Below are 71,389 nucleotides of genomic sequence, written 5' to 3' on the forward strand. Positions count from 1 at the left end.
GCGGCCGTCGCCTTCACGCAGGGCACGGGAGGAGGACCCCCTTTACTCCGATGCCCCGGCACGAATAATGCCTGCACGCGCGCACAGTCTTCCCGGCCGCGCCAGCCGGGCGAGTCGCTTTCGCCTTTTTGGCCTGCATGCGTCACGGTCACCAGACGAGCTTCTCCACGGCCATGCCCCGCAGTAGCGGCCGCGTGTCGCCGCGCCCGCGTCGGGCGGCCAACGGGCCACAGCAACAGGACGAGGAGGACACGCGGTGGAGGACGTCGAGGAAGCGGTCCTCGTCACAGGGGAGCGTGATGGGGCCCGGGGCGGCCGGGAAGCCGTACTCCTCCTCCGCCAGCCGCAGCAGCTCCAGGAACGCCGGGTGGCTGAGGTGCGCCACCCGCACCACGAACCGCCTCGGCGCCGCGCCTTGCACGGACACGGCGACGTGCCCAGCCGGCACCGCGGCGGCGTCGTCGTCGTCGGAGGCGCGGGACCGCCACCGCCGCAGCGTGCGGCGCAGCCAGACGAGCGACGGGATCGTGATCACCACCTTGCACATGCTTGGAGCTGCTCGATCGAGCCGGTGGCGTCTTGCTTCTTTGCTGCGTGAAGGCTTGCTTTGCTTTCAGTTGCAGTCGAGGCTGTGGATTACTGGATTGGATGTGGAATTGGGAGCGACGGGGTGCCATATATATAGGAGTAGTCGCGGCGCGGAATGCGTGCGTTTTTGGCGCGCCCGTGCGTGCACCGGACGTCCGCACCAGGACAGTACTGGACAGGGACGACACTGCTGTGCGCTTGCCTCAGCTCTGCAACTGATACGGTAAGAGCGGTTCCTGTCGTTTTCATGGGTGCTGCTGCTTCTGCTTGGCTCATCAGCTGTGTCTACTACTGGCTACTGGTGGGTGAAAGTGATTTTGCAGCTAGGCGCTAGCCCTGTTTCATGGGGGACACGTTCGTTTCTTTTTTGGAAATCACTGTCCAGTGAACCGTATGGCGATGACACCGGCCTGGATTAGCTGAGGCGAGTGATGCGGGTGAGAGAACGTAACCAAGCAGGGAAAAATCTGCAATCTTTTACTGGAGGCTGTCGTCATGTCCCATGCCCGTGGCGGGGAGACTCTGACCCGCCGCCATGGCCGCATCCTCCATGGCTGACCACTCGGCCCCAGGTTTGTGGCGGGTCCGCTGGTCAGGGGAGGGCTTCGTCCTCTTCCCCACTGGTCAGAGGCGAAGTGGGTGGGAAGGCGATGCGTGGAGCTCGTGTGGGGGGAGGTATGCCAGGAGAATATTAAGGATGATGAGGTGATTGAAGAGTTCTTCGGTCAGCTCTGGGTCATTGACTCGCCGCCGCCGCGGGACCTTAGGGTTCGGCCCTCAAATCCCACCCAAACCTCCTCCACCAACTCCGATGGTCACCTCTTATTGATCCGGCGGGATCTAGTTGAGTCCAGACGGATCTCGCTTGAGGATTGCCACCCGGTGAGCCGTTCAGATCGGATCATCAATCATCCTGTGCGGCTCAGTTTTGCGAGAGATATCTGGGGCAGAAGGGGTGAGAAGAAGTCCTTCACTAAAATCCTCAAGAGATCGATAGCGAAAGGAGGAAGATGGGTGTGGCAAGAGCCAAGGCGTCAGCCTCAAGGCCCGCGCCCAACACCACCTCGTCCGCCTATGCCGCAGTAGCAGAGGTTTCCTCAACCCCAGGCGCATGGCTAGGTGGATTCGGGGCATGGGCAACAGGATCAGTATCAAAGGCAGCCCCGCCTGCCACTGCCACCGCTGAGGCAACAGGCGTCCCCACCGCATCAATAGCTTTCCCCTGTTAGTTGATCTCCACCAATAGGCCCAACGGCCTATTGGGCCCTTGGATTTGCGCCCTGATCGGGGGCACCCAACCCTAATATGGTTGGTGGGCCCCTGTCACACAACACTATAAAAAGATAGGTGGAGATCACGACTCGAACTACGAGGTTAACCTGAGCCGCCATAACCACCGACAGAGAAACACTAATCCGATCTAAAGAAGAGTGCTGCCAGCGACGGGAAGCTCCATCGACTCCGCCGTTGCCTCTACATCGTCTGCACCACGCTGGACTCCACCGCGCCGAGCTCCCTCGACATCGGCGTCCACGAGGCTATGGCGCAACTGCGCTAGGGCGATCTAGAGGAACCCTAAGTAAGATGCTTACCCCGATTTATGGTTTAGAGGCACTATTGTCTAACAATGGTACCAGAGCCAAGGTTACCAACGTGTAGATCTAGTATTGGATAAAGCATTGAAAAGAAATAAAAGAAAGAACAAGGGTTCGATCCATTATGGATTGAAACCCTAACCCTAACCCTAATCGGGTAAAAGAAAAGAGAAAAGAGAACAGGAGGGTGGCGGGCGTCACTGACTTCCAGTCACCACCGCCACCGCGTGAGGAAAGCTGTCGCACCATTGTCTTCGTCGGCGCGTGGCAAGAAAAGATCAGAGGGTTCAACCGAACCCAAGCCGAAAGAAAAACGAATCGGGTTAATCCTAACCTTAACGAAGCCCTAACCCTAACCCAAATCCCCAATCGGCAAAAAACCAAGAAGAAACAGACAAGAAAGTAGAGAACCGATTAGATCCAATTCGGATCTGAGAAGAAAGAGGGTTTTCCTAACCCTAACCCTAATTGGGTGAAAGAAAGAAGAAGAGAGAGGAATTCGGCCTAGAAGAGAATCAAAGCCGAACTCTAAACCCGTGAAGACCCTCTAGGGAAGAAGAACAGTGGGTTGGATTCTGAACCCTAACCCTAGATCTAAACCCTTACCCCAACACCGGTTCGGATAAGAGAAGAAGAAGATCCAAATCAGAGAAGAAGGGGGAAAAGGGGAAGGGACCAACCTCGCCGTGCGTCGGGCTAACCCTTCGCCGGCGTGGGAGAAGAAGGCCGAGCCGGGGGAGCTGTTTCGCCCAGGCTCGGCCAAGGGGGCGCCGCGGCCAGGCCGCTCGACGGCAGCGCGCTCACCCGCTGGGGAGCACGCACGCCGGCAAGGGGGGCGGCGACAGTGCCATGGCTGCCTGCTCCACCACTTCACTCGCTCGGTGCACCACGCGGCTGAGAGAGAAAGGTAGAGAAGAAATGGACTAGGGTTAAAGGGGGCCGGCCGCGCGGGGGAGCGTGGTCTTGCCACCATGAACGACGGCGCCATCTCTCTCTCTCTCTCGGCTCCGGTCGCTGCTCGCTGCTGCTACGTTGAGTGAGAAGGAGCGCGAGCGTAGAGAGAGAAGAGGGAGGGCGAATGACGCTAGGGTTTCAGCGGAGGCGCTGAGGTCGCCGTTTTGATCCGCCGAGACGCACGTGTGGCCGTCCGATCTACATCAACGGCGCAGATCAACCGAGCCAAAATCAGGCCAAGGCGGGCGCAAGCGGGAGGCCGCTTTGTCGGCCCAGGCCCAGGTTGCGGCCTGGGTGCAGGCAGCGCGCGTGCGTGGGCTGCTGTGGCAAGCCGGGCCATGCACTGTTGCTGCTGGGACGGTACTGTAGCTGCAGGCCAGGCCACAATGAACAGTAAATAAAGTTCCGAGTTTATTTAATTTTCATAAGCAGATTTTGATGATATTTGTCTACTTTAAATATCTCTGTTAGAATTTGAACCAACGGGATAATTTTTTCAGAGAATATTTGAGAAAAGTTTAATGCTTCTGAAAAATAGAGAATGAATTTTTTTCATGTTTCCGCTGCTAAAGAAATAGTTGATTCTCCAGTTATTTTGAACCAACGTGATATTTTATTGGAGAAAAAGAGATTTTGACATGATTATGATGATGTTATTTTCTGACCAATGTCATTAATAACAATATCGTAATTTTAATGATTTTATGCATTAATTCTATTTCTGCCCAACGGTGATGTAGAATTAGTGTATAAGAATAGTTGTAAATTTTAATGATTTATGCATTAATTATATTTTTGTCCAACGGTGATGTAACATTAGTGTATAAGAACAGTTGTATGTTTTAATTTTGACCAACGTTGAAATCAAGGCATGCAATTGTTGTTATTTTTTATGTTAAGAAAAAGTTTGACCAGGCCTTCATCTTGGCTGAGGTGAACTGGGTAGTCACCTCACCGTGTTTCACTGAACCTGTGGCACCAGTGAGGGAGACAAACGAGGCTGATGCTGTTTGGGCAGCTAAAGAGAGGGATTTTGAATCCCAAAAGATGTCCTATAACCTTGAGCATAGAAAGCAGGTTACTGCCAATAAGAAATGTTTAGCTGTGATAAAGAACACGATTAAGCCTGTAATTGTGGGCTCAATCCTAGACTGTGATACGGTCACCGAGTATCTCGATAGAATAAAGAGTCAGTTCACTGGCTCTTCAAAGACATATGCTACACAACTGATAAAGCAGCTGGTGACACAGAGTTACTCTGAAAATTATAGCATAAGAGAACTCACGATGCGTCGTTGAAATTATGACACTATCATTTAGGTCATATTTTGAGGGGGAGAATAGAAAGACTAGTTAAAAAAATATATTCTTCCTCTATTAGAGCTATCAGATTTAGAACAATGCAGAGAATGCATAAAGAAAAGTATATAAAGAAAATTAAGAAAGATATCAAACAAAGCGTAAGAATTTTACAGATTATTCACACAGACATCTATGGTCCGTTTTCCTATACAGAGTGTGGATGGTTATGATTTGTTAATAACATTCACAGATGATTACTCCCATTATGGCTATATTTATCCAATCAAAGAAAGAACAAAAGCATTGGATAAATTTAAGATATTTAAGATAGAAGTTGAAAACCAACACAATTTAAAGATTAAGATAGTCAGGTCCAACCGTGGGAGGAGAGTACTACGGTCGGCATATCCCATATGGCCAAGTTCCTGGACTTTTTGCAAGGTTCTTATAAAAAATGGCATAGTAGCTTAGTATTCTATACCGAGCGAACCTCAGCAGAATGGAGTACCTGAAAGACACAATTGTATTCTGATGGACATGGTAGCTCGAGAAATTGACCTTGAAGAGAAGCGGGTGTATGCGTCCACTCTAATGATTCATGAGCCATTTTTCTCACTACCTGCTATCGTTGCACCAACAGTGTAAGATACTGTCGTGCCAGCACCTCTTGTTATTCCGCCTGTGGCAACAATGAATGACGATGAGAAACCTGTTCTTCATGATTCTACAGAACCTATTGCCACACATGAGGGGGAGCAACAACAGCCTCAAACAGAAGATGTGCCAAATGTGGAGGCCCCTAGAAAGCTTCAAAAAGTTAGAAAATCATCTATTCCTGCTGACTATAAAGTGTACAACACTGAAGAATTTCAAATGGAGGATGATCCCACCTCATTTGAAAAGCCATGAGAAGTGATCATTCATCAAAGTGGCTTGAGGCCATGGAAGATGAAATGAAATCAATGAATGCCAATAAAGTTTGGGACTTAGAGATAATTCCTAAAGGAGCCAAAATAGTAGGCTATAAATGAGTCTACAAAACAAAACTTGACTCTCAAGGGAATATAGAGAGATATAAAACATGACTTATGGCAAAAGGCTTTATGCAAAGAGAAGGGATTGATTACAATGAGATATTTTCTTCAGTCTCATGTAAGAATTCCTTCAGAATCATAATGACATTAGTGGCACATTGCGATTTAGAGCTACATCAGATGGATGTAAATACGGTATTTCTCAATGGGGGCTTGGAGAAAAATGTTAACATGGCACAACCGAAATGTTTTGTTATGGAAGAAAAAGAACGAATGGGATGCCGCCTAAAGAAATCCATTTATGGATTAAAACAAGCTTCAAAACAGTGGTACTTGAAGTTTGATCAGACAATAAAGAATTTTGGGTTTAAAGAGAATGTAGAGGACAATGTGTCTATGCAAAGTTTAAGAATGAGAAGTTTATCTTCCTTGTCATGTATGTGGACGATATCTTACTTGCTAATATTGATGTCAGTCTACTACTGGAGACAAAGAAGTTTTTGTCCTCAAAATTTGATATGAAAGATCTTGGTGAAGCCTCATTCGTTCTAGGGATCGAGATTCACCGAGATAGAAGTAAAGGGGTATTAGGACTATCATAAAAGACATACATAGAAAGGATGTTAAAGAAATTTAGTATGCACAAATATAGTCCCTCACCTACTCCTATAGTCAAGGGCGACAGATATGAGGATTTTTTGGAAGCTTGCAATATGCTCAAGTATGTACGCGCCCTAACTTTGCATTTATTACCGGGTTATTTGGCATATTCCAGAGCAATCCTAGAACAGAACACTGGAAATTAGTAAAGAAAGTCTTATGTTATTTACAAGGAACGAAAAGCCTCATGATGATGTATAGATGATATGATTCACTCCATATAGTGAGATTTAGATTCTGATTATGCGAGAGATGATAGAAAATCCACGTCTGGATATGTATTCACTCTCGCAGAGAAGCTATTTAATGGAAAAGCTCAAAGCAAACTGTCACTACATCGTCCACAATGTATGACGGTTTGTAGCATGTTATGAGGCAACGGGGCAGGTGAACTGGCTCAAGAAGTTCATATCCGGTTTGAAGATGGTTGACGACACCTATAGACCACTTAATTTATACTGCGATAATAATCCAACAGTACAATATGCTCACAACAATAAGTCAAATGGTGCTGCCAAACATATTTACATAAAGTATTATATTGTGAAAGATAAAGTCCGAGATCATGTCACAAGTCTTGAGCATATAAGTACCGAAAAGATACTCGCGGAACCACTTACAAAAGGCTTACCACCCAACGTGTTCAGTGAACATGTAGCTAGCATGGGTTTAAGGGAAAGCCTAAAATTCCTGGACAAAAGAAGGCCCAAAGTTAAGTATCTATTTCAGAATAGAGTGGTGTGTTGTAGCTGTTAAATCTATTGGCAATTGACCGTGATGATGAAACATGCTCTATGCGCTAATCTGTAATGGAATGAACAAACGTAAATAATATGAAATTGAAAGATGGTAGTGAGATCAAGGGGGAGAATGTTAGTTGATCTCCACCAATAGGCCCAACGGTCTATTGATCCATTGGATCTGCGCCCTGATCGGAGGCGCCCAATCCTAATATGGTTGGTGGGCCCCTGTCGCATAACACTATAAAAAGATAGGTGGGGATCATGGCTTGAACTACGAGGTTGACCTGAGCCGCCGTAACCACTGACAGAGAAACACTAATTCGATCTAAAGAAGAATGCTGCTAGTGACGGGAAGCTCCATCGACTCCGTTGTCGCCTCTGCATCGTCTCCACCACGCTAGACTCCACCGCGCCGAGCTCCCTCGACACCGGCGTCCACGAGGCTACGACGCAACTGCGCCAGGGCGAACTACAGGAACCCTAAGTAAGATGCTTACCCCGATCTACGGTTTAGAGGCACTATTGTCTAACACCCCCACCTAGGAAGGGGCCGATGCAGGGGCGTGGTCCGGCCATCTAGCTCTTCGATCAAGCACCAGTCATTGACCCAAGGTATCACAATTTAACTTGCTACAACTGTGGAGAGCTGGGTCACTTTGTTGGGAATTGCTTGAAACAAAAATTTGCTTCATCTGTGGGATAGCTGGACACCATATGAATCTATGCCCTGCTTGGAAATCTGACCACCCAATAGCTGCCTATGTGGGGAGTTCAAGTCTGGGGCTGGGTTTTTATCATGTTGAGATCCCTTCAGTAGAGTCTACTCAGTGGTTAAACTTGACCAATTGTGGTGTTGTGAGGGTAAAGACTGGTCAAACCTCTTTGGCTGAGTTAGAGGTGGAGCTGTCTGAGATATACTGCAAAGAATGGCCATGGAAAATCAGGGAGCTAGAACCTGGGAAGTTTCTGGTGAGGTTCCCCTCTCATAAGAAGGTATCTGGCATCAAAAACTACCCATCCTTTAACTTGAGAAAGGAAGGGGTTCAAGTGGAGGTGTTGGAATGGATAGGAGATTTGAACCCATATGCAGAGTTACAAGAGGCGTGGATACAGATTCTGGGGATTCCCCCTAGGTGGTGTCACTAGAAGGTTTTTGCTCAGGTGGCTTCTAGCTTTGGGTTAATGGTTGAGGTTGATTGGACAACAATTTTCAAGACTTTCTACGAGGTGGTGAGGATAAAGGTGGCCTGTAGAGATATAAGATTCCTATGGAGAGACTGTATGAGATAAACAAGAGCATTTTTGTTGTGTCTTTTGATGTTGAGGGGGAGAATGCTGCTGGGCCTAGACAATCTGGAGATAATGGGAATGGTGGAGAGGATGATGACAAGAGAAAAGATAATGGTACAGATGACGGCGATGATGATCTGTTAGATGATGAAAAAGACCTGAGTAAAGGTCAGCCTGTAGAAGCTAAGGAGAAGACTCCTGTGATCAAATCAAAGCAGGGTTCAGTTTCTGGTGCTAGAACAGTTAACATTGAGATAGAGCAAGATGATGTCTGGGAGCAAGAGAAACAATTAATTGCTAGTATGGGAATGAGTGCAGGGAAGTTGTTAACAGCTACTGGGAAGGACTTTATTAAACAGCATACTACCATTGATGGGGAGGATGCTGGGTGTATAGGTGAGTCAAAGGACAAGGGAAAGCTGAATCTGTGGGAAATGTTCCTATACAAACAAGGGTGGAAAAGTCATCAATAGGTTTGAATCTGTCTGGTGAGAGTTCTATGACACAACCGGGTGGATCCCTTAAGGATTTTTCTGCTCCTCTTTCTTGTATGCCACTTGAGATGCTGCTAGTTTGTCATACACTTGAAGCAAGAGTGATGGAACCTGACCTTATGGGAAATAAGTTTTATCAACTCATCAATAAAGAATCCAATCACTCAAAGTGGGAAGAGTTTAGGCAGCTAGCTCTATCTGATAACATGAATGAGGAATGCTCAGATTTATTAAGGAGAATGGAACTAGAAGATTCTGATTCAGAGGTGAAGTCTGTTAAGTCAGCAGTGGCTCTAGAAGAAGATGGGTTTTCTCTGGGAGACTTGGTGTAGCTGAATAGTACTACTCAAACTAAAACAGCTCAAGATGAAGAAGACTAGGGCTTTACTAGAATCTCAGAAGATGGTTGATCAGCCTGTGGGTGATATAGTAGAAGCCAAGAAATTGCAGAAAAGGAAATGGGGCCTACTCAGAGAATGGATAGACCAAGGAGAGTTCCAAAGGATGACAGAACCATGCTACAAAAAGCCCAAGACCTTAAAAAAGCCAGGAATTCTATGAAAGGTACGACTCAAAAGACTTCTTTTGCTTTTAAAAGCAATGAAGAGTTACTGACTAAAGCTAGTAGTGTTAAAATTTCTTTTGGAGAAGATAATAAGGTTGCTCATGAGAAATTGCATAAGCTAAAAGATAAAGAATTAAAGGATAGAAGTGTGTTTGAGGAGAAAAACCCAGAGGTTAACCTCCCTAGTAGTTTAGATGTTGAGGTTACTGTTGAGGATTTTCCTCCTTTAACTAGTTCTGGTTGTACTCCTTTGAAGGATGTCGGTGATGTGGTCCCAGATTCTTGGGTTAAGATAGCTTCTAAAAGCTGTGATAGTAGTTCAAATCTTATTAATAATGATAGGAGCTTTTTGTAATGTGAGAGGCCTTAATAAAGAAGGCAGATTACAATGCTTAGCTAATTTTGTGAAAGATAATAATCTTGACTCTGTAGGTTTTTAGGAAACAAAAAAAAGATAATTTCAATGAATCTTTTCTTTCTTACATCCATAAGGATTTTAACTGGCAGATTCTACTTGCCAAGGGGATTGCTGGTGGCATTTTAGTAGGTTTCAATGATAGAAAGCTTGAAGTTCTTGCTTGTATGAATGGTGAATTTTGTGTTTCTGTTATGGTCAAGAATTGTTCTGATAATTTTGTTTGGTGTTTAGTTGTGGTATATGGGTCCCCTTATGAGGAGGGGAAGCTAAGGTTCATTCAGGAGTTGGAAGCCTTCTTAGATAACTGGGAAGGCCCAACCGTAATTGGTGGAGATTTTAACTTAGTGTCTAGTTGTAAGGAGAAAAATAATGGTATAGTGAATATTAGATGGGTGGATCTATTCAAGGATTGGATAAATAAGTTTGGCCTTATAGAGTTGAAGTCTTCTAATAGATCATATACCTGGACTAATAACCAAGAACAGCCAATTATGGCAGCAATTGATAAAATTTTTTATACCAATTCCTTTGAGTAGAAATTTCCTCTGGCTTTTGTTTCAACAAGAGCCAGAGCCCATAGTGACCATGTGCCTTTGATTTTGAACTTTTATAGTGGTGAAAGAAAGAAACCTAATATATTTAGGTTTGAAAAATGGTGGCTTGAGCAACCTGATTTTAAGGAATTAGTTATTAAAGTGTGGAATACTGCATGTGCTTTTACGGACCCTTTAGATATATGACAATTTAAAATTAGGTCACTTAGAAAAAAGGCCAAGGGATGGTCTTGGAATAGAAATGTCGAGGTAAAAAAGCTTAAATTACAACTTCTTAAGGAGTTTGATTATCTATACATTAAACAAGAGAATGGTGGTTTGAGCCAGCAGGATAGGGTGAGAATGGACACTATTATCAGTGAGTTAGAGGCCTTATGGAAGCTAGAGGAAATTAAAGTACGACAGAGATCTAGGGATAGGAAGATTAAGAAGGAGGATAGGAACACAACTTATTTCCAAGCTGTGGCTAATCAACGGAATAGAAAGAAAAGGATTCCTGACCTTGAGAGCCCGGAGGGTTGGATTGAAGATAATGACGCTATGCTTAAATATGTTGTATCTTTTTATAAGAACCTCTTTGGAGAAGAGGAAGAGAGTGGTGTTAAATTGTGAAGTGGGTTCTGGGAAGAGGAAGAGAAGGTGACTGTAGTGGAAAATGAAATGCTTGAAGCCCCTTTCTCTGAAGAAGAGGTGAGAGAAGCTATTTTTGGTTCATATGCTGAAGGTGCTCCAGGCCCTGATGAGTTTTCCTTTCTTTTCTATCAAGTTTTCTAGGATATCATCAAAAAGGATATGATGTGCTTAGTTAATTGCTTTGAGCAAAACTAGTTATGTTTAGACAGATTGAATTTTGCCATGATTACTCTATTACCCAAAGAGCCTGAAGCTAAAACTCTAAAGAAGTATAGACATATTAGTCTTATTAATTGTAGTTTTAAGATTTTTGATAAGTTGCTGAATAACAGGCTGGTTAGTGTGGCTAATAGACTAATTGCGTCTAACCAAACTGCCTTTATCAAAGGCAGGTATATTCTTGAGAGTGTGGTGGCTGCTCATGAAATAATTCATGACATCCACAGGAAAAAAGAATTAGGTGTTGTTTTGAAGTTGGATTATAAGAAGGCGTATGACAGGGTTAGTTGGAGTTTTTTGGGTGACATATTAGAATCAATGGGTTTTGGTGCTAAGTGGAGAAGTTGGATAGATAGGGTTGTTGAAGGTGGCTCTATCTGTATTAGAATCAATGATGAGAATAGTTCTTTTTTCAAACCAGGGAAGGGGCTGAGGCAAGGGGATCCCCTGTCTCCCCTTCTGTTTAATCTGGTAGCAGATGTTTTTACTAGGATACTCATGAGAGTAGCTAGAGTGGGCCTCATTTCTGGTCTTTTACCTCAGGCTGAACCTGGGGGTATTATCAGTCTGCAATACGCTGATGATACGTTACTCTTTTTGAAAAACAACCTAGACAAAGCTGCAAACTTGAAATGGTTATTAGTATGTTTTGAACAGCTATCTGGTATGAAAATCAATTATGATAAAAGTGACCTTTTGGTAGTGGGAGTTGAGGAGGATAGGGCTAATGAGTTTGCTAGAATTTTATGTTATAAGAGAAGTAATTTCCCTATCAAGTATTTGGGAGTGCCTTTGCGCTTTTCTAAGTTGAGAAGAGAGGATCTACAGCCAATTATTGATAAGATTATTGAGAGGATTGCAGGATGGAAAGGGAGACTTCTGTCCTATGCAGGCAGACTAACCCTTCTTAAGTCCTGTTTAGCTAGCATACCAATCTATCTTCTTTCTGTTATTAAGTTTCCTAGGTGGGCTATTGATCTGATTAATTCTCATATGGGACATTTCCTTTGGAATAATACAGAGGATAAACATAAATATCATCTTGCTAATTGGCAACTGGTTTCTCAGAAAAAAGATATTGGTGGTTTAGGGATTCCTGATCTGAGAAGTTTGAATATGGCTTTGTTGAGTTCATGGATCTTTAGATACCATCTGAATTCGAACTCTATTTAGACCAAATTGGTGGATTTTAAATATAAAACCACCAAACCAAACATTTTCTGCTGCTCTGATCTGGGTGTATCACCCTTTTGGAAGGGAATTATTTGGGCCATGCAAGCGGCTCATATGGGCATTAAGTGGGTAGTTGGTAATGGGAAGAAGATTAGGTTTTGGGAGGATCAGTGGCTAGGTAATACCAGTTTAGCTATTCTCTACTTGCCTTTGTATGTTATTAATGAGCAGTAGGGGAAGTTAATTAGTGATGTCTGGAATGGTGAGAAGTTGCAGCTTTCTTTCAGAAGGAATGTCTCTGAGAGACTTATGCTTATGTGGGAAGAATTATGCTCTATTGGAGGGAGTATTACTCTTACTGAGGAGGAGGATAGTATTATGTGGAGCTTTAACTCTTCTAGAAAATATTCTGTCCAATCCTTATATGCTATTATAAATCACAGAGGTGTTACGCCTGTGTTCGTCCATACTTTTTGGAAGTTGAATATCCCGCCGATGGCGCAATTTTTTCTGTGGCTACTGTCTAGTAATAGACTTTTGACTAGGGACAACCTTGCTAAAAGAAGGGAGGTTAGTGATCCTACGTGCTTATTTTGTGATGAGCAGGAGTCGATTTCACATCTTTTCTTCCAGTGTTGTGTTGCTAAACGTGTTTGGGCTGCTATATCTGGTTGGCTGGATAGGGGGATGGTTGAGAATTTTGAATCTATAGCTTCCTTGTGGATTGCTAATAAGAGACATATGATCTGTAATATTGTGTCATCTGCTGTTATGTGGGTGTTATGGAAATTACGCAACCTTTTATGTTTCGAGGGAATTTCGTGGAGTGGAATGAAGAGAATGTTTGCTATGATAGGAAGGATGCTAAGAGGATGGTTACCAATGTTCAAGCTGGACGTTCAGGAAAAGTTGGAGAAGATTATTCGGTTGGTGGAGGAAGAAACAAGCACGGCGCCGCTAATCAAATGGAAGATGGATACATCAGAGTCGGGACAATCAAGTGCTCAGCTTTCGGAGGACTCTGGAAATGTGATTAGTCATCGGTGTAATTGGACCTAATGTGGTGTTTCAGACTCTGGGATGTGTTTCTCAGTTTGCCGTATGGTAGTCTTTGCGTCTTGAGCGCAGTACTCTGAACTGAAAACGATGTACGTCGCTTTATGATAATAAAGCGGGGGAAACCTATTATTAAAAAAAAAAGAACGTAACCAAGCACCCGTACTGACGTCATAAAGCTTAAGGTTACTTTGGAATAGTTAGGCCTTGTTTAGCAATTAGGACGGGCAGACACTTGTGTCAGCTGGCCTCAGATACTTCCTCTCCCGCCTAACGCCTTCCTTGCCCACGAAAACACCCGGACGCTCTTGTCCGTGCTTCACCGAACGCCGCCAAATGCGCTCCCAAATCCAGGGCAGCAGCGTGCGTCTGGTACGCACGCCAGTTGCCTGATCGATCGATCGATCGGTCGATATCTCCGTGACACAAACCTGTAACGTGTGGCGGATATGCAGGTCTCCAGGTCCAGGCACGCTGCACGAGTTTCGTACACACGCCGTGCATGGTTCGGCAGATACACGTACCCATCCATCGGTCTCGTATAAAACCCCACAACCCACATGTTCCTTGAGGTTCTCGCACATACAGTAAAGGACTACAGGTAATAAGGTTCCCTTCAGAGAACGAACACCCAGTGTACAAGGAGGTACCGTTCCCTTTAGGGCCCGTTCGTTTAACGCAGAGGAAATATTCCAGCTAATAAAAACTAATATAAATTAACTAATAATTTCTGCCAGGAATTCTTCGGAAGACCATTCCGGAGCAAGCGAACGGGCCCTTAGTGAACACTGAACACCCGGGGTGACGGTGACGGTGACGGAGACTAGCCGGAGCCGGCTCCGCCGGGTGCATGTCACGTCCCATGCCGTCGAGGCCTTTGCCATCAGCGACACGACACATACACGCGCAACCTCACTAATTGGCGATCGCTCACCCGATTTAAAAACAGCGATCAATATTCTGACCAGCTACAGTTCTATTTTTAGAGGAAAAATAACTCCCACCTCTTTCCCTATTGGATAATGCCATGCGCCCACTCTCATACATGATTGTGACGTCGTCCTAGTAAAAAAGTAAAATATTTATTTTAAATTGCTATAACTTTAAAATGGTGTACTTATTTTTAATTTCGTTTGCACCGGAGTATTCTACGTGACGAGACGAATAAAATTAGACCCACTTGTATATATTTTAAATTTTTTTATTATAGTAGCAATTTATGTGTACTGACTTATAACATATAACTTATAACTTATGCTAAAACTTGGAAACAGAAAAGTTATGAAAACGCAACTTGTATACAAAAGTTATGAAACACAACTTATGTTCACAAGTTATTCTACCATTTATGTACGTAAGTTATTCTAAACAACTTGCCAACACAGCCTAACAAAATTCTGATAAAAACTTCTGTTAATAAGTTCTGCTTTGCAAAATATTATATTGTAAAAGTTGTGATATATAAGTTATGGTAATAAGTTATGCATAAAGGTTATGTGTATAACTTAGTAACTTAAAAAAAGTTACGTGTATAACTTGCTTGTATAACTTAGATATATAACTTGATGAATGACTTAGATGTAAAGTTGGACTTAGAAGTTATATTCAAGAACTTAGATGTACAAATTAATATCATAACATATTAGCATAAATATATAACTATGTATTAAAAAAACTATGTAGTATAACTTATAAATATATAACAAAAAGGAAAAAATGGTAGAAAGAAAAACGTTCGTACAAGTGCAGCCAATTCTACCGTGACCAATCTGACCAACATGTCTAAAAATACTTACATGCACAGAATATATTGGCATGCCACGGAAGGAGGAAACATATTTGAGAACCAATAAAGAAAAGGAATGGCATGGAAGGGGTCTGCGCTGATGCGTTGTTCGTCGAAGAGCAATGGAGTGAACGCACGCACATGCACATTGGCCTATTGCCTATTGCCTATTGCCTATTGCCTCGGTTAAGCAGCATGTTCGCTTGCTCGTAAACGATCGTAAATTTCCAGCCGAGAATAATGTTTTTCTCTCACACCAAACCAGCCAGCAGTAAATAATCCACGATACGATACGGCCTCCCGAACAGGCTGAAGAGCTTCAACTAGTTATGTTGTCTAGTACTGGACTACTGGTTACAGGTGGGTGAAAGTGATTTTACAGCCCTTTTTTACGGGGCACACATTCGTTTCTTTTTTGAAATCACTGTATACTGAGCACTAGGAGATGACATTGAAACATGTTTTTATGAATTTAATTATACCTCCTTGGCACCCGCCTCGCTTAGCTGAGGCAAGTGATAAAAAATTAAGATTTACTTTGAGACAGTTATAGGTCTGAGTTTTTTTTGAGAGCTTTATGTCTCGGGTTCTAGGAATTTCTAATACACTATAAAATATTTTATTTTGCATAGATCTTCGGGTTCTTTATATCTAACAAACATAGATCTTCTGGTTGGAATTTGACGGATAGGCGCCTTTTAGCTGTGATAGATCTCACTTGTTTGGTGGCTTCACAGTCCCCTCTTTCTTTCTTTTTTCTTTTTTCTTTTTGCGAAACCCACAGTCCCCTCCAGGAGAAACCTTCTTTTCTTTTCCCATTAGCAGCGGAGAACCGAGCACATGTCTTCCTAATTAAACCGAACTTTAATCGATCTGGCATGAAGAAACCCCACATTTTCCTTCGGGTTCTCGCACGTACAGGAGTACAGCTCCCTTAAGGACCGGACAACACCCAGGTGATGGCGACTAGGCGGAACCGGCTCGATCACGTGCATATGATTGCTGATTGCTGTAGCACAGCTATGCTACGACGCCGGCCTGTCACGTCCCATGCCGTTGAGGCCTTTGCCATCCCGCCGCCGCCTCTCGCCGTCAGCTCGGACTGGCCAACGGATCGCACAAAACCATGCATTCTTCTGTCAACGGAGGGAGTAAGCCAGGCCAGGTTGTATCTGCTAAGGTTAGCATACTACTCTGGTGCTTGTCCATGTTCATATCTAAAATTATAAAAACTTGTAGGTTGTTAGGACAAAAGAAGTAACCCATAACAAACCTCCTAGCAAACTCCGGTAGTCCACTTTTACTAATTAATTTATACTCGTGGCTAATAGTTAGCTTGCTAACAACTCATAGACAATATTTGATATCTAATTGTTAGCTGGTTTGACCTAACTAACTAGTGAGATAGTTGTTAGTTAGAAATTCATCGCCCTTCAAAAAAGAATTAGAAATTCATCTTACACAATTAACTAGACTATTTAATGGACATGTTTGGATTGAGAGGAGTTAATCATTAGCAGCTACTCTCTTCTTTCCAAATTATAAAACGTTTTGGCTTTTCTAGAGAGATAGCATTTGTTATGAATTTAGACGTACCCTGTGACTGAATACATAGTAAAAGCAATGCATCTAGAAAAATCAAAATATTTTTATAATTTAGAATAGATGGAGTATCTAGTAGCTCTAGGGATCCAAATAATGCCTAAATAGGAAAAGGAGAACTGACTTTCCATAGTGACAGCTTAGAAGTTGCCCTATTGCACTGAGCAATAGCACACAACTCTGGTAATATCTTAACCTGTACTACCTTCAACCCCCCCCCCCCCCCCCCCCCAAAAAAAAATAATTCCATATGCAATCTCGTTGAGGTGACTAAAGTTTGACCAAGTATATAGATAAAAATATTAATATTTATGACATCAAATAAATATGTTATAAAAATATGTTTCAAGACGAATCTAATGGTACCTATTTAGTACGATAAATAATATTTTTATATAAATTTAGTTAAACTTGATATATATTTTAATATAATAGTCTTCTATATTTTTTTTAAGGATTGAGGGAGTAAGTAGCTACCGCATGCAAGGACGATGGAATAGAGCTTTGCATTTACCGAGGATTTGTTCAAAGCTCTTGTGAGTAAGAGAATCTCCAAGAGTTTTTCTAAAACTTACTCTCCAAATCATCATCTGGAGAGTCTTTTATATAAAAATTGCTTTCTATATCTTTTCACTCTCCAGTAGTTTTTCTATATCTTGTGCATATTCTAGAGAGTCATTCTCGTTTTCTATCTTTTGGTTGGCGAGAAATCTGAAATAGAAAAAAGGTTATATTTAGATAATAATCAATTAAAAAAAGCTATTGGAGGTATTTTTCTATAGAAATCTCTATATTCCTAATAATAATTAGGAAAGATGTAGAAAGTCTACTCAAATTCCTAGCCGGACGTGGCTACAACTCAAACTGTACAAAGCTAGCTTGTGAATCGAACAACAGTGATGTGCTATATATAGCTGATCAGTCTGTTCGGTTGGCTGGTTCGTATCGTTGCTGGTTCGTGAAGAAGTACTGTTGGCTGGTTTGTGTGAGAGAAAAATACTGTTCCAGATGAAAATTTACGATCGTTTACGACAAGTAATAACATGTACGGCACCTCTCGTGATCCTTTCCTTGGAACAAGTACCATCTCGTGATCCTGTGCTATATATAGCTAGTAGTCAACTCACATTTTGGACAAAAATCAAAGAATAGTAACATGTACCCTCTCGTGATCCTTTCCTTGGAACAAGTACCATCTACTAGACGACTACTAGCTCCTAGCTAAACAACCCTGACACAGCAACAGCAGCAGCCTGCTCCTTCCCCAGTCGCCCTCGCGTCTTTCACGTACGGCACCTGGAGGAGGACGCCCTTTACTCCGATGCCACGGCACGCGCGCGTTCATCCCGGCCGTGCCAGCCGAGCGAGTCGCTTTCGCCTTTTTTCCCGCTGCCCACTTGCTCGCTCGTATGCGTCACGGTCACCAGACGAGCTTCTCGACGGCCATGCCGCGCAGCAGCGGCCGCGCGTCGCCGCGCCCGCGCCGGGCGGCCGCCGGGCCGCAGCAGCAACAGCAGGAGGGGGACAAGCGGCGGAGGACGTCGAGGAAGCGGGCCTCGTCGCAGGGGAGCGCGATGGAGCCCGGGGCGGCCGAGAAGCCGTACTCCTCCTCCGCCTGCCGCAGCAGCTCCAGGAACGTCGGGTGGCTGAGGTGTGTTGGCATATTTAGTAAACCTGTGTTTGTAATTTCTTTTGCATTCAATTTTATCGTCGGTTTATTGTTGAGTCTGGCTTGGATATACATCCTCCCAGGCGCGTCTTGTACTGCGCCCACGACTTGTGTCGTGGGCAGTGCCCAGCGTCCGCACGACGCGCTCCGGTGCGTGGGATGGCACGGACTCCACGGATGCCACGACGCCTGATCCTGCGTGTAAGGCGTTCGGCGGAACGCCTCTACCTCCTGCGAGTGAAGCTGGCCCGGCCGCTCTGCCTGGCTGCGCGCGCCACCGACGGCGCGTGGCTGTGGCATGAGCGGTTCGGACACATGAACTTCGACGCCCTGCACAAGATGGAGAAACGCGGGATGGTGCAGGGGCTTCCTCCCATCGATCGAGTTCACCAGCTCTGCACCGAGTGCGTCACCACCAAACTCAAGCGGAGGCCATTCCTGTCGCAGGCCAAGCGGCGGGCAGAGGGGTTGCTGGACCTTGTCCACGGCGACCTGTGCGGCCCCATCACGCCGGCGACTCCCGGCGGTAAGAAATTCTTTCTGCTTCTAGTGGATGACAAGAGCAGGTTCATGTGGGTGGCCCTGCTAGCGGCTAAGAGCGACACGCTGGCCGCCGTCAAGAAGTTCCAGGCTCGGGTTGAAGTGGAGACCGGGCGGCAACTGCGCGTTCTCAGGACGGACAACGGCGGCGAGTTCACCTCCGTCGAGTTCGAGACATACTGCGCTGACCGTGGCGTGGAGCGGCAGCACACGGCGCCGTACACGCCCCAGCAGAACGGGGTCGTCGAGCGGAGGAACCAGAGCGTCGTCAACATGGCGCGTGCTCTGCTGAAAAGCAGGGGCATGCCGTCTGTCTTCTGGGGAGAAGCCGTCGCCACCGCCGTCTGGATCCTGAACCGCGCGCCCACAAAAGCCCTTGACGGCGTGACGCCTTACGAGGCATGGCATGGCAGGCGGCCCGACGTCTCCTACTTTCGCACGTTCGGCTGCACTGCCTTCGTCAAGACGGTGAAGCCCAATCTCAAGAAGCTGGAGAACCACGGCACGCCAGTCGTGTTCATCGGGTACGAGCCCAGCGCCAAGGCGTGGCGCTTCTACGACCCGGTGGCGCGTCGCGCCGTCGTGTCCCGGGATGATGTGTTCGACGAAACGGCGTCCTGGACCTGGGAGAATGATGACGGGGTGCACACCGACTCGGAGCTCGTGGTGGAGTACCACGACTTGCAGATCGACGCCGGGGACCACTACATCGACATCGCCGGGGGTGGGTCTGAGGCGCCCGCTAGCCCGGTCCATGCCAGTCCAGCTCCCGCGCCAAGCCCCGGCGCACCCATGGCGAACACCTCTGCAGCGTTGTCGGCGCCACAGTCGCCTGAACCTGCGGCGGCACCCACCTCACCAGAGTTCGTGTCGCCGCCGCCGAACGCCGAGGAGTACTGGGACGCCGACAACGACGACGTCGAGCCAAGGTACCGCACGCTCGACAACGTTCTCGGGAACGCGACGCCTCCTGGTCTTGCTGCTCGACAGGTTGCCGCAGAGCTCCATCTGCAGATCGAGGGCGAGCCCGCCTCGTTCGCTGAGGCTGAGAAGCTGCAGCCGTGGCGTCGAGCGATGTTGGAGGAGATGGACTCCATCGAGAGCAACAGTACCTGGCGTCTTGTACCTCTACCACCTGGGCACCGACCGATCGGCCTCAAGTGGGTTTACAAGACGAAGAGAAACGCCGCCGGTGACGTCGTGAAGCACAAGGCGAGGCTCGTCGCTAAGGGCTACGTCCAGCAGGCCGGGGTGGACTTCGATGAAGTGTTCACCCCTGTCGCTCGGATCGAGTCCGTCCGTTTGCTGCTCGCGCTCGCCGCCCAGGAGGGGTGGCCGGTGCACCATATGGACGTAAAGTCCGCCTTCTTGAACGGGGAGCTGAACGAGGAGGTCTACGTGCGGCAACCCCCCGGCTTCGTTGTCGCAGGGCAGGAGAACATGGTGCTGCGGCTTGACAAGGCCCTCTATGGCCTTCGACAAGCACCGAGGGCATGGAACGCCAAGTTGGACCGCACTCTGGGCGAGCTGGGCTTCAGCCACAGCGAGTCGGAGCATGCGGTCTACGCCAGAGGAAGAGGAGCTTCCCGGTTGTTGGTGGGGGTCTATGTCGACGACCTCGTCGTCACCGGGAACGATGCCGCCGAGATCAACCACTTCAAGGAGCAGATGAAATCCAGGTTCAAAATGAGCGACCTCGGTCTCCTGTGTTTTTATCTGGGGATTGAAGTGCAGCAGGGAGACGACGGCCTCAAGCTCGCTCAGACGGCGTACGCTCGGAAGATCCTAGACCGAGCGGGGATGGGGACCTGCAATCCCTGTCACACCCCGATGGAGCCTCGGCTGAAGCTGTCCAAGACAAGCAACGCCGAGGCGGTGGACGTCACCGAGTACCGGGGCCTGGTCGGCTGCCTCCGATACCTGGTGCATACCCGGCCTGACATCGCCTTCTCCGTCGGGTATGTCAGTCGCTTTATGGAGCGGCCAACGATGGAGCATCTCAACGCCGTCAAGCGGATCCTGCGCTACGTCGCCGGAACCGTCGACTACGGGTGCTGCTACAAGCGTGGAGCGCGGGAGCTGGGTACAGTGATGCCGATATGGGCGGCGACATTGATACAAGGAAGAGCACCACTGGCGTGCTGTTCTTCCTCGGCTCCTGCGCAGTGACATGGCAGTCACAGAAACAAAAGGTGGTCGCCCTCTCGTCCTGCGAAGCTGAGTACATTGCAGGTACGACGGCCGCCTGCCAGGGGATCTGGCTGGCACAGCTGCTTGCAGAGCTCGACGGCGAGCGGCGTGCCCCGTTCCTCCTGAAGATGGACAGTCAATCTGCAATCGCCCTCAGTAAGAATCCCGTCTTTCATGATCGAAGCAAACACATTGATGTGCGTTATCATTTCATCCGAGATTGTGTTGGAGATGGGAGGATGAGGATTGAGCATGTTCGGACAGAGGAACAGCTCGCTGACATCCTGACAAAGCCGCTGGCGCGTGATCGTTTCTGCGAACTCCGTGTTCAGCTTGGTGTCGTCAAGGTTGGCCAAGAACAACAGGTTTAGGGGGTGAAGTGTTGGCATATTTAGTAAACCTGTGTTTGTAATTTCTTTTGCATTCAACTTTGTCGTCGGTTTATTGTTGAGTCTGGCTTGGATATACATCCTCCCAAGCGCGTCTTGTACTGCGCCCACGACTTGTGTCGTGGGCAGTGCCCAGCGTCCGCACGACGCGCTCCAGTGCGTGGGATGGCACGGACTCCACGGAGCTCAGAGGTGTGGCGCGCATGGCGGGCATGGTGGCCGGGGATAGCCTGTCCACCACTCTCTTTTTGTTTTGCTATTATTAGTAGCTCATTGTGTATAAGTAGGAGCACTTAACAAGAAAAGCCAAGGCAGTTGCTGAGGCACCAAAATCCAACGTGTGAGTTCTCTGTGTTCGCGTTCGCGTGAGTTTGAGAGTTCGCCGGAGTTCTGCTCCGGCGGCCGGCGAGGAGTCCGGCTAACAAGGTGCGCCACCCGCACCGCGAACCGCCTCGGCCCCGATGACGACGGCGCCGCGCCTTGCACGGACATGGCGACGTACCCCGCCGGCACCGCGGCGTCGGAGGAGGAGGACGTGCGGCGCAGGCAGACGAGCGACGGGGTCGTGATCACCACCTTGCACATGTTTGGAACTACTCGAGCGGGCGGTGCCTTGCTTCCTTGCTGTGTGGAGGCTTGCTTTGCTTTCAGTTGCAGTCGAGGCTGTGGATGTGGAATTGGGAGCGACGGGGTGCGATATATATATAGGAGGACTAGTAGATTGGCGCGCGCATCCGCGCGCCTGTGTGGCTGTAAATGGAGATTTTGTGTAACAATGGGCGCATTAGAAATCTGAGTGAACTGAAGTATAAAGTTGAAAGCAGTTCAATGTTCAATACATGTATGAAACGGAACTGTTCCATTGATTTAGTATATTATGAATTGAAGACTTAGAAAAAAGTCATCTACCCCTGAATCATTTATCCTTTACTCATCCTTGACACAACAAAGCAGTACAATGAAGTAAAGCTAGCTAATCTACGTAGAAGAGTCTATACAATAGTAGACAATATCCTGGTCATACACAAGGGCCTCAGAATATGTTCAACCAGCTACACAAGCATATATCTCGCTTACACTTATGGTTATGGAGATCATGGTGGTCTCCTCTTCAGCCTTTTTGGGATCAGTTCATGGTAATCTTCTTTAAGACTCCCTTGGCTAAGTGCACAAAAGGATAGAAGAAGCTGAGGAGCCAAATTATACATAGGTAAAATTGAACGCAGATGTTGATCAATGGCAGGCCATTTGTTTGGGGGCTTCAATGTGTGGCCTCTTAATGAGCAGCCTGTGTCCTGCAACAATAAATAATGGATGACTACAACGTCCATAATCTGTGTAGTGTTGACGTTGTTTAAGATCGATATGACGAACCGGACAAATTGACATCAATCTGAAAATGAAGAGCAAGCAAATCTGAGATGTTAACGCCGTTGAAGTGCGCCCTTAATGTGTTAGCTGTCTATGTATATTGTATGTATACCCTACAAAAGTAAATAGAAATGGCAGTAGATACCTATGTCATGAATAGAACCTAGAATTGTATATGAAACAACACTGCTAAAAAAAATCAATTTCCCATGTGGGCAATCTGATTTGCCTTTCTATCTGCAAGGATAGCTTGTCAAAAACTTGTCTTCTTAACCGCCTTAGAGTCTTAAGCAACAGGTCAGAGTTCCTATGAATTCCATTCGAATCCAAGAGGTTTTCATTACGGGAATTCTTAGTATGTTCCTCTAATCAGTTACATCATCAGTTAACTGAGCCATATTATCTTATGATACGTGTACTGTATATAACATATCAGGCACGGATCAACCTAACTACTGGTGCATCCAGAATATGGAGAAGGAAAAATAAGGCAAAGATGAGGTCAGTAAAGCAGCAAAACAGCACTAAGCAAAGTTTTTTTTTATGGACACTGCATTGAACCTTAGTGGAACTTACTTCGATATAGACAAGGTTCCTCCTTTGTAGCTTCATTACTAATCTTTTCTAACTGTAATTTAGAGGCAGACATGGCAGCACATTCTTTAACCAGTTGGACATTTTAAGTGAGAGTGTTCAGTGTAGTTGAATGGTGCTCATAACCAACTATATTTAAGATTAACTGGAAGCTGCAGGTTCGGCCTAACTATTTTGCAGGAGTCACGCTGTTGCAATTAGACCTCTTTTTGCATAGTAGTGCTGTGAGTTCGTCGCTGTGAGTTCGTCAACACGAGTTCATAAGGAAATAAATGGGAAAATAAATTATTTATTACTTTTTCCCCAACCGTGACCAACAACAGCATCACTGAAACTATAAAGATTCTGTATTGTTTCCAACAGTCACCAACAACAGTTTTCTAGCAGCAGTTCCATTTATGACTATTATCTAAACCGAACTATAAACTGTTGAGTCCACTATCATCATCATTAGTTGAATTTTAAACTAATAACTTCTATCAATATCTGTAATTACTACAGGCAAAGCTATATATGCAGGATGATCTGCTTGATTTCCTATTAGCACCAAGCCCATGATTGATGGCTGAAACTTAACAGAGTTTATCAAACTTGGTGGCCCTTTCAGTCCACTTAGCTAACTAAGGTTCCTGAGGTAGTTATCTATCTACATGCACACATATTCTATACAACATGTTGTAGGAGTGTCAAATATTCGTAAACAAACTAATCCATGAGTTCTAGGATCTATCAAAGTCAAAGGCAATGGATTCTGATGTCCCAATTATTTAATAACCAAACAACTCAACTGAAATACATGGAGTACGTAAATTTAGAGCAACAACTAATGTTGCTGATGAATCGATCATCAGCTGACTTCCCCTTATCTAGCATATTTTCTTAGAAACTATGCCCACAAAACATGTGCAGCTCGGCTGTAGTTTGCAAACATCATGTGAAGCAAAACGAAACACAGAGATAAGTTAGAAAATAAGTTCAGCTAGGGAACTCATACTCATTTATGCTGTACATCATTTTGGGATAGGGACCAAAAATAGGAAGTCGAAATCATGACGTATGGAAGCAAACGAAAGACCTCCTATTTGGAGAACCAAAGACACATGTACTGAAGTAAATTAAAAACAATAAAGAAAATTAACCTTTAGGCAGCAGGGTAGCAGCTGACATCTGTGATCAGCTAAACAAACCTTGAGCGGTATAGAGGAGGAAGCTAGAAAATAAAATCAGGAGCTCATTAGACCTGTATTTATGAAAACTCTAAACATTTCAACTATAGTACTGAATTCGAAGCATATGTGCTGTAGTAGCCGACGTTTTTTTTGAAATGTTGTCGCTCGCAACAGAACATTGATTCAATTATCATGTAATAAAAACGCTATGCATGGCAACTGAAAAACCAAGTAGATGTTGGTTCTGTCCTGCATGGAATGGCTAGCATGTGTGATGTAATAAACTGGAATGATTGTAAGGTAATATAATGCATGATAAAAGAAAAAGGCTTTACAGCTGTTTGACTTTATAGGACAAATAGAACAACGATGCATAGTGGGTCCCTTAATGGCAGCATGGTTCATTCTAGATGGTCAAAATCCTATAGCTCACATTGACGCAAATTTGCAGGAAAGCAGTGAGCTATAAATAAACAATAGTGGTATTGTTGTACAACTATTTATACAGCGTATATGTTGAGATAAGTCATAAGTGGGCCGGCAGCGGCAAGGAGCATGTACTGCACGATAGTTAAATAAGCATATTTGGACCAGCTCAAACTTGATACCATCTTCAATTAGAGGAACTGGAAACTGCGAAATCCAATAAGATATCCAAAACAATTTGGAATTTGATTCTGAATATCTTCATGCCATCTGAACACATATTACACCTTATTTGAACACAGAAAACAAAGGAAAGAACATATATATGAGTACATAAGTAGGCAGCATTTCGATCTATTATTATGAAATAATCTAAACTAACATCTAAGGAAGGCAGAGGAAGAGGATAACATACCAAAACGATGAACTGAACCCTAGGTGTCCTCCCGAGGATTGAATAGGTGTTCCCCCTGGATGATTAAGGGAGCCCAACCTACAAAATAGAGCCATATTAGAATTGGCGTTGAAAAATATGATGACACAACAAATCTCTTTTGATTTCATTTTGTGCATTTTTTGAGGTAAAGCTGGGCAGAGCTAAATGTACCTGTTATCCTAAACTTAGTTGATATATATTCCTCTTAAATCTAAAAAAAATAAAACACGAGGAAAAGCGTCGAATCTAATAAATATAGGATTCGAATCCTAACAGAAAGCATGATACGTTTCTCGATCCAAGTTTGATTGATATATTAGTGTCAAATCTCTTATTGGACGAGGCATTAAAAAACTTATGACAGAGTATGTTTCTGGAAGAACCATTGAAAAATTCAAACTGGCAGAGCACTTGTCCATGAAAAGGACCATGGCACTATATGTACGGTTAATCAAAAGAAATGAGCATATACGGTAAGAATTTAACATCAAAGAAACCGGATAACTTAGAATGGGCTACAAATATCATCAACCCGAGACCCTGATAAGGAAAAGAACCTGCATATCAGCAGGCATAAATAGGATGAGACCACTATATTTAGTCAGCTGCTGATGCACCTGATAGGAACTCGGACTCTTCCCTGCTTAGGGCGTAGGTTATTGGAGTGGGAGATGGGAGGTCGTGGCCTGAACAGGGAAGAACGGCGTCGGGGCGCCGTGATCTCGCGTGAGAAGAATAAAAGCTACGGCTAGGGCAAACTCCCGGCTCCCTGAGGGAAGCCGGAAACAGTTATATTGTTTCTGCCTAATTCCACAATAATTGTCTTACAAATATTTATAGTCTCTTGCTAATAATAATTTATAAATAACTCCTTCCTAATATTATAAATAATATAACTATGGCCCTTGGGCCCTCTAATGCCGGCGTCTTCTTAGCCACGATTGGGCCTCCTGCGCTGATAATGGATGCCGGTCATAACATCACCATTTAATGGTACAAAACTAATGGAAATGCATACCACTTTTTATCTGTATGAGCACCTTTAGTTACTCAATAGAAAGCAGAAGCGGAACCATAATGCAATTATTCCATAGAAGCACACACATGTTTCATTTCAGGATTTTCAATTTTATACTGAGAAAATCTCCACCACCACCTTGCTCTAGAAAAGTTAGATCCTGAATTCTCTTTAGGCCCAAGGTATTGAAGGCATAGAATAACGAATGAAGGATATGAAGTAATTCTTTTTTTTTTATCTAGAATGAGTTTTTTAGTAACCTGCACAGTATACTATGTTGCCTCGTTACATACCTGTGCCTGAAGAATCTGCTTGCAAACCTAGCCATAACAATAAAAAAGTCGACTCTGAAGTCCTGTTTTTTTATGAACATTCGAAATACACTGAAGGAAACTGGAGAGGGGAAAAGTACCTAGGCGGTATCACAAAGGAGACCTAGGTTTAGAAGGGGTGCATTCATGGGACTGCCTGATTCATAGCTGCAATAGCGCTACTTATATTGGCGTTTCCGTTGTATGGAATGACCAATCTTTAGAGGAACAGCAAACACGGCGCTACATAATAACCTCTTATATAAGTATATATCCCCTGAAAGAGTAGCAAACCAATCCTTTGGTAGCTGAGTTTGAAACATTTGGTACTAAAGCGATCCATTGCTAGCTGATAAAAAATCCTCATTATATATGAATCCAAAAAAGAATTCGCATGTAGGGAAAATATACCAGATCTATGCACACCAATGCAACAAGAATTGGCTTCGTCCATGTTCTGAACTTTGATCCGTAGTAGGATCTGTACGATGAAGAGACAGCATACATCGGTTAGGCAACAACAATTCTCCAATTGGCCAAAACTAAAGGGAGTAATGGGCCAAAGAAAGGACAATTTAAAACTTTGATATAGGTAGGCACCAACAATTCTATACCTAATCCATATGCAAGAGATTTATTCACGCTGATATGCATGAAGAACAATGTGCTGTTCTGTCCATCTCAAAATGCATAGCGGAAGGAAGAACTTACGAAGCCGAGGAGGAGGCAGATAGGTCACCTGTTGATGGACATATTCGATGTTGTTAACTACATTTTGAAGAGGAACTACCGAATAATCACATTAGGATAATGGAAAACAACAACAGTGGGGTCTCATTAACCTACTCTTGATTGACTGCGGGTGTACAAATATTTCAATGGTGTTCATGGGAGGCTGTTAGAGTGAGGAATAATGCTCACACTAAGGATGAAAGTACCAAAGAAAAGGGAAAGTGGATTGGAAAGCACATGCCTTGCGGCAAAGAACTCTTATTAGTATCGCGTCACCATGTTACAGGAAGACACATTGAGAGAGGACCAGCTGTTCCTTGCGTTCCTGAACTCATTAACCTGAAAGAATTATTTACTATGAAATACACAAGAACAGTTAGGTCATATAAAAAACAGCAGCTGAAAATAGGATCATTTCTGGAAATGGGAAAGAAGAGATGAGTGTGGATTTAAGGGGAAAAAAAGGCGCAGTGAAAGCTGTAGACTTTGGATCTACAACAGCAACATAAAAGAAGCAAAGAAGAGAACAAGGGCTTGAACTGCATCTTTGTAGCAGAAAATCAGGGACCAAAGATGAGTCCTATTTAATCCGCAGACCGTGGTAACAGCAACACAACATCCTAAAACATAGAATATTTCTATCCCATCCCACAAAACCATAAATGTATGACACGGTTGCATGAACTCATCTATCAGCTAGCGAGACCAAACCCAACAACAGTAGGCTGTTTACAAATTGGGAAAAGAAACCAAAGAGATCGTAAAAGAGCAAGCCCATCATGGTAAATACGAGGAAGAGATGCCTTTTCTATGTGACCAAGAAGCAAAGGTTACATAGGAAAGGAAGTTTCCATTTCCTAGATCATGAAAGATGCTAACCATACATATTGTAAAATGATGAAATAATTTAATAATCAAGCAGAGTGGGGTGCTTACAGGGATTATTAGTCTGAGAGATAATTGTTTAATGTTTTTGTATACAGTTCTCTATTCTTTGTCGGAGTTTCTGTCGTGGATGGCTGTTGAGGTCCTGCAAGGAAGCATATATAGGTGGATTCAGTTTATACAAGAGGGAAAAGAAAAGAAAACTGGACTGCTATGATCACATAGTGCATATATAAGATCAATCTGAACATTGCGAAGCAAGGTTACAGTGAAGCCCAATGACAAAATCAAATAGAAAGATTGACTTTGAAACATGTAGCGCGTTACTAAATCTGTAAGCACAACATCTGAACTGGTCAATCTGGAGCCAAGCTAACCGTGAGGCTGCAACCTGCCTGGCTTACGAAAGCAAACCTTATTTAGAAATAGCTCTATCAAATTAGGAGCAAATTGCCTCTCAAATTGGGGAAAAGAATTGGAAGCAGATTCGCTTTGTATTTGCACCGGGAATATAGACAAAATCTCACCAAAAATTGATAACTGCAGCAACAATTTGGAGCCCCCGCCAACAATTTGGAGCCCCCGCCATACCTGGCCGCAGCGCAGGCGAGCAGTGGCGCCAGTGCACCACCGACGCCGGGTCATGGTCAATCCGAGGACGGCCAGCGATGGAGACGCGAAACCCTAGGCCGGCGTCATCACCGCGCTGGGGCGCGGCCAGGCCAAGTAGAGAGAGGGAGGAAGGAGGCGGAGGAGGAGGGGCTGCCGGCGCGCCACCCACGTGGGGGAAACGGGGCGATGCGGTACCGACGGTAGAACGTACCAGAGGTGTTCTAGGGGAAGGTGAAACACGCAGGGGAGCGCTGGTCAGGCCCCGAAGCAGCGGACGACGCCGAAAAGCAGGATCCGCGCGAAGACGACGGGAACCGAGCAGGACGGCGATGCCGCCGAGGCTAGGGTTTGTACGGCCGGGCGGCGGACGGGGAGCTGACCACAGGGGAGGCGGTCCACCCCCGCACCCCACGCACCAGATCGAGGCTCACTGAGCCAGATCCGGCAGGCGAAGGACGGCAGCGGGCAGACACAGGCGGAGGTGGACGGCGTGTCCCCGAGCGGTAATGCGGTGGCGGCGAACAAACCCGAAACAAGGAAAGCGCAAGAAGAGAAAGAGAGGGAGCAAAGCAGAGGGAGCACCCGAGGTACAGGAGGAAGGGGAGGAGCCGGCGGCGCTGGTGGGAACGGCGGGAATGGCGGGAAGCGAGGCGGAGACGACGACGGTGCGAGAGGAGAAAACGGACAGGACAGAGAGATAAGACCAAGCTAGTTTTTTCCCCCCTTTTTACCGTGGAGGTCTGCTGCACGGCGAGAATCAGAAGCGCAGGACGTAGAGGATTCTAACGGAAGCGGCTATAAGCACTGTCGGCCATACGATGACAGATCGGACGGCGGTGGCAATTTCGGGCGACGTGGAAGGCGGTCCTGCCGGAGGAGCTAGCCATCTTTTTGGCTTTTAAATTAGTCGCGGCGTGGAATGCGTGGGTTTTTTTGGCGTGCCCGTGCGTGCGTGCACCCACTGCAGTCCGCAAGCAAACGTGGCGCATCTCCAGCTGAACCCCCTGGATGTGGAGTTGCCCTTCTTCCCAAACTGGCGATCGCATGAACGAAACGCCGCACCCGCACCCGCACCCGCACCCCACCCAACTGGCGATTCGCCACTTCGCTGCACGCCTGCACCGAAGGCCGCCAAAAGCACTCCCAAATCCACCAGGGCAGGGGCGGCAGCGTGCGTTTGGTACGCACGCCAGTCGCCTGATCGATTGATATCTCCGTGACAAACCTGCAACGCATGGCAGGTCTCCAGGCACGCTGCACGAGTTTCGTTTACATTACACGCCGTGCGTGGTTCGGCGTATACACGTATCCATCCATCGGTCTCGTCGTGTAAAACCCTACATTTTACATCAAGTTCTCGTTCTCGCACGTACAAGTACAGTTGCCTCAGAGAACACACGGTGTACAGGCGGTACAGTTCATGCTGCGTGGAGGCTCAGGCTTTGCTTTGCTTTCAGTTGCAGTCGAGGCTGTGGAGGAAGTAGTCTCCGGTAGTTGATCTCTGCGTCCTGATCGGGGGCGCCCAACCTTAACTGGTTGGTGGACCCCTGTCGCACAGCACATACAAATAGAGAAGGTGGGGATCGGGGCTCGTTCCACGAGGTTCACCGTGAGCCGCCACACCCACCTACAGTAACCCTAAACCGATCTAAAGACCGTGCTGCCAGCGACGGGATGTGCCCCAACCACCGCCGTCTCACCTCCACAGCGCCACTGGTGATCGTCTCCACCGCGCTGCACGCCTTCAACACCGCGGCACCGGCGTCTACGCTTGCCGATGCGCTGCAACAGAGAAAGGCGAGGAGTCTACCCGGATCTACGGGTTACACAGAGAGGTACACACATCATCGATCCCAACAATGGTACCAGAGCCAGGTTGCCTCTGTGTGACCCTAACCCTAACCGGGTAAAAGCAAAGAAAAGAGTGACCGGGGTGGCGGACATCACTGTCTACCGATCATCACCGCCACCGTGCGTGGGGGGAAAGATGTCGCACCGTTCACCGGCGCACGGCAAGAGAAAAGAAAAGAACAGATCCATTCGGATCAGAGAAGAGATAGGGCCCTCGGCCCACGAAGCCGAACCCTAACCCAAGAACAGAATAGATCTAATTCGGATTTGGCCGAACCATAAGACCTAACCCTAACTCGCATGGAGAAAGGGAAAAAGGAGAAAGCCATTCGGATGAACTCCAAAGGGAACAACCGAATCGGTCGAATCAAAAGAAAGAAAAGGAACCCCAGACCCAAACCCTAATTCCCCACATCAGTTCGGATAAGAGAAAATCAGATCCAAATCAGAGTAGGGGAAAGGGGAAGAAAGGGAAGGGAACCGATTCGGATGGTAGATCCAAAGACAAATCAGAGAAGGGGAAAAGGGGAGGGTCGGATTCCGAACCCTAGATCTAAATCCTTGTTCGGATAAGAGAAAAGCAGACCCAAATCCAAAGAGGGGAAAGGGGATAATCTTGGTGAACTCGAATCAAACAAAAAAAAGAAAAGAAAACATGAATAGGGTTCAACCGAACCCTAACCCTAGATCCCCTTTTCGGGTGAACGAGTGAAAAGAAAAGAAAGAAGATAGAAATCGAAACCGAAGGGAGAAGAAAGTCTACCTCGCCACGCGTCGGATGTCCCTTCGCCGGCGCGGGAGAAGAAGAGCTGAGCCGTCCCTTTGCTGGTACGGAAGAAGAAGAGCTCGGCCAAGGGGGCGCCGCGGCCAGGCCACTCGACGGCGGCATGCTCACCCGTTGGGGAGCACGCGCGCCGGCGAGGGGGCCGGCGACGGCGCCATGGCTCTGCCCCTACACCGTTTTTGCCCGCTCGGTCGCCGCTCGGTGCTCACAGCGCTGAGAAGAGAGCGTAGAGAGAGAAGCGGAGGAAGTGAAATGACTCTAGGGTTTTGGGGACCGCGGCCGGAGTCGGTTTTTATTCGGCCGAGATGAACGGATGGCCGTCGGATGAAATCTGATGGCGATGGAAGCACGGGCCGGCTTTCAGCCCAGGCGGGTGCGCGCGCCAGGACGAATTCCCGGCCCAGGCCCAGGTTAAGGCCTGGGCGCGGGGGAGAGCGCGGAAAGCGCCCACGCGGGCGTGGGCCGTGGGCCGCCTTGCCGTTTTGGGCCGAAAGAACAGTACAGAAAAGAATGAGTTTTTCCTTTTTTTCTATTTCCAGCAAATATTTATTTCTGGAAAATGAATAAATGGTTCAAAAGAAAAATAGAAAATGTAATTTTTCCCTGTGGGTAAAATTCAAGAAAAAGAAAAATTTTCCACTAAATGTTTATTTCCTGGAAATTGATTAATGGATTAAAGAAAATAGAAAAAGCAATTTTCCCTGTGGGTAAAATTCAAGAAATTGAGTGAAAGTTTTTCCGCTGCTAAAGAAATTGTTTATTCTCCAGTTAATTTGAACCAATGTGGTATTTAATTGGAGAAAAAGAGATTTTTTTCCGCTGCTAAAGAAAATGTTGATTCTCCAGTTATTTTGAATCAATGTGGTATTTAATTGGAGAAAAAGAGTTTAGATATGATTATGATGTTGTTGTTTTCTGACCAACGTTGTTAATAACAATATCATAATGTTAATGATTTATGCATTAATTCTACTTCTGTCCAACGGTGATGTAGAATTAGTGTATAAGAACAGATGTTAATTTTAATGATTTATGCATTAATTCTACTTCTGCCCAACTGTGATGTAGAATTAGTGTGTAAGAACAATTGTGAAAATTAAAGATTTATGCATTAATTCTATTTCTGCCCAACGGTGATGTAGGATTAGTGTATAAGAATAATTGTATATTTTGATTTTGACCAACATTGGAATCAAGGCATGCAAATGGTGTTATTTTTATGTTAAGAAAAGTTTTGACCTGGTTTTTATCTTGTCTAAGGTGGACTAGTTAGTCACCTCACCGTGTTCCACTGAGATTATGGCACCGGTGAGGGAGACAAAAGAGAATGATGCCACTTGGGCAACTAAAGAAAGGGATTTTGAATCCCAAAAGATATCCTATGGCTTTTGAGCATAGGAAGTGAGTCACTGCAAACAAGAAATATTTGGCTGTGATAAAGAACATGATTGAACCTGTAATTGTGGGCTCAATCCCAGAATGTGACACGGTCACCGAGTACCTCGATAGAATAAAGAGTCAGTTTACTGGCTCTTCAAAGACATGCCACTTAGCTGATAAAGCAGCTGGTCACAGAGTGTTAATCTGGAAAAGGTGGCATAAGAGAGCTCACGATGCGTTGTCGAAATTATGGCACTGTCGTTTAGGCCATATTTTGAGGGGGAGAATAGAAAGACAAGTTAAGAATGATATTCTTCCTTCATTAGAGCTCTCAGATTAAGTTCAATGCAGGGAATGCATAAAAGAAAAGTATGTAAAGAAGATTAAGAAAGATGACAAACGAAGCGCATGAATTTTATATATTATTCACACAGACATCTATGATCAGCTTTCCTGTAAAGAGTGTGGATGGTTATGATTCATTCATAACATTCACATATAAGTACTCCCATTATGGCTATATTTATCCAATCAAAGAAAGAAAAGATGTACTGGATAAATTCAAGATATTAAAGATTAAGATAGTTAGGTCTAACCGTGGGGGAGTACTGCAGTCGGCATACCCTAAAAGAATGGCATAGTAGCCCAGTATTCTATACCGGGTGAACCTCAGCAGAATAGAGTAGCTAAAAGAATCAATCGTACCCTGATGGATATGGTGGGCAGTATGATAAGTTACTCCACCTTACAGTTGAGCCTGTGGATGGAGGCGTTAAAAACCCCATTCATATTCTCAAAAGTGTACCAAGTAAATCAGTGTCCAAAACACCATATGAGTTATGGACAGAAAGAGTACCCTAGCTAAACCACTTCCGTGAATGTGGGGAGCCCTGCTGAGGCTAAAGTGTTTAACCCAAACATTGGAAGGTTATATCCCAAAATAGTAAGTTGCCATTTGTTTGGCTACACAGAAAAGTTAAAAGGTTTTTGTTTTCTACTGTCTAGAGAGACATACAAAGTTAGTGGAAACGAGACCGTTGTCTTCCTAGAGGATGAATTGATGAGGGGGAGCAACAACAGCCTCAAATAGAAGATGTGCCAAATGTGAAGGCCCCTAGTAGGTCTCAAAGAGTTAGAAAATCAGCTATTTCTGCTGATTATGAAGTGTATAACACTAAGAAATTTTAAATGGAGGATGATCCCACCTCATTTGAAGAAGCCATGAGAAGTGATCATTCATCAAAGTGGCTTGAGGCCATGGAAGATGAAATGAAATCGATGAATATCAATACAGTTTGGGATTTGAAAATAATTCCTAAAGAAGTCAAAACAGTAGGCTATAAATAGGTCTACAAGACTAAACATGACTCTCAAGGGAATATAGAGACATATAAAGTGTGACTTGTGGCAAAAGGCTTTATACAAAGAGAATGGATTGATTACAATGAGACCTTTTCTCCAGTCTCATGTAAAGTTTCCTTCAGAATCATAATAGCATTAGTGGCACATTATGATTAAGAATTACATCATATGGATGTAAAGACGGCATTTCTCAATAGAGACTTAGAGGAAAATGTTTACATGGCACAACCGAAAGGTTTTGTCATGGAAGAAAAAGAACGAAGTGGATACCACCTAAAGAAATCCATTTATGGATTAAAGCAAACTTCAAGACAGTGGTACTTAAAGTTTGATAAGTCAATAAAAATTTTTAGGTTTTAAAGAGAATGTAGAGGACAATTGTGTCTATGCAAAGTTTAAGATTGGGAGGTTTATCTTCCTTATCCTGTATGTAGATAATATCTTACTTACTAGTAGTGATGTCAGTCTACTACAGGAGACAAAGAAGTTTTGTCCTCAAAACTTGATATGAAAGATCTTGAGGAAGCCTCGTTCGTTCTAGGGATCGAGATTCACCGAGATAGAAGAAAAAGTGTATAATGACTATCACAAAAGGCATACATAGAAAAGATCTTAAAGAAATTCAGTATGCATAAATATAGTCCCTCACCTGCTCCTATAGTCAAGGACGATAGATATGGGGATTTTAAATGCCCCAGGAACCAATATGAGCTCAATCGATAAAGTGAAAGTGGTTCCATATGCTTCAGCTGTCAGAAGCTTACAACATGCTCAAGTATGTACGCGCCCTAACTTGGTATTTGTTACCGGGTTTTACTTGGCAGATTTCAGAGCAATTCTGGAATAGAACACTGAAATTAGTAAAGAAAGTTTTGCATTATTTGCAAGGAACGAAAGGCCTCATGATGACATATAGAAGATCTGATTCATTCCACATAGTGGGATATTCAGATTCTGATTATGCGAGAGTGAATATATATCCAGACGTGGATTTTCTATCATCTCGCAAAGGGGAGCTATTTCATGAAAAAGCTCAAAGCAAACTGTCACTACATCGTCCATAATGTACGATGGTTTGTAGCGTGTTATGAGGCAACGGGCAGGTGAACTGACTAAAGAAGTTCATACCCGGTTTGAAGGTGGTTGACGACATCTATAGACCACTTAAAGTTATACTGCGATTATAATCTGGCAGTACAGTATGCTCACAACATAAGTCAAGTGGTGCTGCCAAACACATTGACATAGAGTATTATGTTGTGAAAGATAAAGTCCGGGATCAAGTCATAAGTCTTGAGCATATAAGTACAGAAAAGATGCTCGCGGATCCGCTTACAAAAGGCTTACCACACAACATGTTTAGAGAACATGGTGTTCAGAGAACATGTAGCTAGCATGGGTTTAAGGAAAAGCCTAAAATTCCTGAACAAAAGAAGGCCCAAAGATAAATATCTATTTCAGAATAGAGTAGTGAGTTGTAGCTGTTAAGTCTATCGACAATGGACCGTGACGATGAGACATGCTCTATGAGCTAATCTGTAATGAAATGAACAAAAGTAAATGATATGAAATTGAAAGATGGAATAAGATCAAGGGGGAGAATGTTAGTTGATCTCCACCAATAGGCCCAACGGCCTATTGGGCCCTTGCCTCTGCGCCCTGATCGGGGGCGCCCAACCCTAACTGGTTGGTGGGCCCCTGTCGCACAGCACATACAAATAGAGAAGGTGGGGATCAGGGCTCGTTCCACGAGGTTCACCGTGAGCCGCCACACCCACCTACAGTAACCCTAAATCGATCTAAAGACCGTGCTGCCAGCGACAGGATGTGCCCCAACCACCGCCGTCGCACCTCCACAGCGCCACTGGTGATCGTCTCCACCGCGTTGCACGCCTTCAACACCGCGGCACCAGCGTCTACGCTTGCCGATGCGCTGCAACAGAGAAAGGCGAGGAGTCTACCCGGATCTACGGGTTACACAAAGAGGTACACATCATCGATCCTAACAGTCTCGGCGCGGAATGCGTGCGTTTTTTTGACTGGAGAGGAATGCGTGCGTTTTTTTGGCGTGCCCGTGCGTGCACCGGACGTCCACACCTGAACAGTGGGCAGGGACGACACTGCAGGATTTGTAACCTAATATAAGGCAATGGCACTAATTCGCGAACCCTCAGCCGATTGGAATGCGGCGAACAATATTTCGACACGTCCCAGAGTTTTCTTTTTTCGAAAAAAATAAATTTTCACATCTTTGTCTATTTCCTATTCGGCTGGTATTAAAGCCGGCTAAAGCTGTTTTGTTGTGAGAGAAAAATACTGTAGATTTTAGCTGATAAGCCGACTGATAGTGCTGCATATACGCCATTCATTCTCTTTTGCGTGCTGTGATGTACACGGTGGTTCTCTGACCTAGCGAATCAGCGATCCCACCAGCCCAGCAACTTTTCTTTTTTAGAAAAAAAAAATTTCCATAACTTTTTTTTAATTCACAACTTTCTTTTGTTTTGAAAAGTTACAAAGTTATACTCACAACTTTGACATATAACTTTTATCACCATATTTTCTTATAAAGTTGCAAAGTTATGCACATAAATTTTAAATATAACATTTTGCGAAACATAACTTACCAACATAATCTTTTTTCTAGAAAAAACCATTCCCGTATTTTTCCTTTTTTGAAAAGTTACAAAATTATACTTATAACATATGCATAACTTTTTACGTAACAACGTGTCATAATTTTCGTTATAACTTTCAACTTTTTTGGAAAAAAAATATTTCCATAACTTGTCGTTGTTGGAAAGTTACAAGTTATATAAATAAATTATGTGCATAAAGTCATTGCTGGAGAGGCTGCTGCTGCTGCAGTGCAGCAACACAAACACAGTACTGCAACAGTTTCTCCTACACAAATCTTGCAGCCTAAAGTCCTGTCCTCCAAGAACACAAACCACTGCGAGAACAAGAACACAATAAATGCGAATTATTGATTTATTTCTATACGATGGCAGACGAGACAGGCAATCTATAGTCGCGCTCTAGTAACTCCATTATATATCATGGCGCACCGAAAATACAGAGTGGCTCCCTCAGCCTCTCAGGTGGTTTTTGTTTTTGTTGTTCTTTCTCCTCTGTACAGTTTCTGGCTTTTGTTTTTTAATAAAATCTTACAGTGGGGGCCTCCCCTGCTGTATTTTTCGCTAAAAAAAAATACAGGGATAAGCTATTTCCATCATTACTATCTGGAGTCAAAATGTTACCCGTTTTACCCTGCTGTATATCAACATGTCAGCGATGCAGGAGACCTGATTAGCAGAAACAACAGTTCGACTACACTTCCATTCTTCAGGGTATGGACTATGGATGCCGAGACTTGATCGACTAACCATGGTTGAGTCTCAGGGCATCAGGGGACGATGTTGATTCAGTATTTGCAACTTCTCAGAGTTCCCTTTGGGGTTGTGCTAATAGCATTCACTGAAGCAGAAAAAGAAGCCCCTTGGCTTGTCTTCCTTCTTGCCCTTCGGTGTGTTGCCGAGGTCACCCCGAGAAGCCATAAGTGAGCTCGTTCCAGGAGATTCTGGAGGCAGGATTGTGTTCTCCGAACTGAATGTGCGGCGAGGGGCCAAGGTTTCTTGTGGCGAAAGGGTGGATAGGTAATGTAGGAGCATTTGCACTATCTGTGTGAAGTTTGGTCTCTCGTTTGGGTCTTCCTTCCAGCAGGATGTTAGGATTTCTGACAACTCCTCAGGCAAGTTATCAGCACTTGGTCTAATATTCTGCAGCAAATAAGGCTTTCATCTGGTCAAATACAAAACACATGCAGTGGTGTAAGAATAAACTAGAGTTCATGTGGTGGAACATATTTGAAACACCATGCAAGATATGTGTATATATAAACATACCAAAGCAAACATAACCCAGGGATGCCCTCAACAATTCTTCAGGATAATTGGCTCATGATTAGAGTATCAGGTGTTACCTTGAAAGCAGCAGCGTACGCAGCTTGAAGATTAGACATTCCCTCGAAGGGCAGTTTATTGTGAAGGAGTTCCCACAACACAATTGCAAAGCTGTAGACATCTACTTTGTGGTTGTAATGCTTCTTTTCTCCGTGCCTCAATGTTACTGTGCTGTACAACTGTTGAGATATTCCATGTTACATTAATAATAATAACACAGAAAAATAAGGATTCAGAAACTGACAAATATGAATGCAGTAGAAACCTCTGGAGCCATCCAACGGTATGTTCCTGTCTCAGCAGTCATCATCTCTGTTAATGTTTCTTCCCTAGCCAAACCAAGATCAACAAGTTTTACTGTTCTCTGGTCTGCAGTCAGCAACAAATTCTCTGCACGAAGTGAAGGGAAAAAACACAGACTAAAGATCAACAGTCTGAATAAATATCTGTCAGGTAGATTCTTAAAAGATGACATGGGACAAAAAAAAAAGGAAATTCATGATAAACTAACAAGATGTCACCAGTGGTTTAATAAACCAAATAAAAAATAAAATGCATTGTTGGATTGAACATATATGATCTGAAATTCAGATAATAGTAACCTCTACTGATGAAGACTACATTGTGCTGAAATTAACATCTTCAAACTATGCTTACATCACGACCAATCATTCAGGCTACTTTATATTTCTTGATGCATTTGGAACAGGAAATGACAGTAGGTTGGGCAAGTTATGCACTAGCAAAATCTCAGCTAAATGTTATGTTACTTGATAAATTATACAGTAGAATCACGACAAACACTGCAGATGACAGAACCATGATAATCTTAATCTCTTCTTATTATGGTTGGGAATAGCTACAGGCACAGGAATAAGGGCTAGTTAGGCAAGGAGAGGCCAAGGAGATCATGCAGCTCAGGAATTAGGCACAGGAACATGCATGGAGATCATGCAGGCGCCTGATTTAGCAATAGGGAAGAAGTCAGCTAGGCAAATGAGAGGCTAGGAGAGTTTGTAATCTCTTTTTAATCAGTCGTGAACAAAGGAGTGAATCAAGCAATTACAGCCAATCCAATTCTCATCTCCTTTCTCTGTTTCTCATCTCCCTGCTGCTACACTCAACCAGCCACCAAGGGCAGGAAGCCGGCGGCCGGCCGGCAACCTCTCACACCTACCCCATCAGGTCAACTACCCCACGGTCGTGAGACTTCTCTACTACAATTATTTCTTTTCTTTGAATTTGTGATGCATGATTCAACTTTAGTTTGTCATGGCTTCTGAATTTTTCATGCCATGGCAAACAAGTTTATGGTAAGGGTGGCGTCGATACTTGGATTCTTACTCAGATTCCTTGGATAAAGCATATGAAGTGGTGATGTCCTTCGTTGCTACAGTTTGTACGTCGATGAAGCAAAGCCGAGACCTAATAACAACAGAGATAGTGGCTTTTTCGATGACATGCTTGGTATTTCAGTAACTGAGGGACGAGCAGCAGGGACCATTGAGGCGGCCATGGACATACATGGTAGAGGCCGTGGGTGCAGGTTTGGAGTATGAGGTGGAAGGGCCGAAGCGGTTACAAATGCCACGAAAACCAGCGCATGCCTCTCAAACAAATTAGTCAGGTAAACTACTGTTATATGACAACTTCAAATTGTCCAGTTTCACATTTTTTGGCATAAGGTTCAAAAAATTGCAGGAACGAGAAACTTTTGGTGATGACAATTGAAGATTAATGGAGGGATTATTGGGAAATGCAAACATCTTCTACACTATCTGAGAGTCTGTTATCTGTACTCCTAATAGAGGTGACACTGCTTTATTTGCACGATAATTTTGACCGTTTAGAACTCTTTATTTAACATCTGATAATGCTCCCGCAGCATGGCTGTCACTCCACCACCAAAATAGAAACCTACAAGATGTGCAGCTGAAGCGAGGAGAGAATGGTCATCTGTTGTAGTTGAGGCAAACCGCAAACAAACTCTGTGCACAATGCAGAGATTGTGTGGGAGTCGGTTGAGTACAAATGATCCTCGGCAAGCTTATAGGTCTCATGGTGTTGATTCAATTATAGACTGATCAATTTCAGTAATTGGCACCTTAGCAACCTGAAGAAGTGTATTCCAACTCCTCTTATTTCCGCGGTGGAACCCTACCTAGGAAACAATGGTTAGCATAGTGATGAATTAATGCTTTAGATTGCAGATTGGCAGTATACTTTTTGTCTTCACAGGAGGAAAAGATGATTGGCAGTATATGTTCTTACAATAGCTTGTTGAAATTATATACAGTTTATATACTTAAGTAACCCATGTTTTCAGAGAAATACATCTTCATGCACACATCTCCAAACTCCAGAGTGGAAAGCGGTCAAATGCACGGTATTTTCAACTTGATATGTATGATTAGTCGTTTATTTATTTATTTTTATTAAAAAGTAGTATAAGCAAACGTATATGTGTCCATGTAAAGATCCAGCACTCTATCCTCCTGTTCATTTTTTAAGCATACATGTATTAATTCCTGATGCAATAAAATGTAATGGTCATTTTCAGAATGATTGCATCATGGTTGATCTTGAGGCTGCATTGACAAAACAAATGATGTGTTTTGCTTTGATGTGTTGTAGAGTATTGTGTACATGCATTACATTTAGAAATTATAACCTGATTTCACGCTATATAAGATTTCACATGCCCTGCAGGTTTGTATTCAGATGCTTTTGGAGAGGCACTTTGCTAATGTGGCCATCTAGAGAATAGTTGTTCAGAAATCAGATAGGAGAATTTCAATGTCTCCCGATGAATCTTCTGAGATAGATGCCAGGCCTGAGTTCCAGAATCTTGCTAAAGATGCATCTCAAGGCAGTGTTTAGTAGGTTCTATCAGAAGGGTTGGAAAATTTATAGCTGCGAGAAGAGCTAAATGATGAGCGCCTTGTACAATCTATCCAAACAATATTTATTCTACGATATTGGTTTGTTCTTTCCTCCAAACAAAATTTAAAATTCTATTCAGAAGAAGATGCATATCGTAATTTTCATGAAAAGTTGTAAAGCGTGGAATGATTCATAGAAGAGGTGTCTGTTTAAAGTGGATGTTAGGGGATTTTATGTAAGCTCGTAGCAAACTACAGCATGCTACAATAAAGAATAGGCAAGGGAAAAAAGGTTCTTAGATAACCATGGTATGTCATAGATTGCCAGAAGTGAGTACAATGCCAACAGTTGGCACTAAACATCTGAACTTCATCTTTGAAGAGAACAGTGGTAGCAGAAAAGAAATGAAGAATAATCACATGTATAAAATAAGACAACGCACACAACAGGAAACAAAACTTGATGTGAATCAATATATTAGAATATGCCACAAAATTAAAGGAGGCACAAATTTATTAATCACCAAAACTGGGGAAAAACAGATTTTTTTAGAAGATTTATGATAACATAACATTCTACAATCTCAATAACATGTAATGGAAAAATTTACCATAAAATTATATATATATGTATGCGGCAGCACTATTCTACACCCTTAGGTGTAGAATACTATTCTACACCGCAAGCCAAAACTGACCTGAAAAAAATACTGAGTAGTTCAGTACTACACCCAGTACCTCGAAATACTGAAAAATACTGAAACGCGACTACTGAACGGTACTGAATTTTGTTCAGTATAACAGTTTGGTGTAGAATAATATTCTACACCTAGGGTGTAGAATAGCGCGTGTATATATATATAGGATGTAATAGTGCAAGGAGAAGAGACTTCTCATCTGCAGGTTACTATAAGGCACATTTCCATCCTGAGCTAATCCACATGAATGCCATTACAAGATTGATATTCAACTACGGAATTACGGAATTTACTAATCAACTGTTAAAAGGAAGTAAATATTGCAGGTTAATTATTTTTCCGAAGAAAGTAATAAAGATATATACCCACATGGTAAACATGGAGAGCAAAAAGAGGTATATCCACAGTTTGAAGAAAACCACCTACTATGCAATGAATAATATAGAGAGCACGCAACGATCAGATCACAAAATGACAAGTCTTACCAGGCTTAAGATCACGATGAATGATCCCATGTGCATGCAAGCATTCCATAGCTCGGGCAATGTCCAAGGCAAACCCCACTGCTACATGAGGCTCAAGGCTCCTAGGTCGGAGACTGACCAAATACTTGCGCAACGAGCCCCCCACTAGTAGCTCTGTCACCACCACCATGACAGGTTCTAGGCAGGCCCCTATAAACTGTGAAACAAGCAGTCGTAGTTTTCAATAAACAAATGCATTAAAAACCTCCTCTTCCTCTTGGTCATCTCCTTGAGGAGGAAAGAATCAACATGACTGCAAAAGTAGACCTTGACGAGGTTCTTGTGCTGCACGCTTGACAGCATGGTCACCTCTCTCAAGAATCTCCCCTCCCTCTTGGTCATCTCCTCAGGGGTGTCCCCTTTGTGCACAATCTTGATAGCAACATTTTGGTTCTTATACCTGCCAATCCCAGCATCAAATAAGTGCTTGATTAGGAGAAAATTGCAGATGATAGATCAAAAAATGAGCCTTACTTCCCCTCATAGACCTTGGCATGAGCGCCCTCGCCGATGCGTGGTCCAACAAAGAGAAGCTTCGGGTCGATAAGCCACTTGGGATCGATGGAGAGACCTTCCATCCTTGATGGCAGCTATCTGTTTAGGGTCCTGTAGGGTCACACGACCCCACTAGAAACTTAAATAAAAGATCAACTTTTAGAAAGTACTTGAGGTTTGTTAGAAAAGGTATTTCCAAAAGAACAGATAGAAAACCTTATGGAACATATATAGGTAAAAAGGCTGAGATTTTGTGAATCTGACAAATTTATTTACTTTTATTCAGAAAGTATTCCAAAGTTGGTTAGCACGAGTAGACCACCTTACAACAAATGAGTACTGTGCCATGTATTCTACGGATTCCTGGCAGTAGAAGTAACCAGTTGGTACAAATGGTGGAATACCTCACCAGGTATACAAATTTTTAACAAGTTTATACCTATATTGTAGAAGTTATTTTTTAGATAATGTAAAGATTTATTCTGGCTTCAATCATTCCCTGATCGGACCACAAAAGTTACAAAAAAAAAACCACCACTAGAAAGATAGGCATATGGCCTAAAGGTTTATAGCCAATACATCTCCAAAAAAAGATAAAACCTATAAGAATAATAATAATCTTTAACATGCTAATCATGTAGTCAAACTTTCACGGTTTTTTCATGATGTCTCCTCCACAAGAACCAATCTCACAATAAAATGGGTGAAAGCGGAACCTAAGCTTGAGCCAAATCCAACAAAGGTGATGAACAACTCCAAATGCTGGCTGAGCTCTGACCACCAAGTCGGGAAACCAACATCACACTGCCCCCACAAAGGGCACCTCCTAATGCGAGGTCTCCAAGGAGAGAGACATCTGAAGACGCTGTCACCGCATGACGGGACAAACCAGTACTAAGTTTTCACCCAGATGGATCCACACAACAAGAAGTGAGTAAAGGCCTCAACAGCGTGGCACCGACAGGTGGGGGTATACCAGCATCATCCATGGAACCAACATTGCTATGCCGTTTGACTGTCATTGAAGCACCAAAGGTAGGTGCCCGCCGCTGGAACTGGCCTGTAGGGCCGCCATACCACAGATCCGGTCACAACTAGCCCACCCCCAACGTTGACACCCAAGAATGAGATCGAGGTCACCTTCACCTGAGATCGTCACCAGTCGCGTGAAACAGGAAGGAGATAAGAGGCAAGTGGATACAGTGAAGAGTGTGTGGCCATTTTTGAGACGCCACTGAGGGCTGCCGCCGCCGCCACTGCCGCCATAGGCCAACTGTCGACCAGGGAAAGGCACCGATCTAGATTTGTTAGTGGCAGCGTGGAAGTCCCTCCTGTCGCTGTGTGTTTCTGCTTGTAGAAGTTATTTGGGGGTGTTCATAATACATCAGTACATTTGGATACTTCCAAAAGGTTGAATTCATCAAATATATGGGGCTTTTCTAGGTTGAACCTTATTACCTATGTCCAAGTGATGGTATGTACATGAGGCCCATGTATACCTTTATAGCAACTATTGAATACCATCCAAAAGTAGAATTTGTCAGAATACACAATACCTTTGTACACGTTAAGAAAACCTCACAGGAAATGGCTGTGTGCTAGAAGGTCCTGTCATCCTGTGTATTTGACAACATCTACTCCGAAAGCGTCCACAAGTTTAGTAGAAAAGACACAAACATAGAGCACATCAACAGAAATGAATGCAACAGAATGATCATGCACATCCGACTAAATTCCGCACCAGGCTCACACACCATGATAATACCTCTGACCTCCTAGAGAAGAAGAACTAGAATGTTGACCAGAGCAGAAGCAAAAAATAATGAAGTACTAGAAGCCTATTAAATTCCATAAACACTGAAAATGGAAGGGTACCTAAACTGAACCAGTGGGTGGCCTGAATGCGGTCCGCCGCAAAACTAAAGCAATTTAAAACTAAGCCGCTGTTTTTTTTTTTTTTGGTGATGTGAACCAACTATCACGAAAAAAAATTGCACGCGCCATTGCATCACGAGGAGATCACCCACCAGGGGCAGATCCAGTAAAGGGGAAGCTAGGAGGCTTGTCAAATCAAATAGCTAAATAGCTTTAGGTTAGGGTTTCGGTGCTCAGCTTCGCACAGCATGAAGGGAAAGGAAGAGAAGGGGTGGGAGTACCTGGTGGGGTGCTCGTCGCCGGCGAAAAGACCAGCGAAAGCCTCAGCGCCTGGTTAGGGCGGCGGCGGCGGCGGCGACGGCCCACCAGTCGTCTGAGTCTCTGAGAGCGAGAGCGGTGCGAGAGAGACAGTCAGAACGCACGTGGACTCGGGAGGGATGCAGCGGACGGAAGGGTGGCGTTTGGTTCAGGGAAATAAAGATTGGGATAGGGAAACGAGGGATGGGATAGATTTGAACCCATGTTTGGACAGTGGGAAAAGAGGCCACCATATCCCAGAGATCCTATTCCAATCGGAGGGCTGGGTTACGATCGGGAAAGATACTGTACGCGCCTCGTTTGCGCAATCTTCCACAACATCCGACCGTCGCCGTTGCAATCGGAGGCAAGCTTGCCTCCACGAGGGTTGCAGAGGCCGTTGCTCACTTGGCTGCGCCGGCCACCGGAGGAGTAGCTCGTCCCACCGCGCGCCTGGGCCGCATCTCGCCCCGCCGGACAGCCGGTTAGTTTCGGTTGGATTGTTACTGTTAATTGGTTTAGTACGAAAAAAAAATATTATTCTTATGATTCACAGTGACGAAGCGAACAGGCCGGAGACGCTGCTTCTCGCGGGATCCCGCTTCTGTCCGCTCGGGCGCTGGTCGGGCCACTGGCGCACCGGAACGCCTAGCCGCGCAGGCAAAGCAAGCCCAGAAGGAGATGACGAGGAAGAACGAGCTGCACGAGCAGAGTCTGTAGACGAGACTCGAAGAGGTGTCGGTCACTTTTCCTTTCTTTTTTAATCTGGTGTGGATCCCACCATATATCCCTATCCTAAACAAGGTAAATCCAAACATGGGAAAAGGATAATCTCTCGTATACCTGCCTCAACTTTTTCGTCCTCCTAACCCTATCCCATTCTCCGTGACAATCCAAACAGCACCAAGGGGAATGCAAATCATGGATCGACGGCGTAAAAAAAACAAAGGCACCCGCACGGGCCTTCTGGCTGTTTTTTCACAATTTCTTTGGAAATTTCTGTTTTTTTTTGTTTTTTCTCTCCCTTTTAAATTTTTTATTTTTGTTGATTTTATATATATTCTCTTTATGGGACACTACCAATGGCTAGTACAATAAATAACACAAATAATAACAATAACTATGAGTATATAGTATATTGCAAATAAGTAAATGGAACTTTTTAGATTTTATTAAGGCTAAATAATTTTCTATTGAAGCTAGAAGCCATTTTCACGAGAAGAAGCTATAACAACATTTTTCTAAAATAAAACAATTTCTAAAGTGGTGACGTGCCTAACTTGCCTGGCAGCAACTCCGCAAAGTAGCGTCAGAGCAAGTATAATAGCAGGCTCTAAGTAACATGATTGCTGAGGTAGAGAAGAGAGAAAAGAAGAGAAGCGGGTTGTAAGCTTATGATCGGCTTAGATACAAGAACCAATAAACTTTCTAAGATAGACAAGTGGACCATGTATTAATGGTGAAGAGCTAACTACTATGTAAGTGGCCTGAAAAATAGACTACAAAAATTCTTATATCCAACCGCCGACTTTATTATTAGCCTTGCTATTATATTCATGGGAGGGGCCCAAGGATCCGAGAGCCCAGTGCGGGGGCACTGCCCGCCCCCCGCGCAGGGCCAGGCCTATGTCCAAATGGTCTCAGATATATCTTTGGAGGTTCATCAAACATCAAGTGACTTCATCAGCCCTCATCTTGTAAATGTACATCGAGTTGCTGCCCCCTATTTCCATGTGCATCTCCAGCATTTAAGATTTTTATAGTTCCGTGCCACAGTTTTTGCACCACGTTACCCCCCAAAATCATGGATATATAATTGTTTGGTCCTATGTTTTTCAGGCCGCCAAGAACTACTCTCAAGAGAATATTAGAACTACTCTCAAGCCCTATACTAAAATAAAAGAGCACAAAATATATATGGACACTTTCTTGAGACAGGTACTACATATCATCAGCAGGTATTTGTTGTTTCCATTTCCCATGTACCTCAGTCAAGATTTTTGGTCCATGTGTATACTAAGGGCACGACATATGTTTCTTTGTTGTCAGGTATAGAACAAGAACTGTGTTTCTGCGCCCATTGTGCGGGTTTGTCATTGCAGTGTTTTTCATCAGATTAGGGACCACGAGCTTAAATCTGTAGGTTATTGTAGCATTCTGCACGTGTCTGAGGTTTTGTAATTCATGATTCTTGAATACGTCAGCTGTAGCTTCCGCTATCTGTAAAAGATAACAGTTCTAGATTGAATACCTTCTTTGTATGTTCTTATCACTATACGTCATTTTTCATTGAAATTGGGGTACTTTGTAAAATCTACAACTACTATATCTTCTATTCCATAAACATATATCTTCTATATATATATCACACCACATATGTAACATATATATTTACAATCAGCGAACCAAACATATATTTGCAGTTCTTTACCCATGCACGCTCTGTAATAGTAACCAAACATGCCAGGTGTTATCCTAACAATAACAGTTGTGTGTGTAAGCAATAGCTAATCACACAATGTTCAAAAAAGCATACAAACTTAAGCTATACATTTTCATAATAATAATAATATTATTGATGGCAGGAGTCCTCCACATGCTACGGCAATGACTAGAGCTGATTCGTTGCATAAATGATTACATCCCAAATAAATTAAACTAGTACAGATTGGGGATTGGATGCCAGCAGCGTGAATGGTTGAACTCGAAAATAACAGTTTATAAGATGTGCCAAAAAAAAAAGGCATTGGGCGCCTCGTCTAGTGACCTCAGTGCCAACTATACATTTGCCTCAAGTCCTGATTTGATAATCCGCTGGGGGTAAGCAAGAACTGGCAAGATTCCCAGCTCACACGTGGATTTGAATCAGTCATTAGTTCTGCAAGGGAAAAAAAACAGGTAAATTCTTTGTCCACAAATATAAGTAGGCATATCTTGTGGCGTTCTAAAGAACTTGCAAACGAGATTCTAAAGATCTGAATGCAGCCAAACCATGGCTCCATGGGGGACAACGATGCAGTGAAACGTTTATCCAATTATTTGGTCTTAAGGTCAACTTTCGATCAATATTGATAAGTACACAATTTGAAAACTGCATTAGTATTTTCTTTTAGACTACTAAAAACCATAAAGGCTCACCATTTCAACCCATATAAATCATTACGTTCAAAGATCAAACAAGTATATCCAAGAAAAACATCTGCAGTGGATTTAAAATGACAAGTCAGTGTCACACCTTTGCCTTTTAGAATTAGGCTCATCAATTTGGTCGCGGTTATGTTGACGAGAACTCATAGAATCATCTGGGACATCCCTAGCTCTGTCTGCGCTCCCAGATGCAGCCTGAATCCAGTATCAATGTTACAGGTCAACTAAATGATTAAAAAAAATACTAAATAAACATAATAATCATGAGCAGAAGCGGCAATTGCCTGTGCAGGTGTGCTGCTGCTGTCTGGTGGGGCACTTTGATTCTGTGTTTCAACTTGGGAGATAAATGGCATAATTTGTCTGACCATGCTAGCAAAGTGTAGGGCCTCCGCACTGGCTCCTGACACTTCTGGTGTTGCAAGATTTCTACCCTCTCCCTGCTCGGTGGAAGCCATTGGTGATTGCTGGCTTGAGGTATTTCCTCGAACATTTTCGCCAGGGATCATTGATCCAAGAAAGTCCATTATCTGAGAGAGTGTGACCAGACCATTCTGCTGCCCAGGTGAGGTCTCAGAGCCATCTCCAACATTGACATCAACTGGAGATCCCAGATTACCTGTAAACAACAGAATGAAGAATAGTTCAATAATGCCACAGCTTTCATTGAGAAAATCATCTAGAAAACAAAGGCCAAAAAAAGGCAGCACAAATTATGAAGAAGCATGTGTACAACTACAATCTGAGTACTTGGATGTTAGTTTCCAATAAACCAGCCATTAATTTATCAGATTAAGAGCTGGAAAAAACTACAACCAGATATGTGGACTTTAATCATATATGTGGAGTTTTTAAGTACTAATGACCACATTCAATATACAACTTATTCGAATTAAATTAAAAAACGGAATATCATAAAGACTATGGCACTGCCTCAGTACATAGCTTGTGTACTTGGATAATATTAAATCAGATGGGTAGCTTTCCAGAATTCAAAATGGGGGCTAATTGTATCTGATTTCTTTACTGCTCAGCTGCACCTCACATTTGTAGTTCTGTAGCAGACTCCTTAGATGACTTAGGAGGAAGCTCATTTAAGTCGCATGATCCCATACTATGGCAGGATCAGATTGCCTATATAATGGGTGCCAGCAATTCGAATCAAGTATCAGTTAAACAGAAGTTTCTTTCAAAAGAAAATCTTGAACATATCTTATTCTGATCAGTCCGATAACTAAATAAGTCACTGCCAGATCAGCTTATCAGCCCAACCAGGAGCAGTAAAACCCTATTGAGCCCCTAATAGAAACTCTTTGGTTTACTGAATATGCGACACATTGAAACAAGGTAGAAAAAGATGGTAATGAGGAAAATTGACCTGCTTCATGAGTTTGAGATGACTGAGGAATTGATTGCTGATTAGGATGGGTGCTACTACGAGCAGGTTCATTTGGAGATTGACCATTTCGTTCATCATTACCATTAGTGTTTGCCCTTTGTCGAACTCGAGTGAGAAATGGATAGATAATACCAACACCTCCACTAGACGACCCTGATGGAGCACGACTGATGCCAGCAGGCATGGCAACCACTGTTCTAAGTGGCAATAGTCTAACTCCAGACTCAACTGAAAAAGGAGTGCCACTTGCAACCCCTGAAAATGCTTCACCAATATTTGCATGCGAGGCATCTCCTGGCCTATTCACATTTTGATGTGCTTGTGCACCAGCCGACTCACTTGGGTTGGCTCCAGGCACGGACCCACCTAACAACAAAAAAAGATGCATTTAACAACTGTCATAATCAAAGTAACAACAGGATAAATGAGAACTCAAGAAAAGTAGCTACAAAGATACATCACATTTAGTACAACTATCCCCATAAAAGGTCCAAATATGTTAGCTATTAATTGTAAAATCTACTAATTTTTCAATTGACAAACCCAACTTATAATTTTTTAGGGAGAAAGTAGACCTGATCATGGGCCAACCAACCCGTCACTGCATCAGGTCAGGTTCTGGCCATGGATTCAACCCATGACCCGACCCAACCCGAAAAATCCTGACCCAAAGTAGGAAAGCCCCAAAAAACCCCCGAGAAATAGCCTGACAGACCCGACATTTTTTTCGGCCTAACCCGTCCCAGTGTTTGATCAGGTCTAGGACAAACACACCATATTGTTCTGGTTTATAAAGTATGCTAGAGATCCCAGGTTGAGATCATCCAAAATCCAATATCAAAACCTGGCATCCCCACAGAGTTCAACCACCTGCTAGATATTATAACATTCAAACTTCCTATTGGCAGGCCCACTCTCATTGTAGTTGTGGGATTTGCACCAATAACACCACTTGCAGAGCACTTCTCATCCATAGCACCAGGCTTTGGTCCTACATGCCATTGACACAGCCTGGTGGCATAGATGAAAAGTTCGGTTGAAATGTTATAGATGAAACATTTTTTATTTGTTTAGAATTATAGACTAGTTCAGCCATATGCAATAGTTCGGCATACTTAGACATGATGTGAGCAACTTTTCCATAAATTCAGTCAAACAAATGTGATGCTTGCTTGAAGATGATAGAATCCCAAGAGGAAAAATTTAAGGAATAGACAATAACAGTATTACTCACTTGTGCGGACATGGATATCAACATCTCTCGGATGTAGAACAGATCCTTGCGAACCAAGACTGGAAAATAATGTACCCATTTGGACAGACCTTCCTGGAAATGGAACAGGCTGAACAAAATAAATCAGCAAGCTTGTTATCAGTGAATGCTAAAATTTAAAATTCCAAAATCTCACTTGAACCATAAGAGGATTTGGCCCTGATGGAGATATATAAAGAGCTGGTCCAGAGTTTACAACCGCGTCTGACTGAAAAGAAGGTACAACAAATCAATACAATAGTGCATAATAATATCTAAGCGGAAATGAGGTCAAAACAGTTGTCAGGAAAAACCTACAGCTGACGGATTTATACGCAGTAGCATTGTGGTGCGGCCAAGTTCCAGAAGCAAAGAACCAAGGTTCTGAAGTAGAGAACCCATGCGAACTGCACTACTTTGAATGTCCCTTCGTGTTGCAGGATCAGTTACATTCTCTAGATCTCCCAGCTGAGCTGAGAGTTGCTGTATTGTTTTACAACGGTATTAACTTCAAGATACACTTAAGAGATGTTCAATTGAAAATAACAAGAACTTATAAGCAGGGAATTAAATAGATGCAAACAAACTTCAAAAGAAAATACATGAGTCGTGCATGGGAATCACTTATTTATTTTTTATTCGTATTGAAGTGTTACTGTAAACATGTCAAAGGAGCGCATAGATGCTCCAATTCCCTGACTGAACACTAACAGATTACCCTTTACTACCAAAATTAAAGCATTCACATAGTTCAGTCATGATAAAAAATGCACTGTTTCCTTGGTATGAAATGTTGACCAAATAGGCGATGAAAAACATTTTTTAAAAAATAACCAGGGACATCATTGTACATGTTCCGTTTTTAATTGACAAGAATGATGTATGTTATTTCAATATAAAATACATCATGGTACACGAAATTGTGTATAAACCAGTGGATTTTTGGTAGAATGGATGCCACTGTAGAGCATTCGATTTGATCCTACTATTGGTGACTGGATTTTAAAAAGTGCCAACTGAGGGTCCATGGATCTACAAAACACAAATCTTGCAGTACCATAGTAATAATAATACAGATAAAAAGAGAACATTTGCCATCATTCAAATAACAAAAAAAAAAATAAAAATTTACATGTTTATTATCAGAAATAAATGAGGTTTACTATCAGCAAACATCAAGTAATGCACAACATCATCAAGTCAATAGCAATGAACAGAAGACATTAAACAAAGCAGTAAGAACATAAATTAAGATTAGCTAACTGGTACCAGTAATAAGATTTTGAAAGATGCGACTTACAGACAGCAATGCACCAGTCTGTTCAACAACAATTTGCCTAGTGGAGTGCATATTTTTAGCTAGCAAAGATGAATTATGAAGCCCAAGCGCAGCTGATTCAGGCTGGCTTTCCTGATTTTGAGTACCACCAACACTAGTAGTACTTCCTGCAGTTCTGTTTTCCACATTACCCTCTGTTTGTCCTGTAGAAAAAGATAAATGGAGGTAAACCTTAAGTGGATTACATGATGGATGTAGCTCACAGAAGAATAAAATCAGACCATTAAGATTAAAGCCCTCCCTCCTAAATGAGTCCCTCATAAAGTCAATGTACTGAGACATAGTTGTCAAAGCATCAGGGATGACCTACAACAAAGGAATACATAAATTAAACACATCCTTTTTGGGAATCAGGATGAGCATGTGACAACAATCAGATGAATATTTACATTTGGTTGTGATGACTCATGTGCTGGTTCAGACGGGAAAAGCAGAGGAGCTTGTTGCTGGTCGAGTTCAACTCTTACAGTATTTGGGATGGAAGATTGTGCAGGATCTGAAGGTCTGGTGTCAGAAGATGCTGATGTACCCTGACGTCAGAGAAAATATTTTCAAACAAGTTTCTATCTAAATAAATAATCTAAAATTACTTTAAGGTCACTGGATTACCGAAGATTGTGCATTGATTGTTCCAAGCACGCTTTGGAGAATCTATCAAAAGAATAAGACAAATTTGAATATAATCAAGCTATATGTCAAACTTATAGGTTCTTCAGCAAAAGAATGGTGGGACAGAACGCCTCAATGCATGTAGGAAATTACTCTCACCTGCGCAACAAAAGCTGGGAGTTCACTGCTCCCAGGATCCACATTAACAGCCTCAAGTACTACACTTCTTGCCACTGTGGGTCCACGACGACGGTCAGAATTTGATGTGTTACCTGTAAAATTGTACCAATTTACAGTGCATATAAGTTAGTATCCAGAAGTGAACATGGAATATTTGGAAATTGGAAGATGCACCGTGAAATTGTAACGGTTAATATGGTATTATGTTACAAATGCTCAGTCCAGACAAGTTACAGGCCATAGGGTTATTTGGAAGGAGTCCAACAAAGATTGGAGCATCAGAGATAAGCCCTTTGAATAACGAATAGTTTAGCTTAGCTCCAAAGTGAAGTTGTGGCAGAGAGTGCATTGGTTGCCATATAGTGAGGGTGCTTGACTATACATACAGATATATTAAGTCAATAGCACAAACTAAAACATAATGGAAAGATCTAAATCACAAAAGGTGAAAATAGCATACATCGCAGATAACTTTCAATGTTAATACTACTATATTGACTTAATAGTTTTAATTTTTTTTCATTTGAGGACAGCAAGATGCTCGAAAAAATAATATAAAATTTCAGCACCATATTTTGTCACGTGATGAGACTCAAATTTCAAAAAATAGAAAACCCTTCGATACGATGTCGGATGAAGATAATTTTTATATGTAAATTGTAGACCTCAATGAGATCTACAACTTTGTAGTTTTGAGTTTTTTCATTTGAGGACGTTAAGATGCTCAAAAAAATAATTTAAAATTTCGACGCCTCCCAAAAATAGAAAACCGCTTTTGAAACCGGCCGAGGACCAAATTCGTCCGGTTTTGATAGTTGGAGGGTGTTTCTTGACCGGTATCATAGTTGAAGGTTGAAAATCGAACTTCAGTGCAAGTTGAGGGTTGTAAAGTGTACTTTACCCTAAATAAAATAAGCAGAGCTCAAATAAGTATGACTTGAACAGCAAACCTATTAACACTAAACCATAAGGCAGTACCTATTTGTATGACACATTTGTTAAATTGTGTGTTCCTAGAAGAAAACAGACACACTAATAATACTTTGCATATCTGGGAGCGCTGGGAGTATCAGACTATTAGTTCAATACAAAAACTAAAATGTGTTGCCATAGAAGCTGCCTCCACATGCTAAATTGTTCCAACGCAAGGGGATTCTCCAATGGTTCTTGTGGGACACCAGAACACTAGAACTTGATGGTCATGCCATGAAGACCAAAACATTTCTCAAAGGATGTAAGCCACCAAAACACTTTTATAGCATGTGAACAAAACAACATAGAGTGATAGGGAGACAGGAAAAGCCTGATGATGCTATCAAAACATTGTAACTTAATTCAACAGGTTTGCTAGGCAGCAGGAACAATAGTATTTCTTTGAAAGCAATATTCAATTACCTCAACATAAAAAAAGATGCTTTCTTGATTCTAGATCTAGATAACTTTTAACTAGTTAACAAAACTCCATAAATTTACAATTCTTAAGTTTACAAACCTTCAGTTGCTGCATTTCCAGATGTAGCTGACTGGCTTGGATGTCTAACAACAAGATGTAATGTATGACCATCTTCGACATCTAAAAATGTTGTAAAGGAAAAGCAATATACTCGAACATGGCATGAGTAATTTCCTCATCTAAAAATAATGGAAGTCACTGTTCAACTGAAACAAAATAAATGAGATTAAGCATGCTATTGACAGAATAGGCTGTCATCTGTATCTTTCCATTACACAAGTTACCGAGATTCTGCTTTCAGCTGAATTATGAGATTTTTTTTATTCATAATATTGATATTTGCTGAAGTCATATTTCAGAATATTCATATTCTGATTTATATCTTTACAAAATTCAAATACGAATGTTGTTGAGGCACTGTTCATTTGTATCCAATCCATTTACACCCATAACACCATGACTCCATCAATTTGGTAAATTTCATCTCACAATATTAGGGAAATGAATTTCTTAAAAAAAAATTGCATTCACTTAAAACGTTAACAACATCACCAATAACACCATACATTCCCAACAATCTCATCAGCATGAACCATAGGTTCCCTCTGACCGATAGGACATAAGGCTTTAAAAATATGATATATCAAACAGGATTATCAATCTTATGCTGTCAATCTACATACTTCTTAATTGATGTTAGAACTAAAAATGTTTAACCAGCAAAAATTCTAAATCTCTACATTTTCGATTGGAGGTAATATTTGAAACTAAAAAGACCGAATGAAAAAAAACTTGGCCATGGAAAAAAATAAAGTAGGTTGTCTTGCAAAGTAGTAACAGATTAAACCCCAACACTGGATAATTAGGCAATTTTCAGAGATATGACATTATTTAGTACTCCCTCCGTTGCAAATTATAAGACATTTTGGCTTGTCTAGATTCATAACTTTTGCTATGCACCTAGATATATATTATGTCTAGATACATAGTAAAATCTATGAATCTAGAAATGTCAAAACGCCTTATAATTTGGGACAGAGGAAGTATTTACTGTGATTGATGTCATCTACCGATAAAATACATAGGGCAGTCTGTAGGTGGAGTAAACAAATCTCACAAGACAAACAGAAAAAATAGAATAGAAGAATGAAACACTAAGTAGATAAGGATATGATAAGCAGACAAGAGTTCATCATCCTTCAAGACTCTCCCACGACAAATCAAGCGTTGCTGTTCAGACAATATTCCAGTTACAGTAGCAATTTTCTCTTTCAACAGAGGAACTGGCACCTGTAAATGGGACAATGGAGTAACATGTGGTTTGCCTTGACAAACAAAAAATGACATGAAAAATATTTCATGCACCCTCTAGTTTCAAAGCTGCAGATACAAATATATGTTATTACTCACCAGCAAAATAGTAAATGCATGGAGGAACAGCGCATAGGTTAGCATGTTATACCCCATAATCACCAAAAAACTAATTTTGTTTTTCATTTCATTTCTTGTTGTGATCTTAGCCGAGGTTAAGGGTTAGCTCTACTGCATAGTTATCCTAGCGTGCAGTCTCACATGAGGCCATGTGCACAAACATATCCAGGTCCCCAGACAAAACTATCAGAGCTGTTTGCTTCCAAGTTCCAACAACCACAAGCTAGCTACTTACCCGGAAAACAATTAGCTACAAGGTAACAATTGAATTTTCAAACAGTTTCTGATTTATAAGATGTGTTGATTAGAAGTTAATCAATATGTTTTTGTGCTAATTTAACACAATTTTAGGAACAACCAACCATATCCCAATGAGTAAAGAATATTTAATCAAGAATCTTACATGCACATTTAAATATTTCTGAAATTTACAGATTGGAATTAAGTGCTGCCCCAAATGCCTCAGATCAACATGTTACATCACAAAAATGATTAAACATTGGATATGATGGATATTATAGAAGTGACTTGGGAAAATTGAGCAAACTAGCCATTTATGTATACTCCCTCCGTCCCATATTATTTGCACGTTTGTGATTTGAATTTTGTCCCATAATGAATGAACAAAGAGGCTGAGTTCCTAGGTACGGCACTAGCTAGAAGTAGCCAGAACCTTGTGGAATGAGCCAAAGAAATAAAAAAATCAACTTAGAAAAGGTAAAGAAAACCGATGGAGGCTTATCCCTTGTAGTGTGAAGTGGAGCATGTGAGCCTTTTTCACCGAATTCACAGGGGCAGCAGCATCATTTGCCACCTGTACTATCTACTATGTTTCCCCCTCGAAACCTAGACGAACGATTATTTTGGGATGGAGGGAGTCATTCATAAACACTATATTTCTGAACAAATCTTGCATGGAAAATCCCTGAGCTTCTCACGCAAAGTACGCAACCACAAATAATAGCTCAAATAACACGCATGTAACTATGTAGAGTAAATATACAAACAGCCACCTTATGAGATACATGTGCATTATCAACTTACACATTTATTCACACGCAAATTGTATGTCTGAGAATCCAAGGTCTTGATTTTGACCTCGATTGTAGTCTCGGAATCTTCAGCACAATGTTGCATTTGTACATCTGAAGTAGCCATGTTCTCCTGCACTTTGAATTTTAGAGTTGCAAACAGCAACTGTCAGTTCATATAATTTGTTTTTTTTACCGAATAAATAAGTTCAGAATCCAAAACCAAAACCAATATGAGATCGCAAATATGCCATGACCGACATCAAGAATCAAGACAAATTCATTACTCTAGGTGTTGGTTGATGCACAACTAAACTATAATAATCACTAAAGCAGCACAACATAGGACAATTGAATCTCTCCTTGATCTAGTAGTCTGGGACTCACGAGTCACATATGGAGTGACTCACTGTAGTGTATTCTGAAACTCACGAGTTATCTACAGGGGCGGACCCAGTAAAGGACATGCGTGTACACATGTACACCCAATAATTTTTGCAAAGCAATCGAAGTTAGTAGGCATAATACATGCATATACACATGTAATTAGATTCAGATCCGATTACGAATAGTATATTAGGGTTTGGGCGCACAGTTTTATCTATGAACTACGTTAAGGTTTGGGCGCACGGCTTCGCATGGCAGGAAGGGAGGACCAAGGGGAGGGAATACCTAGTGTCCTGGTTGTGCTCGTCGCCGGCCAAAGTGGCGAGTGGCGAAGTAGGACAGCAGCGACGGTCGCAGGGACACCGGGGCTGCAGAGGGCGGACGCCGTGCCGGAGATGGTCGCGAGGACGCTGGGCCCCAGGTGGTGCTCGACCGAGCGCAGTCTCCTCTTCGGGTTGCGGTGCGGAGAGCGGATGGAGAAGATCGGCTGCGGGCGAGACGCATCCAGGCGGCGGGCCAAGGGTCGAGCAAGGTTAGAAAAAATGCTAAGGGCAGTTTGTGAGAGCTCTGCTAACCACCCAAACGTTCAAAATGCTAATTAATTGAGGTGGGCGTCAACAGAGAATCACTTCTTCCTTTACGCTATAGACTCTAGAGCTAAAAAAACCTGCTTCAACCTGCTCTCTGTTATATTCTGGTAGAGATTAGTAGAGAATCAATTCTCATCAGCTTCCCACTCTGCTCACTCCTAGAAATCCAATGAAATCACTCCATCGAACAATTAAGGAGCGAAGCTCTTCTAAACGGGACCCTAAGCGATATCTACGAGTGACCTACCACCTAGACCTTAGGCGTGTCTACATATTCTCTAATATCATATACATCTACATATATTATTATCTTATAAAATAAATAAATAAAAACAAGAGACTATGAACTTAAAGTTATATATAATGTAAAAAAGGCCCCGTCTACCTTACTTACCGCACGTTATTCTTCCTCATCTAAGTCAACACTCCATCTAACCTTATCCATCCACCTCCCGCACTACTCTGCTTGCACCCATACTTGCCTCCTCTCGTCCACAGTTCTCACCTACTGGCGTTGCCTCTATCTCCTTCAGGCTACGGCCATCGCCTATGCAACCTCGCACCCATCGTCTCTGCCCGCACTCCTCCCACCATCCGCACACTGCCTCCTGTTGCGCCCATAACACGCCTTCCTCTTGGTCACGCCTGCCGCTAGCCTCCTCCAGGCGCGCTTGCCGCCTCTGCCGTCACCTGTCGTCCCTCTCTCAAGCAGTACGGCCTTGGATCTGGGGCATGCCGCCTATTCTCCGTCTACCCCCTTAGGTAAGGCGGTGTCCCTCCGCCTAGCGCATAAGCACGTATAGGCGAGCGCTTTGTGGAACATTGGGGCAAGCTCGGACGTGAGGGGAGAGGAGGCAGCCGCCGCCCTCTGCGGATGGATTGGGAGTAGGAAGATTATAGGCTGATAGATGGATCCACGTGTTAAGTGTGCTATCTCATGTTTTTTACAAATTTGAGGAGCATCATGTGTATCCAAAGGGGGTTCACATCAAAAAATGTACAAGATGAAGTAACAGCAGAACTTGTCACTAGGGTAGGAGGCCTGGATGGCAAAGCATAAAAGATTTAAAGACAGTATCATACATGACTAATGGAGATAAGTATACATTAAATGCTAGTGCTAAAGATAGCGATGCATATTTGTGGAATTTTCTAGATAAATAATGAGCATACATGAGACATGTTTGTCGTGTTTCATAGCAAACTACGATACTCTAGGTCTAGATATTCTTGTATGCTAAAAATATCTAAGAAATAGATAAGTATTAAAATACCATGTGACTATGAGCAGGTATAAAATAGTCGTGTCCATTGATGTGTTTCGTTCACATCCATAATAAGCCACTATAAATAATATAGTCACTAGATATATGCTCGTGCGTTGCACTGGGATCATAATTTTTTACTGAACCTCATTACTCGGACGCAAACGTGTGAGCTTCGAGGATTTTGTATTAGACGTGGACTCCGGTTTTCGTATTAAAACCGTGTAGGATGTGGACGCCAGAGCTCTAAGTGGAGGATGATTCGTATAGGACGTGGATACATGAGCAGGGAGCGAAATTTAGTATCACCGGGTAGATGATTACTTTAGAGTCTTTTTAGGTGTAGATAGAGATAAGGGCAACTCCATCTAAGCCCCTACTTAGGCCTCATTTCATTTAGAGAGCCCAAACACATGAAAAACATCTCCAACCGACCCCTATTCAGCCCCCCGATGGATGAGGGACTCTCATTTCTCTCTCCTGAACTCTCAGATGTAGGAGCCTTTTCATCCTTTTCCCTATTCCTCCTTTCTCTCTTCCTGTAAAGCTAACAAGTGGGGCCGATGAACAGGGTCCATGACAATACATTAGAAAAGTGGAAAAATTTAGGAGATCGGTTAGAGTGCGCTAAAAAGTAGGGGATAAAAAATTTAAAAACTATTAATAATATCATATGTATTGTTGTTAATATTTAGATATTATACATAGTCTTAACAATTTTTTTGGAAGATCCAAACAGAATTGAGAGGGTCAGAGGGGAATTACCTTGCCAGGGGTGACAGAGGAGAAGGGGAATTGTCAAGATAGAGGTGAGGTAGCCGACAAGACAGGGGATTACAGTAGCTAGACCGCCTGAAGGCTTGAGAGGATGAAAGCCCTAATTTGGTTTTGGCTAATTGATGAAACCTATTTGGACTAACCCTAAGCTCTAAGTGCAGATTTGAGATAGGTTGGTCCAACCCAAGTGAAGGAGCTAGGTGGCACTCATGGATGGAGATGGCCACATGAAGTGAAGTCCATAGTGGTGGTGTGGACATGTGATGATGATCTTGAAAAAGAAGAAAGAGAAAAACAAAACGGGCTCAAGGCAAAAGTGATATCTATAGGGTCGTTTTATTTTTGGTGATCAAGACACTATAGAGAGTGTGATCACATTTAGGATAGATGGTCATACTATTAAGAGGGGAGCTCTTATCGGATAACTCGATCATCTAGTGCCACTAGGAGTTGGAAAACTTGCATATGCATTTTAGACCTAGTGCACATTCAGTGAGAAAGTGATTAACCTTTGAAAATTGATTTATGAAAATGCTAACACACTTGCACGTGATGGTGAAACACTCAGACTATTAGCGCATTTGCAAAGGTGGTCAAAAAGATAAAGAAAAGGAGGCGTAGCCGGGCTTGGGGTGCTGCCCCGAGGGCACCACCATGCCCTGTCCGGTGCACCGGCACCCCTGTGGCGATGATCGGCTGAGGAGGTCGAGAGGGAGGTGTTCTGGTGGGGCACCGCCACCCCTAGGGCGGTGCCCACCTGACCTCGGTCGAGCAACAGCTGAGTGAGCGTGGGCACCGGTGCATCCAGTATACACCGCGGCCATAAGGGCGTTGTAGCGCCTGGTCACTGCCACTAGAGGGGCGGTGCCACCGCCATTTTTATCCAGAGAGCGGAGAAAACTAACCTGGTCACCGCCGTGGCCACCGCCACCCTGAGGGTGGTGCACCGACAGTTTTTCTAGAGGCTGGTGTTTTCGGGCAGCTGGCCAGTGGTCACCACCATCCTAGGGACGGTGCCACCACTGCCTGTCCAATGCCCGCCTGGCCAGTCAAACTAGCCATTGGGCCAACCATTGGGGGGCACCGCCACTTCTAGGGCGGTGCCACCACCGTCGTGTCCGGTGACCTCGCAGAAGCGGGCTCCAAGGGGTAATAGCTCTATTTGCTTGTGGACTTTATAAATAGAGGTGGTGGCCGGCCTTGGCTACTCTCTTGGCACTTCCCACACCTACATACACTCTTTGGGAGCTGAGCACACCACTCCACTCACTTGCACACTTGATTTGATCATCTTGAGTGAGATTGAAGAGCCTCTAGTGCATTGCTTAGTGTTCTAGTATCTTGTGGCACTAGTTGGCCGATTTGGGCTGGTGAAGATCTTGTTACCCTTGGAGTTTCCCGACACCTAGATGACCAATGATTGGTGGATCGTCGAGCGAAGGAAGGTGATTGTCTTTGACTCCGATCATTGTGATTGTGAGGGCTTCTTGTGCCTTTCCCAGCGGAGCACCAAAGGCAACTCTAGTAGATTGTGCATGGCTTGTGGATCCTCATCTTATGTTGGTTGTGCGGCACCCAGTTGTGGGCTAGGCGTGTGATGCCTATTAGCGCGTGAACCTCCAAGTGAGTGAATCACCACAATAGGGACTAGCTTGCCGGCAAACAAGTGAACCTTAGAGGAAAAAATGATTATGTCATCGTTGTCTCCTTGGTATTCTTTGGTATTCATTGATTGATCACTTGCCACGGCGGTATATCACTTCTACCACTCTCTTGCATTACTTTGTGTATTTATCTTGTGTAGTGCTTGTAGCTAGTGTAGCTCTTTAGTTGTAGTTCTCTAGCTAGCTTGTTCACCTAGGTGTAAATTAGTGACATAGTTCTTGTGTGATATACTAGAGATCATAGAAATTAGAATTGGGTAGGTGGCTTGCAACACTAGTGTAGTGCTAGCGTAAAATTCACTTCGCCATCTTATTTACTAATCACTTGTCTTAGTGTTGCTGTAGAATTTTTAATAGGCTATTCACCCCCTCTAGCCATTTTGAAGCCGTGGTCACCTTGATTTGAGGCTTAACAACCTTTGGTGTCAAAATGGCTCAAATCAACAACACCAAGAAGTCACCCCAATTTGATGGCTCAAATTATCCTTATTAGAAGGCTAAGATGACCACCTATATCAAGTCAATCAATAGAAATATTTGAAAGGTGGTGAAGACCAAGATTAAGGTTGTCAATAAGGAAGCACCCACCGCGGCCGAAGAAGTGTTGCTCCAAAATAATGATATTGCTCTTACTGTCATACATGATGCATTGGATGAGAGGACATTTGAGCAAATCAAGAACATTGAGATGGCTCATGAAGCATGGAGGAAGTTGCATGAGTCATTTGAAAGCACACAAGCGATAAAGGGTGCCAAGGCATACATTCTCAAGGAGAAGTTTGTTAGCTTCAAGATGAAGAAAGATTAGAGTGTGCCAAAGATGTTCCATAGGCTTCAAGTGCTTCTCAATGATCTCAAAACACTTGGAGAAGAGGTGAAGGATAAGGACTTCTCTCACAAGTTCTTGAGATGCTTACCATCAAGATTTGGCACATTGGTCACTATTCTAGTGAGGAGTGGTTTAAACACCCACTACTACAGATTGACTTATCACTATCGCCACTTTTACTGCCGTAGCAATAGAAGCGACTGTGTTATGCTTCCATGGCCGATTGGACCGATAGCGAGGCCTCCTGAGGAAGAAAACTAATAGTTAAAACTTCTACCACTGATGGGTTAACAATAGATACAGCAGCGATATTTTATCAGCCGTATGAAAAGCCGAGCCAACTGGGATACGTGTTATGGTCGTCGGCCCTCCACGACTGTTTGGTCTTCTAGCGGTAAAGTGAGCGTTAGTTATTTCCCAACTACTTACACTTCTCCATCTTCAAGTTGGCCTATTTAACCAGGGTCTGGATGCACCTCTTAGGCTCAATCCACACACTCTTGAATGCGCACACTCATGAGCGCTAATGTATCTTTCCTCATTGCCAAGAAGTGCTTTGTCTTCATCCTTGCACCTCTCACGCCCTCCTCCTGGCCGTGAGAGGTGTAAGATGGAGATAAAGCACCTCACTGGGTGTTTGGAGAAGGCCTTCAAGATTGGGTGCTTTAGATTCCATAATATTGCTTCCCTTTAGCATCGAGATGCTAATCTGCATCCCTCGACGCTAAGAGGTAGCAAGATTATGGAATATAAAGAACCCCACTAAGATGTAGGTGCAAGTTTTGCAAGGTGCTCCTTCTCCATCCTTGGCAAGGTGTTGCCGCTGAACAGGAGCTTGACCTTGATGATTGCAGATCTTGTGTCAACAGAAGATCTATAATCATTTGGTTCTCTCCTGTTCAGGGGCTCTATACTCGATTGGGGTGCTTTAAGTTTACGAGGTGTTCGTTCTTCAAGATTGGGTGCTTTATATCCTGTCTTGTTGCTCTCATGGTCAAGAAGCAGATCACATCCCTTTACTATGAGGGTTGCAAGATGGAAGGTAGAGAACCTCACTAAGGGTGAAGTTTTGTGATGTGTTGCGTCATTCTTCAGATTCCATAATCTTTATACCTCGGAGGATCTGTTGCTTTGTATGTGCAAACCGCCATATGGTATGGATCTGTTATCGCATAGACCTCAATGGAAAATATGTAAAGAAGTACTACTAAAGTATTTAATTTGGGTTGATGCTTGATAGCTGAGTCTTATTGGTTCAAAATAGCTGACACCTAGAGTATTGCCTTTAGAACAAAAAATAATAATAAAAGACAGGATCAAAAGTGACATTCAAACAGTAGATTGTTTACTTATAACTTATAAGACCCTAGATATAACCTATGGTGCTAAAAAACATTATTTACAATATCTTGTGCATGGATGGTCACTGCGATAGCCTCAGTAGCATCAGTGAAGTCTCCAATCCGATACTCTTGATCTTCTAGCAGATCAGTGTCCAGAAAACCAGGTTCAAGGTGATGGAGCTCGTGCCCTGAACGCAGTTGTACTGCAGCAAGAGCAGCACTGGCACCATAGCAGACGCCATGAGTTGCCACTTCTCTAGCACAAACCGGAATGTCCTACAGGCGATCTTCAAGAGAAACACCCCTAACATTGACTGCTACGACTATGCCAAGTGGTGCACGTTGGAGGGTCTCGTGGCGATTCTCTAGGTCAATCTCTCGGCGATGAGCCTCCTCAATCTACGATGAGAAGCAACCAACTGTTCCTTAAGATCTAATGAAAATGAAGGGTTACCGGATAAAGTCGCGAATATAAAAGCAAAGACTCTTTAAAGAAATTTTACCTGCTGCCCTAGTATGAGCTTCATCAGCCCTCATTTGAGCAACATTGGTCTCTTCTTTAAATGCAGAGAGGGTTGTTTTAACGGCATCGAGACATTGCTCGAGCTGACCTACCTCAAGCGTGGCTTCAGAATATAACTTTCCGGCCTCCCTCCTTTCACGTATAAGATTCTGGATATCCTGACCTGACTCGGAGGATGAAGTTGAAGATGAAGATACCATGGATCTAGCAAGATGTTCTTTGATAGCATGCACAATCGATTGTTGTCCAACCTCCACCAGAGTTGGCCAATGTATCACAGCATGAGATGTAGCTTTGCATATTCAAAGGATTAATGTAAGGCAGCCATAGAGATAAGAAATCATTCTCTCTCACCCTTGGTGATGAAGAGGGACATGAAGGCGTGGAGGTGGATCCACGACATCTAGAGTTCCCTCCCTTGGATGCTTGTCGTGAGCCATTGTTTAGAAGTAGACTAGAAGGATAAAACGAAGAAGAAAAGATATGTGACACAGCATAACAAATGAAACACAAACAATATTCCTTCTACTCCGCCTTGCCTCCAAATTGATAACCCTAGGGGGCAGTGGGTTCATCGAAAATTGAGGGGCATGTGTTCACACCAAAATTTATTCCACAATTTGGGGGCATGTGTTCACACCGAAATCTAGGAAGATGCATAGGAAGCCCAAAACTCAGGGAAGCGTGCGTGAGTGTTGAATGTCGTCCCAACTTCCAACATCATCCCCACCACTTAGTAAGCCGGGAATCATCGTATACCTCGTCTTCCCTGATGCGTGCTCCCTAGATCACGCATCTTAACTGCACTAAATCTGGATGCATCTTCAAGGCTGGCCTATTTAAGCTGGGCCTTGGTGCACTGAGTCTTTCGCCCCCCTCTTGTCCCCTCCCCTCCCGCCACATCCCTTAGCATCACACTGAGTGAGAGAGCGACAACTCCTTTCATTCACCATGGTTCATGGCGTACTTCGGTGGCTCAGCCGTTGCTAGGAGAAGGCTTTCAAGATCGGGTTCTACAGTAGCCTGCTGGTGCCCATTCGTCTTAGGTGTTTGAGGAAGTTCCGCGAAGAGATGGAGAAGAACAATACCATCTTCGGTGGCTTGGGGCACCGATGACATGGCGGCTAGGCTCATTGATGGTCGGCGTGTGGGAGACTTCTAGGTCAGAATATCTGTAGGAAATCTTAAAGGGCAGAGGGTGCCTTACTGTTGCCAGGAAAATCTTTTGAGCCCATAGATCTCAACCTAGGATCTCTCGATGTCGTGTCATGCGTTCCACCCCAACACTGATGAAGACGGTGCGGGCAAGGCTCCTTGTGGGGCTCCTCATCCTCTCGGATGTTAGAGGGAAATCTGTGAGATGGTTCTTCCCTAGGCTTCTTCTAGGCGTCATCCCTGTTCATGGCGAAGATTCAGAGGCGCAGTGAAGGTTAGTTACACCTTTGTCCGACTTCTACGCTTCATGAGATGTTCATCGCTCAGTACGGGGATAAACCTACGGTCATCGCTTAAATTTGGCTTATGCTGATTTGTTGTGAGAGAAAAACACTGTTCGTTCGCTAAAAAGTACTACTGAAGTAGTGCTGAAGAACAGGATCAAGGTTTTTGTCATCATAACTGTTGTTGCTGATAGATCATTATTATTGTACATCAGGTGAATGAAAAGTGTAACAGAGTTAATCGAAAAAGAATGTCTTTTGTTGATTTTGAACACTGTTACCTCACTGTGATGCTGGTGGGGTGTTGGTTTGTATGTGCAAACCAAGGCAAGCCTCGATGCATAACCCTTATTTTGAATGATCACTAGATATATATATGTGATGTGCATTTACGTTACAGGATTTATATTGAAACTACATACATAGATATACCTACCCAGGAGTCCTACTAGCATAGGTTAAGTAGCTGCTATGCTTAGGCTATCGGTAGCGTGAGTAACCTATTGTTACTCATAATAGGTGATTATTATTATCACTCTCATAATAAAATGGTAAAAGGAAATAGAGATCGGGCAGGGATATGGTACGGGTATTGGTGGATGTAAGAGGTTGTGTCCCATGGTCAACGGGGCATAGCTTGGTTACACTGTTTTCCCTATCCATGTCAATTAAGGACCAGCCGTTGTATTGGATTCTTGTCAGGTCACATACTTATTATTCTGAGCACATACTTGTTTATGAGAGCAGGAAAGGCTCATTGCTCTTTTGTCATGGGTTCTAGCTCTTTTCGGACCGACTGATTGGAGGTAGGGATGGTGGAGGTCTAAGCACCACACTAAGTCTAGGACTTAGGAGTGGGGGCTTGGAGTCCAAGTTTGAACGGGGACCTAGACCCCTTGAGAGGAGAGTGATGGGTTGGTCTTGCTTGTGTCTGGGGTACAAGCAGGGCATGTGTTTTGGGGTACCCAGCTGGGCTATATTGATTCGCGAATCGTCGTGTAATACGGTACAACTTATCTATGATCTAGCACCGTAGTAAGAACTGGAAGATGAAAGATGGTAAAATGGATCTGATTGTTCAACTCTTGCTTGAAAGTAGAGCAGGTGCTTACATAGAATGGCTAGATAAATGAACTAATCATGACTGCTAATAAGAATATCCATAAGGATTCACTACTAGTAAGGTTTTTCGCAAAAAGGAAACCCAGCAACCATAAAGCTTATCATATCCTTTGGAGTCGGGAAGTTATTCCCACTAGTCAGGTAAGTCTTGCGGGTACATTGTGTACTCAGGGTTTATTTACCCCTGTTGCAGGTGTAGCTTGAGGAGTAGCTATTGAGTGGAGGATTCTTCTGGTGGGCAAAGACGGATCCTTGTATCTTATTGTTAGAAGTTTATTTCAATTCCGCTGTTTAAATTCCACACTCTGAACTTGGTATTGTAATAATGTATTTATGAGAACTCTTGATGTATGAAATAGACTAAGTATTGTAAACTAGTTCTTATTATTGGATCCTAGAGGAAAAACATAGATTGTTCGAGTTCTCCCTTGGGGTGTGCTCGATGGAACCATTCAATGTAGCTTGCTTTCGGGGGTGCTTAGTGTCTAGTGGAAGACAAGCACCTTCAAAGGTGTGTTATTGGGCGATTCTACCATAGGTGTTATCAGAGCCAATAATGACTTACGAGTTTCATAACTCTTTTCAAAACCTAAAATTTGACCAACAAAAGTTTTGCAAAAAGTAGGATGCGATAAAATCATGTAAATAAGTATAAGCCCTAGCAATATGGTCTATCTAGGATAGCGGGACTGGTTTTATCTAATCAAGTTTCTATAGGTACACTAACTTACGCTGCGTAAGAATCGTTTAGCATACGAAAAGTGAGTGTGCGATGTGCTGAAAATTTTTGCGAATGCCACTATATTCTGGCTTGAGTGAATGGGTAGGCCGATGCATGTATCATGAAAAGAGAATCTTGCTTAAACTAAACTTTCCCCACACGTATAAATGGATTAGTGAATCGATAGGATAACTTAAAAGAATGCCTTAATAAAACCTTATCATTTCTCTAAGTCTCTTGTTCCTAATCTGGAGGGTTGTCCCTAATGGTTGGTTCGTATCTATTTATAGATGAACCTAAGGTCGGGTCATGGGAGTACCAGTGCTAGGGCAGACCTAGGCTATGGTCTTGGTAAAGGCCAAGGTGAAAGTGGTCATGGCAATGAGAACGGCAACAGGGAGAGCCACGAGGCCCCACTTCTGGCTCCTCCTCCTCCACCACCACCACCTCCGATGACCCATGCGGAGATGATGGCGGAGATGCTGGCTGTTTAGTGTGAGTTAGCCCGTGCCTTGGAGATGCTTGCCCAGGCCATTGGTGGCTTCGCCCGTGGAGGCCACGGTGGGAACAACGGGAATGGGGGTGGTGCCCACGGTCCTGAGGGGCCCTGTTCTTACTAGGATTTCTTAAAGACACACCCACCCACGTTCACGCCAACTGCTGAGCCTCTGGATGCGGAGCATTGGCTTCGTATTCTAGAGCAGAAGTTTCAGCTGCTCACTATGACTGAAGAATAGAAGGTGTGCTTTGCAGCGCAGCAACTGTTGGGTTCTGCCAGTGCATGGTGGGACATGTTCAATGCCATGCAGCCAATGGATCACCATGTGACTTGGCAGGAGTTTACCGCCACTTTCAGAGAGTACTACATTCCTGCTGGTGTGCTGAACAGGAAGTTGACGAAGTTCCTAGACCTAAAGCAAGTGAGCATGTCTATGATGGATTATATGAACAAGTTCAACCATCTAGCATAGTATGCTAGGACCCACGTCGATATTAATGAGAAGAAGATGGACCATTTCTATCACGACCTCTCTTGTAGTCTGCAGAAGGAGCTGTACATAGGGAACTACCAGACTTTTGGTGCTATGATGAATGCTGCTATTGCCATGGAGGGACTTCAGCGTGACTCTCAGGCTAAGTGTAAGCGCCAGCGGGTGATTACTAGGTCTTCTAGTCACCCCAGGCTCAGAAGGTACAGGTTGTCAGGTGGGTGCCCTATCAGTCTTCGGGTGGGCAATCATTCCATCATCCTCAGCAGACCTACCAGACACCTCACACTCAATACCGTGCACCTACTCAGCAGCTACAACCACAGCCTCAGGAACAACAGATTCCACCTCGTCAGGGGTAGGGGAACAAGCTGGGTGCTTGTTTCAAGTGTGGCAAGAAGGGCCACTATGCTCGAGAGTATCCACAGAACCAGCCTACACAGTCTTCCCAGCCTTCAGCCAACTCTCGTCTAGTCAAAAGTACGATTATCAAGAAGAAGGTGCCCGTAAGCCGCTCTGGACAAGTCAACTTCACTGAGGCTGAGAAGATCTTGCAGAATGAACCTATGATGGCTGGTATGTTTATCATTGATTCCCACCCAATATATGTGTTATTTGATTCTGGTGCATCACATTCATTCATGAGCATGGGGTTTGCACAGAGGCACAATATATCTCTTATGGCTATTCCTATTACCAATAGATGCAATTATGGGCATGGACTGGTTGCGAGTTTATAGGGTACTCTTGGACCTTAAGTAGAGAGTTGTTAAATTATGACTTCATTCTTCCAAGGATAGGATGTCTCTTCTTATGCCCTCAGATCCAGCCTTACCAGTTGTTGCTCATGTTGAAGCTTCTCCTAATCTTGCCTCTATTATTGTAGTCTGTGAGTTCCTAGATGTCTTTCCTAAAGATCTACCTGGGTTGCCACTGGATAGAGATGTGGAGTTTTCTATTGAGTTAGAACCTAGCACTGCTCCTATTTCATGGTGTCCCTACCGCATGGCTCCTAAAGAACTAGCAGAGATGAAGAAGTAGTTAGAGGAATTGTTGGAAAAGGGATTCATCCGTCCTAATTCTTCACCATGGGGTTGCCCAATTATTTTTGTGAAGAAGAAGGACGATACTCCGTGGATGTGTGTGGATTACCGCCCTCTCAATGCAGTAACCATTAAGAATAAGTATCATTTACCTCGTATTAATACTTTGTTCGATTAATTGGCTGGTGCCAAGGTGTTTTCAAAGATTGATCTTCGTTCTGGGTATCATCAAATTAAGATCTGACTACAAGATATACCAAAGACAACTTTCTCTACTAGGTATGGGTTGTATGAATACTTAGTCATATCCTTTGATCTCACCAATGCTCCTATATTCTTCATGTATCTTATGAATTCAATCTTCATGCAGAGTTGGATAACTTTGTAGTGGTGTTTATTGATGATATTTTGATATACTCCAAGAACAAAGAAGAGCATGCACAACATCTTTGGATAGTACTAACTCGATTAAGGGAACACAAGTTGTATACCAAATTCAGCAAGTGTGAGTTTTGGTTGGATCGAGTGCAGTTTTTGGGACATGTTCTGACACCTGAAGGTATCTCTATAGACCTAAGCAAGATGCAAGATGTGTTAAATTGGAAGTCTCCAAAGTCAGTGCATCAGATCCGTCAGTTCCTTGGTCTTGCTGGTTATTATCGGTGCTTCATTCCTAACTTCTCCAAAATAGCTCAACCAATGACCAAGTTGCTCCAGAAAGATGTCAAGTTTGTGTGGAGTCCGGCTTGTGAAGGAGCTTTCCAAGCCCTGAAGGAATTTCTTACCTCTGCTCCTGTTCTTGCCCAACCAGATATTGATAGGCCGTTTGATATGTATTGTGATGGCTCTAGGACTAGACTGAGATGTGTGCTTATGAAGGATGGGTATGTGATAGCTTATGCTTCAAGCCAGCTGAAAAAGCACGTGGTGAATTATCCCACCCATGATTTAGAGCTAGCTGCTGTGGTGCACGCTCTAAAAACTTAGATGCATTATTTGTTGAAAAATAAAATACATATTTATACGGATCATAAGAGTCAAATATATTTTCACTCAGTTCGAGCTAAACATAAGGCAACGGAGATGGTTGGAGCTAATCAAGGATTATAATTTGGAGGTTCATTACCATCCTGGAAAAACTAATGTGGTTGCTGATGCTTTGAGCCGGAAGTCGTATCAAGTTGAAGAAGCACATTTGTCTCTCAACCATGCTGAGGTGCTAGCCCATATTGCTCTAGTCTTGGATTTACTTGAGCAAATTATTATAGAGCAAAGGCAAGATGTTAAAGAAATTCCGCATATCAAGAAGTTAATTGCCGAAGGGCGTGGTCCACATTTTAGTATTGATGATCAAGGTGTAGTGAGGTTAAAGAACAGATTGGTTGTTCCATCAAGTGATGAGCTTAGAAGAAAGATTTTGGATGAAGCTCATCATTCCAAGTTGTCCATCTATCCAGGAAGTAACAAGATGTACCATAATTCGCGCCACTTGTATTGGTGGTCAAATATGGACTTTGTTGTGGGTTTGCCCCACACGGCAAAGGGGTATGACTCTATTTAGATCATTGTAGATTGCCTTACCAAGTCCGCTCATTTCTTCCCGATGGATACAAGGTATTCAGCCAAGAAGTATGTCAAGTTGTATTTTGATCGAGTTGTGACCCTACATGGAGTTCCTCTTACCATTGTTTCCAATAGAGGGTCAGTCTTTGTCTCTTGTTTCTGGGAGCAACTCTAG

General features: G+C 43.5%; 3 protein-coding genes and 2 long non-coding RNA genes across 22 annotated transcripts; 1 reads left to right on the forward strand and 4 right to left on the reverse strand.

Annotated features, from left to right (window-relative positions):
* Positions 1-148: 148 nt before the first annotated feature.
* Positions 149-566, reverse strand: LOC136490813 (auxin-responsive protein SAUR21-like). Its single transcript, XM_066487003.1, has one exon. It carries the CDS (start codon positions 545-547, stop codon positions 149-151), a length of 399 nt encoding a protein of 132 aa, XP_066343100.1. The 5' UTR covers positions 548-566.
* A 21,743-nt stretch (positions 567-22,309) lies between these two features.
* On the reverse strand, positions 22,310-29,748 carry LOC136492661 (uncharacterized). Of its 13 annotated transcripts, none has more exons than XR_010768149.1 (11): positions 28,924-29,748; positions 28,448-28,541; positions 27,753-27,850; positions 27,394-27,518; positions 27,191-27,260; positions 26,881-27,056; positions 26,762-26,788; positions 25,430-25,507; positions 24,559-25,301; positions 22,829-22,938; positions 22,310-22,749 (listed from the first exon to the last, which is right to left on the reverse strand). It is a non-coding gene; the product is annotated as an uncharacterized lncRNA (long non-coding RNA). The 13 variants fall into 13 exon arrangements; XR_010768155.1 differs by having other exon boundaries at positions 24,559-24,629; positions 28,924-29,746; XR_010768148.1 differs by having other exon boundaries at positions 25,430-26,788; positions 28,924-29,746.
* A 7,850-nt stretch (positions 29,749-37,598) lies between these two features.
* Positions 37,599-45,285, reverse strand: LOC136492663 (serine/threonine-protein kinase STY13-like). 4 transcript variants are annotated; one of them, XM_066488655.1, is made up of 7 exons: positions 45,103-45,285; positions 42,926-43,057; positions 42,719-42,851; positions 42,413-42,608; positions 38,613-38,737; positions 38,368-38,526; positions 37,599-38,164 (listed from the first exon to the last, which is right to left on the reverse strand). In XM_066488655.1, exons 2-7 carry the CDS (start codon positions 43,027-43,029, stop codon positions 37,850-37,852), a joined length of 1,032 nt encoding a protein of 343 aa, XP_066344752.1. In that variant the 5' UTR covers positions 43,030-43,057; positions 45,103-45,285; the 3' UTR covers positions 37,599-37,849. The 4 variants fall into 4 exon arrangements, with proteins under 4 accessions (XP_066344752.1, XP_066344751.1, XP_066344750.1 ...); XM_066488654.1 differs by having other exon boundaries at positions 42,926-43,078; XM_066488653.1 differs by having other exon boundaries at positions 42,926-43,085.
* On the forward strand, positions 38,785-47,064 carry LOC136492664 (uncharacterized). Of its 3 annotated transcripts, none has more exons than XR_010768160.1 (5): positions 38,785-39,974; positions 40,049-40,157; positions 40,233-40,733; positions 41,057-41,328; positions 46,958-47,064. It is a non-coding gene; the product is annotated as an uncharacterized lncRNA (long non-coding RNA). The 3 variants fall into 3 exon arrangements; XR_010768161.1 differs by lacking the exon at positions 46,958-47,064 and having other exon boundaries at positions 38,789-39,974; positions 40,233-40,521; positions 40,674-40,733; positions 41,057-41,658; XR_010768159.1 differs by lacking the exon at positions 46,958-47,064 and having other exon boundaries at positions 38,789-39,974; positions 41,057-41,658.
* Positions 47,065-48,036: 972 nt separating this feature from the next.
* Positions 48,037-57,805, reverse strand: LOC136493984 (ubiquitin-like domain-containing protein CIP73). The gene is made up of 15 exons (XM_066490115.1): positions 57,632-57,805; positions 56,973-57,092; positions 55,670-55,787; positions 54,537-54,617; positions 53,024-53,136; positions 52,865-52,906; positions 52,645-52,785; positions 52,477-52,561; positions 52,217-52,398; positions 51,235-51,399; positions 51,074-51,145; positions 50,899-51,007; positions 49,644-50,030; positions 48,550-48,884; positions 48,037-48,460 (listed from the first exon to the last, which is right to left on the reverse strand). Exons 2-15 carry the CDS (start codon positions 57,084-57,086, stop codon positions 48,329-48,331), a joined length of 2,076 nt encoding a protein of 691 aa, XP_066346212.1. The 5' UTR covers positions 57,087-57,092; positions 57,632-57,805; the 3' UTR covers positions 48,037-48,328.
* Positions 57,806-71,389: the final 13,584 nt, after the last annotated feature.

Source organism: Miscanthus floridulus, chromosome 11 (assembly GCF_019320115.1).
Source record: "Miscanthus floridulus cultivar M001 chromosome 11, ASM1932011v1, whole genome shotgun sequence".
Classification (NCBI taxonomy): Eukaryota; Viridiplantae; Streptophyta; class Magnoliopsida; order Poales; family Poaceae; genus Miscanthus; species Miscanthus floridulus.

Coding starts and splice junctions, on each gene's coding strand:
- LOC136490813 (XM_066487003.1), bottom strand. CDS start 547: ATGTGCAAGGTGGTGATCACGATCCCGTCGCTCGTCTGGCTGCGCCGC.
- LOC136493984 (XM_066490115.1), bottom strand. CDS start 57,086: ATGGCTACTTCAGATGTACAAATGCAACATTGTGCTGAAGATTCCGAG. Junction 53,137..54,536: donor TGGAAATGCAGCAACTGAAG/GTTTGTAAACTT, acceptor ACAATTTTACAG/GTAACACATCAAATTCTGAC. Junction 52,907..53,023: donor TCCCAGCTTTTGTTGCGCAG/GTGAGAGTAATT, acceptor TTCTTTTGATAG/ATTCTCCAAAGCGTGCTTGG.
- LOC136492663 (XM_066488655.1), bottom strand. CDS start 43,029: ATGGAAGGTCTCTCCATCGATCCCAAGTGGCTTATCGACCCGAAGCTT. Junction 38,527..38,612: donor ACCGTTGGATGGCTCCAGAG/GTTTCTACTGCA, acceptor ATATCTCAACAG/TTGTACAGCACAGTAACATT. Junction 38,165..38,367: donor CGTACGCTGCTGCTTTCAAG/GTAACACCTGAT, acceptor TATTTGCTGCAG/AATATTAGACCAAGTGCTGA.